Source organism: Eurypyga helias, unplaced genomic scaffold (assembly GCF_000690775.1).
Source record: "Eurypyga helias isolate BGI_N326 unplaced genomic scaffold, ASM69077v1 scaffold3538, whole genome shotgun sequence".
Classification (NCBI taxonomy): Eukaryota; Metazoa; Chordata; class Aves; order Eurypygiformes; family Eurypygidae; genus Eurypyga; species Eurypyga helias.
Genome location: NW_010267395.1, coordinates 16,934 through 89,022, shown reverse-complemented (window position 1 = coordinate 89,022; position 72,089 = coordinate 16,934). Strand labels below are relative to the sequence as shown.

Below are 72,089 nucleotides of genomic sequence, written 5' to 3'. Positions count from 1 at the left end.
AATGTTGCAAGGTAGTTTGGCCAAAGCTGGCTGTGTTTTTAAAGCATTACACAAACTCTTTCTTCCCTTTTAAAAACTAAAAAAAATCCTGGATTTTAAAAGAGCCATTGTCACTTCTGGCTGAATGTTTATTTTACTGTCTCCTGCACAGCAGAGGGCATTCCACCTATAAAGAGCAATTATATAGCACTGGGACAATCTGAATACTCTAATCAATGCTAGTTAAAGCACAGATAAATAAACTTTTATAGTGCCAGGGCTCCTACCCTCCATGGAAGTTATTCTTAATTTATTGAATCAATAATCTTGGAACAATAAATTATAATGCCTTTTGTTTTACTAAACCCATCTTGCAGCCTGTTTAAAAACACAGCTTTATAAATATTGGAACAGGCTAGGGGGAGATTTCCAACCAAGGCTTTGTGTCTGTCCCATTATGCGAAAGATTAAATTGTGAAAGCACCAAAAAAAAAAAAAAAAGAAAACCACCAACAAGAAACTCAAAGGTGCAGAGACACTGAAAAAATAGATCAGAAAAAAGCAGAAAACACTAGACATATAAGAACTCTGATGTTTCAAAATCATAGAATCATAGAATCACAGAAGGGTTAGGGTTGGAAGGGACCTTAAAGACCTTAAAGACCATCCAGTTCCAACCCCCCTGCCATGGGCAGGGACACCTTCCACTAGACCAGGTTGCTCCAAGCCACATCCAGCCTGGCCTTGAACCCTTCCAGGGATGGGGCATCCACAGCTTCTCTGGGCAACCTGTGCCAGTGCCTCACCACCCTCTCCAGGAAGAACTTCTTCCTGACATCTAATCTAAACCTCCCCACTTTCAGTTTAAACCTGTTACCCCTTGTCCTGTCACTACAGACCCTTGTAAAAAGTCCCCCGCAGCTTCCTTGTAGTCCCTTCAGGCACTGGAAGGTGCTATAAGGTCTCCCCGGAGCCTTCTCTTCTCCAGATACAAAATACAAATTACAAGACCAGCGGCTGGTCTCCACTACAGGGTAATTTTGCAGTAGCTCTATTGACTTCAGCAGCACAATTCTGGATCTACATCAATGTAACCGTGATCACAGGCTTACCCAACAACCCAAAATATATTTTCTTTAGAAGCTATTTCACCCAAAAGATGCCACTGGAATTAATTTAACCTTTAGAAAACATCACATCATGCAGGCTAGTAGATATCATGTAGATAATATTCACTTCTCCATAAGTTTTCTTACTCTATAACTTTACAAAGCTTTCCTACTCTATATCTTTGCAGTATCTGGTGCAAGGAAACCCACATCCTTGGCTGTTAAGTTCCTAGAGTAATACAGTTAATCTTATTATGGTCTGGACCATGTGAAAATGTTCCACACATCTGTAGCTCACTGATTCCAGTTTGTATCTATTCAACAAGACAATCAAACACCTTGTTGTGAGGAACTGGCGGTTTCTGTTTACCTTTTCCAGATAAAATGAGTTGGAGCGGGAGCTGCTGGCTGTTCTAGTGGGAACACTTTCAGGAGAGAAACAGAGATACACAGCAGAGTCTGTTTTTTACTTTGAATAGCTGGTTGTTCTGGAGGAAGGTAGGGGCTTATCTGGTGGTAATGAGAAAATTCCCCACAAATGTAATGCACCAAAATGTTATCCCGGTTCTTTTTGACTAGTTACTGTCAAGCTTTCAACAATGGGACACTTATTGATGAGAACCAGACCTTCAGCAAGGTGTAAATTAGCTTAGTTGAGTCGGAATTAACGATCCTACACAGATTTGAACCAGCTGAGCATTTAGCCCAAAGACAGTTAATTCTGTATCCGCTCTTAAGAAAAAAACTACATGAGTTGCTATCCTGCTTCTCATCTCCTATTTTTGATGAAGGTTTCTGAAGCTGGAGCCACAGTCCCCAGCTTATGTAAGCTTTGCTTATTACACAATGTGCTAAACATAAGTAAAAGTAGGCTGAATCATATGGGGATGCAAACCTGGCCAAAACCCCCAGAAATCTTTGAGGTGGGTGTGAGGAAAATCAGCTGCTGTAATTATGATGGTGGTTGTGGGGGATAAGGGAGCAGCCAGATTTGGCTGAGTTTGAAGCAGTACTTTTTGATTTACAGACAGCGAGTGTATTTTGACTTGCCTTCAGATTGTTAATTTTTAACTCTTGCTGTTTGCAAGGTTGCCAGTGCCCAGACGGGAAGCATCACTTCAAATTCTGCCTACATCATCAGGCAGCACCCATCCACAGATAATTTTAAAGTTACTCTTTTAGTCGCTGGCAGGCTGTGGCCATTTTGTCTTGGTATCTCTAATCCAGTTCACCGTTGCTCTTTTTCTGCAGTCTGCTGTAAGCCCCTGGTACACTGCAGCTCGAAGCTCCGTGGCATCGTGCCTATTTATACTCACACCATGTGCTTCTCAGTCCTTTCGTTCTGAATTACCCACCACAAGGGAAGGATTTCTATGGGAGATTTTACTGTGCATCCGACACACCCACCTATCTTTTTTTGACAAAGTTGTACACTTAGCCCTAAGAATTGCTTATGGTGCTGAAGTCTGGATTGCTGCAGGAGTCTTTGGATGAAACCATCTATGTAATGAAAGCTGTTTTCAGCAGAAGCAGCACGTACTGTCTGGGGACTTGAGACAGCACCATTGAAATCTATGAGAGTTTTGTCATTGATTTAGTCAGGAAGAGGAAGCCCGTAGTTGAAAAGCTACATCCAAAATATAAATATCTATAATTTTTTTAAATAAAATGTGTAGGACAATGCACGTTTGCTGTAATACCTGTGGATAAGAATTCACAAGATAAATGTTGGTCCAAAGTGACTATTCTAAGCTTTCACTGTACTTCAGATTAAGCTCCTGTACTGTCTCTGCAGCAACTGTATACAATTATCTTCTCTCCAACAGCATCCCTAAAGCAGATGTAATTAGGGATCTTTGGAGCCAACATATGCATATCTTAATTACAGAACCAATATGGGATAATATTTGTTCCAACATTTATGAAAAAAAAAAGAAAAAGGAGAGTCATGGACATCTAACTTAAGAGATAGTAGTTATCTTTATGTTAACTTTGATTAGAATGTGCTCAGCTAAACTGGTCACTCTAAAAACGACAATTATTACCCAGGGAGGGGAGGCCCAAACAGCACCCATCCTAGCAATGCTGGGAGAAGACAGGAAAGCAGACTTTTCACCACACTGCACACTGGACATAACTTATAACAAATTCAGCATCTAAAATTACTGGATGTTCATGTATTCATAGCAGTTATAAACTGCTAAGATGCAAGGTAAGGGAGAAGCAGACCCTTAAACTGCATAATTCAATTAACTGTTTGACTACTTGAGTTCCAAAAACATTTTCAACAATCTAGTTAGTCAAAGTCTATTACATGAGAGGAAAATCAAAGAAAAAGAGGTCCTGGGTTGCCAAGTACCTGGGTTGTCAAGATCCCAAACTTTTCTCATGAGTCAAGAAACTAAGAATAGACATCATGGTGTATGAAACATTACAGACATTCATGGGATTGGATCAATATTTATGAGCAAAGCAAAATATGGAAAATACTGGATGTGTAACTACTTACTGCTTACAGCATCTGTATGCTTTTTCTTTGAGCTGTCATCAGCGTCTTCTAGCAAACTCTTTGCACCCTGTATTTTCTGTAGAGGAAAGGACATCTTCATTCCATGGGCTAACACCTGCAGACAAAAGACACAGGAAGCAGAAATATTTGGTTTTCAGTCTCCAGTCTGAGTCTAATTTTCTCATTCTCCATTTCTCCCTGTGAAGCAGGAAATATTAACAGTTTCCTCAAAAGGTGGTATTTGTAAGCATTATAATTCCATAGTGAGCATACACTTCATAAATGCCTTGTGAATGAAACAATTTTTACAGATCAAGTGGGCTTCTGTGCAATAGCTATTTTTGATAGGAGTGAATGAAAAATCATAAACCAGTTAATTCTTTCTTAGAAAAAATGAAGGCTCTACAATTGATGCTCCCAACCTCCTCCTTCGTTTTCCAGTTCAAACTCCTTACCCTGTACTTCTCATCCTATTTCATACCTTCCTTAATCTAGACCTTTAAACTTTTGTAACAGCTTTGCTTTCTGCAGATTTTTAATGCCACTTGTTACTGATGACCTGTGTCTCCCTAGGGACACTGAATATCACATACTTATCTTTACTGCGAAAAAGATCAATCCTTTTGGACATTTAAGTCTGAATAATATTTACTGGTTGATATGACAGGGGTATTGGTGTAGTTCCTGCATCCTGCTTTAATTTAACAAGAGGCTGTGGAGGACAAAGGACAAGTCAACAGCTTCAGTTGAGAGGAACTAGTTAAGGCAAACTAGTGAGTGCTATGGGAGGACCTGAATCTGTCTTGATTTCTTAGCTTCAGTAAATTATACTGCCGATTTTGCCAGTCCTGAAGCCCAGATGACCAACTGAACAAGAACAGTTTTTCAATTTCTTTCCATCTGAAGAAGACCAGTTGCCTGATAACTCTCTGTGAGGAAAAAGACTGATACCTGGAGACCTTCTCTCTCATTCAGGTGGTCAAGCTCAGGTAAACTGTGTCAAACTTTTCTTCTTTTAAAATACCTTCTGATTAATTGTATGGGGTTTGTTAGGTTTTTTTACTGACTTTATATGCTGGATTCAGGACTTCAGGTGGAAAGCAGATCCTGTGGCATGTTGGGTCACATAAAGGAAGACAATCTTCAGGTTCTTCATCAGTCATTTACTTGTTAGGACTGAGAACTGAGGAGGAAAGCACAGTAATGCCAGATTTCCCTATGGTGCCTTTTTTCTAAGCTCATAGATTGAGATATTCTTCACTTTATTTACCAGCCAAAGAAGTTTTTCAGGGTCAGCTCAATTCAAAGAGCAGTATGGATCACTGGTGCACTGAGATTCCAACAGCCAGCAAAGGGACAGTGCATTGGCAAGTTTTTTAGCTTCCCACTAACACTGCTTTGAGCCATGAGCAGATTTCAGCCGTTGCTTGCAGAGGGGATGAGGGTTGGGGCGGCAGAGGGAAGGGTCTCAGACCAGGCAAGGAGCAGACGGACACTCCTCCTTGCTCTGCCCCCAAAACACTGTTGTGGCTACACACAGTAAGGTTTCTCCAGCCAGGCATGCCAAAAAGCCGGAGGAGGGCAGGAATTCCGGCCATGCACAAGCACCCAGCACAGCTGAGGGGGCTCCACTGCCTCCATCCCAGCTGTGCCCTGGCCAAAGGCAGCCCCAGCACCTGCCCCAGTTATCCACCTCACCATGTCAAACATTCCTCTCAAAACCACCAGCCAAGGCCTGGTTTTTAATACAGCCTTACACAGAGGGAGGAAGGGGAGACGGCAAAGAAGTAGGAGATTGTAGTGATATTTCTTGCTTAATATTATTGTGTTAATTCCTTGTTTGTCCAGAAGCTGAATCATCTGTGCCTCCTCTGGGACAGGGCTCCAGCTGCTGTGAAACCCAGTGGCGACGGCAGAGCTGATTAACTGTGGGCTCCCCTGCTGCTGAATCCAGCCAGCAAGCCATGTACAGGCCATTTCCCCAGCAACATTTGTCTGTTTGTTGAAAATCATAGATGGATATCCTCCTGCTTTCCCTTCCTCCCTCCCTGCCACAAGGAAGGCTCCCATAGCCAGGATGCTTTTTGGTGCTAGGGAGAGCAACAGCAGGAGCTGGCTTCTGCCTGTGCCCTGCTATCGGGGGTAAGGGAGGAAAAGCACTATGGCTCACACCTACAGCCTGCAAGGGTTATGTTTGGAATGGTCAGGGGAAGAACCCCAAAGGAGACCCGTTAAGATCTATATTGCCTGGAGAGTGATAAAGCACGTATAGTCTCGACTGCCCGGTCGGTAGCTGGACACAGAAGCCACAAGCAGCCAGCACTAGGACACACCGAGTTCAGCTGCTAAGGGTGATGACCGGCCGGATTGCTCGGCACTGCAAAGCAAAACAAAGCCTTGCACATCGCTGCTTGACGACTACTACACAGCCCCTGCTTTCCTTCACAGGAGTGAAAAATCCTTGTGTGATGCAATTGTTTTCCTTTGGCTTCTACAGCTGGTGTCAGCCAGCTTCCTCAGCAGACACCGGCTGCACAGGAGCAGTGGCCTGTGCTGGGCAAACTGGAGATCAGGGACCGCTCTGTTACTGGGCTATTCAAGAGTTTCCATGTTATTGCTACGGGTAAACCAGAGATGGGTTTGAAATCTGCCTGATCCATCGACACAACTGCCCAGAAGAGGCCTTTGAAATACTCAGCCTGTTGGTGTTTGAGGATGGACTTGCCTGCCCAGAAGAGGTGAGGGGCAGCCTCACATCAGAAGGGGGTTATGGTCACACGGTGACAGCCCTTATTTTTACCTGCTTCATCTTAATCAGATGAAACGCCAGGTCAGGAATGTAGCCAGCCATGAGAGAGGGCTCCGCATTCACCAAAGGCACCTGTAGAGTTTATTATGGTAGGGAAGTAACGCAGAGCCAGGGCAGGGAGGTCAGCACCTACACGGGCAGCGGTGTAGTAATGCTGGCTGCAATGTTTTGTCCTGAAGACTGGTTTGGTAGTAAAAAAAACCCATCTTTTTTTCATTTTCATTACTCATTTCATGAGTATTGTGCAGATAACTCTTCTCTTCTTTAGAGATTCTTCAGTTTTTCACTTTAAAACAATTTTGTTGATGGTTTGATTCTTTTATTTTTTGTTTGTTTGTTTTTCTTCACTTTTTTTTTATTTTTGTATTGAAAATGAAGAATGTAAGGAGAAGCTGGGGGGACATTTATTTGCCAGTTAAAAATTACAAATAACCCTTTTCTTCTTTGTTTGTTTTAAAAAGTGATAAAAATGACAAAGAAATAAATATGGGAAAACCAACCAAACGTCAACCAGCTTTACTGATAGAAACAGCATAACAGCAAACTAGTGCACTCTTTGAAAGCTGACAGAAGCTCCTTTCCAAAGTCTGGTGTCTTGTTTCTTTTACTGCATAGTGACAATCTCCCTTCTTTGCCACAGCCGTATCCAAAAACCCAATGCTATTCGAGTGGGAAAAGCTGAAGGAGTTCTCAGTGGTGGAAAAAGGTAACGGCTTGTTCCTTTTAGTTACATTGCCTTTTGTGCAAACATACAACTTACACTAAGATATTTAGTTCTGCACTAATGAACACTGTAACTGTATATTATGATCCAATTTGTATATGCAAAATACTGAACAAAAAGTAGTCTCTTTTTTGTATGATAGCAGAGAATAACAGTAACAGCTGCTCTTCAGGTAGGTTGGAAATGCCACAGTAGCCTGTACAGAGTGCCACATCTTCCCGAAATGACCAGCAAAACTGAGGAATTGATGTATCATCAGGCATCAGCATCCAAGGTACCATCACTCAGCTGATGCAGAGCAGTTTGTTGGTCCAGGATGACCTGCCTGTGCATCTGAACCATTGCATTCAATACCGAATCAAGGTTCAGGCTCGAATTTAAGTGCACTGAAATCACATAACCAAGCAGCTGAAAGTCCAGCCCAACAGCAATGCTCATGACACTCATTATGGCCCTAGAGCTAATGATTTTTGAGGCCTGTAACAGGCAAAAAGAAAGCTGTAGTCCCTGTCTCCAAAAGCTGTATCTAATTTCATGGCAAGACTATAGGAGAATAAATTACATGGCTGGAAAAGAGGAATTGGGAACTAATAGTTTCTACCCACATCCTTAGTGTGACTGTGATTCTCGGACATCTTAGCTTCTCTGTTTTCCAAAGGGGAACAAAATCTTAAACCATATAATAATTTGTTAATGTTTTCAAAGCCTTTCAGCTAGAGGGAAAATCTTGGCTGACACTATGGAAGTACAAAGGGGCCGTAATAAAGCCTAGCTGACTGCTTGGGGTTCCCCTCCTGTGACACAGTCTCTGGTGGGTGCAGGTGGCTCTTGGTCACACCTTTGGCCCCTGGCATTGACAAAATGTTTCTGGAGGATTTATGGGACATCTTGAATGCCAGTTGCAGTCGTGTAGTTGGTGCAGAGGCCTCTGTAACACCTGAGATGGAACAAACCACCAACAGCTCTAGATACCTGGCAAGTATAGCAGAAGCACAGCAATATCTCAGTCCTTAGACTCAGGCTGAACACAACCAGACAGGGCTGGAGTCAAAAGGCAGAACATTTAAAGTGTTGTAGTCACAGAGAGTTCTATATCGCAGGGACAGAGGAGTCCGAGTGCATCTCTACTGGATCTGTGGTAGAGGTCCTTTGTTTTTATATGAAAGGACGGTACATGTTTTATTCAGAACTTTTAACGTTGCTGTGGCCACAGGAAATTGAGAAGTTTAAACAGAGGCCAACAGGAAAAGCAATGTGTGACACGTTGTATTGCTTATTCAAAGCCAATGAAGATTGGGAACAACAGTTCTATACAAAGGACCGTTTATATCAACCAACGCATAACTTCAAATTTCCTGCATGAGTCACTTTTTTGGTATCTTTTTGTCCTGTCTCCTTGTCACTCTCCTCTGGACCGAAACACATAGGCACAATCGTGTTAAAAATATTTTTTTTTTTCCTTTTTAAGGAAATGCTACTGAGTCTAGATCCCTGCAAAGCACCACCATGGCTCACCACTAGCACGCCAGCCACCAAGAGCAGAAGCTGAATGGTCACGCTGAGGAATGGGTTTGTAAGTTATCTGGGGCTGTGAAAAACAAGGGACTTGCTACCTTTGAAGAATAATTTACCTGAATACGATTGCCCCGGCTTAGAAGTGCCACCTTTGGGACCATTTCAGGGTTTTACACACAGGACTGTTGAGCATCCAAAGACACCAACCCAGCTCTAGCAGGAACAGTGCAAGTTCTGCCCCTCTGAAAACCAGCCTCTGCACTGCGTCAGCCTCTGTACCTACCTAATGTTGGGCTTCTCCCCGAATACTGAGGGCAAACAAAGCAGTACCCAGGGGACTCCTGTAACAGCTACCTAGTGGGGAAGGGACCCCAAGGGAGTACTTCTGCCAGGCAAGAAATACATAACGGTCCAGGAAAACCAATCTTTATCCATAGAGAACAGCTCTACATCAAGGTGCTACATTCACCCCCCAAAAAACCCCACAGAGAATTCACATGCTTAGGTTAATGGCTTTAAAAAAAAATAGGGTTCTTGCCACACAATACAATGAAAATACATGTTTTTCTTCTTAAACACATTTTAGCTTTTGTGAGCTTGTGTGAAAAGAGCCCATTATTAAGCCTGAGTTATTTAAGCAATATTGGAAATGCCCCTGCCCTTTTGTTAATATGCTTGGCTTGGTGCACACATGGCATTTGTTTTATATCATGTGTGGAACTTGCTTCTTTTAAAAGTCTGCAGGTTTCAAATTCCTCCGCTTTCGATAGATGTACTGTATGTACTGTTAGGTTTAAAAAAAAAAGTTACAGGTGGCTGCTATTTTTCCCAATTCAGTCCACAAAAGCCCCTTTATTAAAAGAAGTCCTTAATGAAAAAGAAAAGTAGAGCTACTGTATGTGAGGTTGCAAAGATCTCTGGTGGAAATATTTGGTGTTTACATTTTGCCGAACTATTTATACTGTGGAGACATACTACACTAAAGGCTCTCTTTTCCCTGCATAATAGAAATCCTTGTCACTGAATTCTATATACTTAGTAAGGTTTACATTTTTTATCCAGCCTTACCACATTTTATTCCGCCCTGCTTTTTCTAGACGACTTTGTGTGTCCTTAAGAGCGCTGTCTAATAGCAACACCTTCTGGAAGAAGGGAGGCACTGGAGAATCACTTGGGCCTGGCGCAGCTCGTTGCACTTGCCAGCCAGCGCACATTACAGCACGGCACAAGTTCGGAATAATAATGAGGATACATCACTAACTGTATGGGCATTTATTGCTTCATTTAGCAGTAATTGAAAACTGTGATTTTTAATAACTCTTTCAGAGTCTTTTTCTTCAGAGTACTTTTTAACAGTTAACGTTCGGTATTTTAATTACAGCGGGTTTATGGGTCTCCCTGCTCTGTACACCCTTTGTCTGACGATGTGAAAAAGCAGAGGAACACCCCGCTGCTCAGTGGCAGCAGTCACCTCTTCTCCCCTCGGAACAGCACGAGCTGCCAGCACGAAGCCCAGCGTTTCCAAACCCTGCTGCCTGTAGCTGAGCTCCCAAAGCCACAGACGGACAACCGAGGTGAAACGGCCTACTTTCAACATCGGCTGAGTATCCGAAAGTCTCGCAGTCTTAGATAAGCACCACAGCCCTCCTAGTGTCTTTATAAGCAAACTTCTGCCACTGAAGAGCCTTTAGGATCCTTTAACAATGGGGCTTTTAAGATTTTGCCGAAGAGGACAGGTGACCCTTCCTGCGTGTGGGTACAAGTCAGCTTTGTGAGCACAGGTAGGAGACTGAGTTGGTGGCAGGGGGACTCCTTTAACTGTCTTTAACTTCAATCTATGCCAATATTTTCTTTTGCAAACTACTGCAGACAGGTACCATTGTTGTAGTTGTAGTATTAATAATAGTTATAATAATAATAATGGTTATTATAATAATAATAATACCACCTCTAATTAGATCTTTGAACAGAGATGCAACCGATCCCTTTCACACCACTGCTGTAAGGTGAGTACTACTAGAGGAACTGGGAGAGACAACTGAAGTCCTTGGTTAAAGACACTGTGGAGAGACAAGAGGCAAGGAAAGGAGCAGAGGAGCTTCCACAGTTAAACCTCTAGGCTACACGTTTCAAACATCAGTCCACTATACTTTGCTTTAATGGTGCCAAGCTCGTCAACAGTCATATTCTAAACCAGCAGACACTATTGAGGTGAGGATTATTAGGTCCTGCAACATTCAGTTGGTTTGGAGGATGCAGGACTAAGAGTCCAGATGAGCCTCATAAACCTGGATGTCTTTGCTCACACAAGACAATCCACAGACTGGTCCTTCCTGATGGGCAACCAGACCTAGAGTCAGATCTGACAAATTTTGGTGATTTTGCAAAGTTAATACAAGATTTACATTTTTGCTTTTTATTTTCTAATGGTGTTTCTCTGAGCAAAATTTTCCTGTCTTCTTTGCTTTGACACTATGTTTCTGTATCTTCCATGCCCAATTCACATCCTTGATCAGGAATTTGCTTGGTGGGCTATTCAGTTTCCTTTTGCCCACCCTTATTTCTGTTGGCTCCAGCAGGGCCAGCTCCTGCCCACCTAATAAAGGTGTACTGCCCAGCGTGCACGTCACACAGCCATCACCCACAAGGCACTTCAACTGTGCTCACTCCATTGTGCAAAACAGGTCTGAGGAGAAACCTTCTGAGAAATGCAGATTTTTCCATGATGGAAAAAAAAGCCCTGCAAGTTATGTTTACGTGTGTCTGTGGGGAGAAAACTGTCTAGGAAAACAAGTTTGTGAATGGTCTTCATGACATGTCTCATTTTGGCAAAGCACTTGAGGGCTACCGGTGCCCACAACTGCCTTGCAGCGTGCAACACACGCTCCTCCCAACTAACCATGGCAAACACAGCCTCCTCACCCTTACCTCTCCAAGTAACATCATGTCGGATGGTCCCTTAAAAAACAGGGATCTCATGCATGATCCTGCATGAGAGCAGACTGTGCAGCCTTGAGAAATGCGTGCAGGGGCTGCAGGCAGCTGCTCGGCATGGCCAGGTGAGGATAGCTAAGCGAGCAGGATGGAGAGGGCCATATGGCACCAGCTGTGCTCTGCCTCCCAGCAGGACAACCTCTCCTCGGATGAATTGCATTTCCACAGCATGCCTGAGAGTGAATCGCTATTGCAATAAACTCTCCTGTCCTTTTCCTCACCTATACCTGTCACCTTTGGGGTGCTGGGCTAGCACACAAAAGAAAAAGCCAGTGCAATGGGAAATGCAAACGCTGAGCCCAATGCTGAGGAGGTGCTCCCTGCTGCTGCCAGAAAATTCAGTAGGGAAGCCTCTTCCCTCTCCCTTCTGCTTCATGTGAGAAATGGCTGTGTCTGGTCCCCACACCTGTAAGCGCCAAGAGCCGCGGGGTGATGAGCCGGCAGGACTGCGAGAGAGCTGCTGAAGCCTTTCTCTCCCGTCCTGCCAGCACAGCCTCGCTCCAAATGGCACAGCTCAGATGTGTCCCCTGCGCTGGGGAACGGGTTAATCCCAGGCCGTGGGGAGTCTGTGACAAACCACCGACTAGACCGAGAATCTCCAGCGGGATTTTAGCGCCCCTGGCCTGGGATCCTCAGTCGCTGATAATGACAGGCATTACCTGACCCAGCCTGCTAGAGGATCGCGGTAGCTGTTCTCAAGAATCGTTCTCCAGTTCCTGGCTCCTTCCCTGTGACTGTCTTGGCAGCCTGTTCTGGCAGCCAGACTCAGCTGGTGAAGCATCTTGGCGCCCCTGCCTCTCTATGCCCACACACTTTCATCAACTTCAGCAGTAACCCTTTTAAGTGTTATCTTGCAGGCCTAATTACTTCAAATACATTTTCTGGCTGACGGCGTTGGACAGTGGAAATTCAGCGCCATCTATTGCTAACTAATGAAACTCTGGTTTGGTCAGAATGCGAGGAAAGCCCTTTCCCGGCAGGAGCCTTGCCTGTAGGATTCCTGCAATCCAGCGGAAGCATCCTTTCTTGTACGATGCCGAAAATTTCTTAACTGAAGTTTGTTCTTAAATACTATGGCATTAATCTCTATCTCTCCCCGTCACCCTACTCGTATTTTGGTCATAATGCCCTAAAATGTACATTTACCACAGACAGACTGTAAAGCTGGTCTCTATTCACAGCGTGTAGGCCCAAGCCCTTGGCAACACTGACTGTACCCGCTTTCCTACTCCGAGCAAATGAAGTGAAAGCAGCAAGTAACCTTGACAGCAAGCGGCATCCCCCAGGCTCAGCTGCAGCCAAGGAACTCCCCAAGCACCTGAGAAGGAGCCTGAGTGGTCAGCATTGCTGGCTGGTGGGACAGGACTGTGTTTCTCAAGAGACATTAATGAAGCTGAAGGTTATACTCACATCAAAGGTCTTCACTGGCATGGGATTAAGTACTTTACAAATGCATATCCTTAATAAGACAAGAACCCTGAAAAATCCTATCAAGGGACAAGGGCTAGAGAATAGGGTGTGTCGATTTCCATGACAGGAGGAAAAGCTGGGTCCTTCCCAGTCCCACACAGAGCACCGGACCCCATCTGAAGTGATGTGCGTTCGTTGCATGACACGTTAGCACCGGATTATAATGCTGGCAGTCTGCTCCTCATTGTAAGCAACTACCAATATTGTGATAATTTTCATGAAAAGGTAAAGACATGGTCATGACAATTAAAGTTAGTAGATAGAAGAGCAGACATTTGAAAACACTCATTTAACGAAAGTGCTGCTATACACAATCTGCAAAGATCAGTAGGCTGTTGGCTAACTCTGTGACATCTCCAATAGATATGGCTGCAAAGATTCCTGAGAAAAGGAGAGGTAAGAGATGACAAAAAAGATGAGCAACACTACTTCAAAGTGTCTGCAGCCATAAAGTAGGGATGTCTTAACACTGTTAGAAAAAATACAACATAGTGTAAACAGCTGTCGGTGGTTTATTGCAAGCTCCATAATACTCAGTACTTTTTTTAAAAAAAGCTCTACATGCCGTAGACAGGAAAAAATTATTTTTAAACATTATTTTTTAGCACATATGATGGAGAGGAAAGGTAGAATATGTGTATCATGCAGTTTGAAAACATGAAAGCCAAGGAAGAGAGATCCAAATGTTGGGTTATTTTACAAAAGATGCTTGGGATTTTTCAGGGTGGGATTTGAAGGGTTGTAAGACGTGACTCGTGATTTTGGGTTAGACTGTATTACTGATCCTAGAAAAAACAACATAAGCTCTAAAGTCAACATGCTAATGTCTTCTTGCTTTTTGTGAATGAATAAGAACCCTTTTTTCTCACAAAGAAGGGTGAACAAGAAATCGAAATTACAATAAAGTAACTCAAATTCAGGTGTGTTCTCCTTGAGACTTTCCCTCAGCCTTATTTAATGCAATAGCCCAGATGATAACTTCCCATTACTGCCCAAAAGTTAGGTGACCACTTTCATCTCCCGCCATGTGTTTAGAGAACAGAGCCTGGCTCACACAGCCTTGCTTCTGAGCCAGCCCCGACAGCTTTGACTTTGAGTCTCTATTTTGTCCCCATCTCCTTTCCCTGTTCCCCAGAACCTTACATCAGCAATGGCAGCAACCAGGTTGCCCCATCGACATTGCCAGGAGGACAAAAGGGGAGAGTAAAACTTTATTATGGGTCAGGCCTGGCCATCCACTGGCCAGCACTAATTCAGAACAATGTAAAGGCAAGACAGACAGTCAGTAGGAGAAAATTTGTCCAAATCAATTAGTGGCTGCTACTTCTTCTCAGCAAATCAGTGGTGGTCCTTAGATGGAGCCCCCAGCAGGATGAAGAGACAGGGATGCAGAGGAGCGTGTGCATGTCAGGACACTCACCCTCAGCTATGGCACACGGCGGGTACAGCCACTTGGCTAGCGTGGGAGACAAGCATGGAGGGTTCAGGAGCAGTAATGTTGCCCTGTCTGCCCAGGGTTTCCTCCCACTGGGAGAACAAACCAGTATCAAGACTGAAAAGTGAATGGCAGGCTGAAGTTCAAACAGCAAAGGATTACTAATTACTTTACTATGAGTCTGAATACTACTGGTAATGATCTGGGGCGTATTAACGGAAAAGTAGAGAATGTGACTTCAGAAACTAAACTTGTAAGGTAGCGCTCACGGGGTGATGATTGCGGTCCATTCTTCAGCAGACTCTCCCGAATGCTCCCCTTTGTACATTATTTCAGCATAAGAGGGATTTTATTTAATTTTTTGTTTGGTTTGGAAGAAACATAGTACTAAAGCTTTTAAATAAGTATAAAATGAATTAATACTGTTGTGTTTCTTGGCAGGACTGATATAGAAGGCTTCACGTTGAAATACACTCTCCATCTCTGTTCTCTATATTTGTTTTTGCTTTCCTTTTTTTGAGAACAGGGTGCTGGATGGAAGGGGAGAGAGAAGATGTTATTTTGTCTGGAGCGTTGAAGTATTTTTTTTCTGCACCAGATTTAAAACTGGGAAGGTAACTAGAACAAGATCCAATTTCTCAATCTATTGGCAAACTCCTCATAGCAGGTAAGTAAGTGGTTATGAGCTAAAGTCAAAATGGTTACAAATGATCTTCTGGAGGAGGCAGTACTCAAATCTGCTCATGTAAGTAATGTGGCAGAAGTAGTTATGGGTGAAGGAGGGATATTCTAGTTTAAAACAAATCACGGCGCATTACAAAAGCTCTGCAAAAGCCTGTTCTAACTCACACAAGCTCCCAGGGCTGTCAAGAAAACACCAAAGACCTGAGTCGCCTGGGATCAGTAAGTTTAAAGGCAATCTGTTCTTCCTGAGCTATGAGAGTCCTGTGAGACTGTGACTCCATTCCAAACTTCTGCTAACAGCAATGCCAACAAGGAGCATGGTGAATTGTGATTTCCCCAGCAGCGCTGTGCCAACCAAAGCCCCACATGACTCCGTTCTTCTAGCAAAAAATGTGCTGTTCCTGGTACAGCTTTTCCTGTGTGGGGCCGTGGCCAGGTATGATCTTACTATATAAACCGAAAAATGCATCTTCACTGGTAGGGCTGCAGCTGTAGGTCTGCACCAATAAAATGCACCGAAGCATAAATGTAAGAGCACATCACACTTAGGTTGTAAGCAGGGTTGGAGGTTGATTATGTACAGCAGGTCTAAAAATCCATCGCTATCCCACAGAGGTTTTACTGTTCTCTTGTGCAGTGTTGCATTTACTCATAGGAAGCTATTATGAACTGAAAATATGCAAGCCTTTTTTTCTCCCTTCTGTGTATGAAAAACAACACCACTTCTTGCGTTCCTTACAGTTTTCAAGGGAGAGGAGAAGTGCACATACCCCTCGACAGACATCTTTCTTCGGCTAGGAAGAGAGATGCAATCATGCATCTTAAGTTAAAAGAATAATTTGCCTGGAAAGTCAAAATTGTGATAAACAACCTAGAGTCATCCTGCCAGTGGAAATCAGAGGGGTCACAACCTGATCGCTGGAGACAAGGCAGGGTTTAGGCGCAAGCTAAATGAAGAAAAGTTGGGAGCTCTGTGTATTATCAGGGAATGAATGTTCCTGCAGTTCAGGCATTTAAAAATCGCATTAACCTGGAAAAGCTGAAGCAGGGACAAGATACAGACATCAACGTAATTGATAGTGACTGCAGGGGCTCCAGGGCAGATGTCAGCTCTTACTTCTGCAGTGGAGGTCATGGAAGAATCTTTTTGGTACTTTTTAATTTTTTTTCTTTTAAACCAGCACTATGGAGTGTGTTTAAGCAGCAAAAATAGTTCACTTGTGGGCAGGAAGGAAGAGGCCAAACACGGGTCTTACTTTTTATGTCTCAGCCACCTTACCTCATCTTGTACACCCAAAGATTATCTGGTCAGCTAAATAAACGTGGTGCTACGCAGAGGAGCCAGAAGGCAGCTGCAGAATAACCTCCTTGTGGAAGGGACTCTCCCGCAGGTACGGCGAGCAGAACCTGCCTGACCGCATCCTGCCCATCTGGCCAGGGCAGAGTCCACAAGGCTCGATTCTTCCCTAACTCCGGCAGGCACCCAAGGGCTCTTGCTGCTATGAACTGCACATGAAGCTTCGGAGCTTCGGAGCACAAAGATCTTGGTTAAGGCACTGAGCTGCACCTCAAGTCCACCTTTTCTCTCCTAAGCAATAACCCGTGTGTTGTTTTTTCCATGGATGGCTGTGGGGTTTCCTAGTTGTGTGGGCTTGGGTCAAGATCACAAAAATAAACACAGTAAACGCTTCAAGTCTCACCTGTGTGGATTCGTTTACTCTATGCTGGTTAGTAACATAAAAGAACTTTGTACTTGCAAAACAGCTGTTCCTCAAATAACAAAACTGTGTATGCAAAAATTATGGCTACTGAACACGTAAGCACAGAAACCTGACTTTCTGGTGCAGTCTCCATAGTCCTTCCTCTTGCAACTTGCCTCCCTCCTTTGAGGTCCGGCTTGTGTTTGAACCCCATGCACAAAGGAGAAGGACTTAAATTTCAGGTGGCCAGGCATTCTTTTGAAAAAAACACAGCACTGTGCCTAGATGCCTGTTGTTGGAATAATTCATTTGCTTTTAAACACTCATAATCCCAGAAGATATCACCTGGGATTCAGAGTGGAACATTTAGGCAACGCAAACTCTTCCAAGGTAAGGTGAAAATGAGCTGGATGTTTATTTGTTTAAACCAGAATCAATGCTGTAGACTGGCAAGGCCTGGAATTGTAGAAGGTTTGGCCATGCATAAGCTTGATTTTCTTGCATTTAAATGTCACTGTCAGCTGTAGGCAATGTTCCAGCTTGCGAAGTTTCACTGAAACTGGAAGCAACACTGAGCTTGGCAGAAATGTGATTGTAAGGTTTAATTGAAAGAGTAAGCACACTATTACAAATTAATGTGGGGAAGGCAGCCATGGTGGAATCTGTCTTCTTGTCCATATGGCCTCCATTGCTCATTGATCATACAGCCTGTCATGCATTTATCCTCACAGGAGTCTCTCAGCTTGCTGAGAGCTATTACCCCCCTTTTACAGCTGGAAAATAGGAGCTAGGAGAGTTACCTGCCTTGCTCAAAGGCACAGAAGGGAATTGATCAAGGGTAACTGCTTCATCTTCTCTTCCTTTCCAGATTGCTTATAATTTTTCCCTAATGAAAATCACTTCTTATCTGATAAACCTCTATGAGGCACTGCAGAGGAAACCAAGAGTAGCGGTGCCTTTTAAAAATAAATCCGTTACAGGCCAACATGGTTTTAGCCATTTACGGTAATTGCAATTTGGTTTTCAGTTTTCGTGTGAAAGATCTCAAACTTATCTTCTTAATACTGAGTGAAACAGTAATCATTAAAATACACTTGGTTGATTAGTGATGATCTGTGGGTCATAATTTGCTTTTTTCTCTGAAAAATTACTTTTCATTTTTTTAAATGAAACCATATATTTTTTCTGGCTACCAGTTCTGCACAAACAAAGAAATATGTTTTCCTGAAAATATATATTTGATGAGAGAAAAAAAAAAAAAAATTTGTCAAAGCAGATTAAACAACTCTACAGCTGATGAATTTTGCCCTGAACTTCATGTATGACTCGATGAGTTTCCCTGAATCAAACATTGTTGGCTTTCCCTCACGCTGCTTAAATCGTAGTAACAGATAATAAAGCCTTGTTCATGTTACTTTCTCTTTCCAGGAAAAAGTTGCCACAAAGAGACCGTGAGGTTTGGCAGAAATATGTACATGTTCAGAAAACAAAGTTTGTGTTTAAATGTGATGTTAGCCTGTAAAATTTGGGGAATTTCCCTTTCGTCAGCTTGAACTTTGGCCTTACTGATATCTCTCTGAAGTACTGAAAAGGCTTGCCAATGTTACATATATGCAAAAAATGGGAAAATAGTACAGATGCCGATAGTTTTTTGTTGGAATGTGAAACGAAATGTGGAATAAGGCTCCTTTGGGCTGCTTGGATGTAGCAGCATGTAGACTAACAAAGCAAATCCTTCCAAAGGACTCTGAGCGTTAAACAGCTGTAAGAGCTACAGTCAAGCTCTTAAGATTCACCTTAGCAGAGGTAAGGAGTTGCAAGGTAGGAACTCAGTAACACTTATCTTTCAAAAACAGAGCAGTTATCTGACCTAAAAAAATCTGCTGATTGGCTATGGTTCATCTGCATAATGCCAGTATCAGCCACAAGGCTTTCATGCACATGTTAGATAATGCCCTGCCTCGGCTGACAGATTGTAGTCTGGTTTCCCTGAAATCAAAAAACCTAACGTTTGCTTCCTTGGAAATCATACGGTGAGAGGGAGGAAGTGCACCAGCATTTGGGTCTCACCAGATTCTTTCCATGACAGCAAAAATACAGGCAATTAATTTATGTAATGTAATTTTTTTACCTTGTTTATCTATTAAAAATAAGCTCTCATTTCAAGAATATGATGGGCCTCAGTGGCAAAAGGCAGGTTCCTTACTCAGGAATCCCCCAGTGTGCCACGCAAGCAAACCCCACCTTCCCAAAACTGTTTCTCTGCTCCTTGAGAAAAGCAAATGCAGCGCTACCTTTCTCTGGTCTGCACCTTAGCAGACACAGAGGTTACAAACTCCGCAGTCCAAAAAGTCCTTGGCACAGCCACTGACAAATCTGAGGATCTTCGGACTAATGACTCACCCGATAGCAGCTATTAGCACTTCCCAGCCTAACACCATCATTCGTGGTAGATGAAGATACAAAAACAGAGCAAGAGAAGATGTGTTTTCTCTTAGGAAGGGCACGTATGATGGATAACGAACTCTTGCCTCGCCTTCACAACCCTCATCATGACTTTGCAAGTGGCATGAGAGCGTGAAGATCACTGCCACTTGACAGTTAAGTAGGCCGTTTCACCAGGTACAGGACAGAGGGGAGCTCTCCCTGGCAGTGAGTTACTGACCCTACCCCCTTCAGAGGGAGACCCTTCTGCAGAAAACTGATTGGCCGCAGGGAACAGGGAGGATTTCTAACCTTGAGTTAACTCAGACTCAAGTTTTTCTCCTGCAGAGCCATTTAAAGCATTTCACCTGCAAAAGAAGGAAATAGCAAAGGGAACCAGTGCTATGAATTATGCTTAGAGGCTGGTGTTTGTGGGGGTGCATTTTTGAGACAGGAATACAAGCAGCAGACAATCCACTCAGGTTTTCTGTTCTTGGCACGACATAAGTAAGAACAGACTCTGTGGCAGAGGAAAGGAACGATGTAGAGTTTATAAGCGTTTAGAAGCAATGTGAGTTTTAGCTTGTAGGATCCAGAGCAATGGGATGGTCAGAAGCCCCTCTCTAGGGGTAAAAGATACCAGATGCTAGGACCATAGTCTGATCTGTGATGTTTTTCTCCAAATTTTTAAGCACTGAAATTTCCTAAATAGATGTGTTTTCACTGTCTTTGTTCTAATCAGTTTTCAGCCATACCCTCATGATGAAGGTACAAAATCTTCTTTCCAATGTGTGACTTTACAATAATGAAAATATTACAGTCTTTGCTCAGGCACAAGTCTTATATGAGCTAAAGGGAAAAAAAAAAAAACCCAACGCAGAACTTAACAATGACTTAAGCAAGGTCTGGTGCATAAAAGTTTAAGAGCCATAATAAAAGTGGCTAGCACCTGGGAGATATTCAAATCCTAACATTTCACATGGGCATGACTTCTTAACCGGCTTCAGCTCTTTAAAACCTCTGCCATGGCTGGAAGAGCAGGCCTGCTATTCCTATGCACGGGGCCTGTGCTGATGCTTTCCCCCTTTCCGTGGTCCAGCAGTAATCTGGACACCCTGCAACTGCTGTAGTGGCAGCAGTGCCAGAAAGGGAAGGTCATGGATGGAGCAGCTGGAACTAAGAAGAATGGAGACATTTTTTTCATCATGCTCAAGAGCATGAAAGTCACCTCAAGATAGGGTCCAAGCTAATACCAGCTGAAGTTTCCCCAGAAATGTAGTGTTTCCAGTGGCTCTGCTTGGTGATGATCTAGGTAAACTTCACCTAACAGGCAGGTGTGTCACTGTCTTTGCTTTCCACTTAGGTGTGGTACACCAGATGAATTTCATCCTTGTCAAAATGAGAGCCAGAACAGCTTTGCTGTTTCACAGGTGATAGTGTTTCTGGTAGTGGCAGCCTCCCAACATGTATTTAATTTGTGTATCTATAAAGGACGGGTATAAAATCACCTCCCTCCCACAAACAAGCCTGCAAAGCTCACAATTCTGTACCATGACACAGCTTCAGCTGCACAGGCTCTATCTAGGCTGGTGCTTTACCCACACCTGCCTTTGGGCAGACCCAGAGGGGCCCTTGAACACATGCTGTGTGCTGAAGATGGCTGGCCTGCTTGCCAAGCACCTACAGATCGCCTGCTCGGCAGGTATCACCACATACCAAAGCAGAATTAACTTGATCAGCCTTTTGTCTGAAAGGCATCTGTTTTGTAGGCTATGAATATGCACATGTGCCTTACACATGCAATTGTTGTTATCTCACCCAAGAAGACAGCAATTGAAAATATTTCATTATTAAATCCCTTTGATAACATATAGAGTGTCTAAAACCAAGTTGTGGCTGCATTTTACACAATCTGCGGTTACAACTGACCTGTTTTGAATATCTGTTTTTCTACTTACCCTTTAACGTCAGATGTTATCTCACCAACACTGAGTTTGGTTAGGATATTTTATTTGTACATGAATTTCCTTTAGCTCACTCTAAAATATATTAGCCTATACTGCCATCAAAGTAAAGAATAAACGTCTGTGTATCACAATGAGCATAAATGAACCAAAGCTGAACCTTTAAAAATGACTATTCCATGAGCAAGACCAAAAAAAGTTATAAACCAGAGGTTGTTCCGAAAAATCTTCAGAAGAAAATAATTTCTTTGAATGATCCACGAGAACTTACATGAGTTAAGACAAACAGTTTTGTCTTATATAACATGGCATGAGCAATGCTCCAAATTTAGTATGCTAAATTGGTACAGACACAATGTAATCCCACCTGCAGGTGAAGCAGGACCAACATTTTCTTACCTGACGTTAAAAATCATTCCTTTGGGAGAGAGAGAAGTAGACACCTTCCACATACTTGTATTTGCTTTTACAAGTTCCTCTTTGGAGAAGTATCCAGAACAACAAAGGTGTTACTACAGAAAATGTTGCTCTTCTTGGCAAGCAGGGCAATTCTGTAGCCGCTCCGTTAAAATCACCGATCTTCAAGGAAGAAGAAAAACTGAAATTCAACACTTCTGTTGATATACCTTCCAAACTGGCATTTCTAATTCTAATATTGACTGCCTGTGTTGGAATGCCCAATTTTTTTTCCTTGCCCTGCTTATATATCCAGAACAGAGGGTTTTTCTTCTGCTTCGTCCTCCAACTGTAATATTTTAATTTTTTTTTTTTTTGTCAAATCAACTTTACAAGACTATGTATCCCAGATCAGAGTCCTCAGAACTGATACTCTCCATCCCCAAGAACACAGTGGTCGTGGTGGTACTGCAACAAGGGCTTTATTGAACAGAACCATTGCTGGCTACTGAGATGTTTCAAAGGGGAAGAAAAGGGGTGTCTTTTAAATTTTGCTAGAAGTCATAGGTCTATGTGTCTCTTAAGCCCACTCTGCGTCGTGAAAAGCAGGAATATAACCCTTTCCAGCTCTGAGGATCAGTCACAGAATCACAGAACAATTTGGGTTCAGAGCGACCTTAAAGACCATCTAGTTCCAACCCCCCTGCCATGGGCAAGGACACCTTCCACTAGACCAGGTTGCTCCAAGTGTACTCAAATTATTACTAGTTGGGATAAGCAAATTTTGAAAGCTGTCTTACTAAAGCTCAAGCTAGGGTTCCAGTTAGGAAAAGTTGCCTTAGGATGAAAGTGGAGAGACCAAAATGCAGGAATAAAGTCTGATTCTGACACGTTAGGCTTATTCTCCTAGCAGCACATAACAACTTTTAGTACGTACCTGTCTACAACTTCTTTAGTGTCCTGTATCCATGCCAGCTTTCTCTGAAGTCACCAAGGACGAAACCAGATGGAAAATTTACCCTGATGTGTACTTTACCACAGCATGGAACGGTACTACCTTTAATCACAGTGTTCCCTGCACTGAAAAGGGGGAATACGTCAAGTATTTTGGTAAATAGAGTTACTACACATGGCAAATGTCAAAATTTTAATGACACTCACTTTTGAGTGTTCTCCATCTTCAAAGGGCTTTCCATTGGTTGACATACTTTAAAGTAATGACTATTCAAAACCACCCTTTGAATGACTATTCAAAAGCACCTGTGAAGTAAGTGCTCAGAGTATAACATCGTTTTCTGGCTTCCTTCTCTGCACTGAGTTCATCACCCCAAACCCCTCAGAATGGTGGCTGAATTCAACCCCTGCTACATGGGCCTGGCATGCTGACAGCTGTTGCATGACAACATGGTTAGCAGGTAGGTAGTTTTGCTGCTTGACTTGTCTAGCATTTCACTGTAAGGGAAACAACTGTCTCAGCCTCCAGGCTTGGCAGGGTAGATGTCTGCCATTGGTAAGGCCTCATTCTCCCCTCCGAGTGTCCTATCCTCAGACTTTAGTGGAAGCCAGAAAGCAGAATACAGACTTTGCATTTTGACTATAGAGTTAGCTTCTCTCTCACCACTTGCATCTTGCTCCGTTGTTCTTAAATGCCACACTTCATTCAGTAATTCTTTTTTTCCTGTAATTCAGCCTTCAAGAATGTATTTCATAACAGCTCCCATCTATGGGATAATTATGCTTAGTTAGTTGTAGTCAACAATGATGATTTCATAACATGCCACAAACAGGTGCCCATTAAATTCCTTTATTGGAGACAGAAACATTGCATAATTACAGATTTGATGAGGAAAACTGCAAATAGTATAGACTGTTTCTACTGCCAACAAAATACAGTTATTAGAGGATTTATAGACATACAAATATAAAGTGTTTCTTTCATGCCAGATGGTCTGTACGTAACAATGCCATTAGGAGTGCTTAATTGTGCTTCTACAAAACCTTTAGAGAAGAATGAGGTAGAGTTTCCTTTAGTTTATCCAGTACTTTTTCACACATCTGTCCTTTACTGCTTTTATATGCTCAGATCCTTGTAAAATACCCAGTTAACTTTAACATTTGAGAAAACAGAGACCCTTCAGAGGTGTTTACGTCTCCCTCTAAGTTGCTAATTTCCCACTGCTTATATGCTACAGTTTCAGTAACTACTACTACACCCTACTAAATGCCTCGAAGGCCAGGTAGACTGGGACATCCGTCTTTCCAAATTTACTGCTTCAGCAGTAATTATCTGCAGATAGTTTCAGATAAAACTCTTACTTGTCTCCATCATGGCAAAGAACCCTTTACATTCTGTCACTCCCTACTGTAGTGGCCAAGCTAAAATCCAAGCCATCTCCCCAGGAGATGGAGGGAATAGATTCACACCTGGTCAACTTCCTCAACTATGGCATAGAGTTAATGATACAGTTGTCTCCTACTCGCAGTTCCAGTCAGCTACGGGGCCATTAGAAACAATATAAATTATGGGAACAGAGTAGCCCACTGAGCTGGAGAAAAGAGTTTCTCACTGTTAGATGATCTGGAGCATTACCTGTTTGTTTTGATCTAATATTTTACTGTTTCCTGACATATAAAATTGTGTTGCAGGTTTCAGTTAAGATACTAGGGCCCATGTTATGAAAATGTAGGTATAGATGTATGTATTTAAGTGACTAAATAAGAGCATTCTTAAATAGCAACAGCAATCTACCATCCTGCTAGACATATAGTATACCTGGGCAGTCTCTGCGTTGGACTAAATGAGAATGGTAATGATGTTCTTCTGACATCCTGTCTTGATGGGTGATTTTACTCTCATCCCTTAGCATGCCTGTTCTGGAGACAGAAGACTTTTCACTTTACTTTTTGCTCTGGCATTTGCTGCAAGCACTTAGCGCTTACTAAAACTCCGAGAGTCTGCTAGTAGGGTAGAGTAGAGAAAAAAACATGTTATTTCACCTGAAGAGGTCACAGGTGATTACATAAAGAGTAAGAATGTTTGCTTTCTTCTCCTAACCTACTGAGACATGATAGTTGAAGATAATAGTTCAGTGATAATGTATCAGAATTCTAAAATGAAAAGCAAAATTTTAATAGAAAGGTGCAAAATTTAAGATTCTGTGTTCATAATTTAATCGCTTTGATCATAAAATGAAAGTAAATCTGTTCCTGCAAGATAGTACCCCCTGAAATCGCTTTTGAGCTCCATCCCTCATTAAATGACTGCTCTAAGCTTGACAGGATCCAGTTCTATGAAGAGTGAGCATTATTAAGAGAACCAGCTCTTAGAAATTTTCCCAACTCTTGTTCTAAGCTTATTTTATCTACTATGCCCTGCATACCTCTTTGGTAAAAAAACCAAAAATGGTCAGTGTTGGAAAACTATTTGGATCACTGTAGTTAATTACTTCCACAAAGGTGTCTTTTCCTTTTTTACCTTAACTTTATCCAGCAGATATTTTAAAGATATTAAAATTCTGTATCAAGTTCTTAAATCTTCCTATGAGCATGAAATGTAAGATTCATTTTTTAAAGCATGACATAAGAATTCAGGATTGTGGTAAGAATCAGACACAATAAATTAAGTTTTAAGGTAAGCAAACAGTATAAATTCATGTTTAGAGAGAGAGAAGGATCTAGCCATGCTGTTGTTATTAGTGCATAACATCACACCATTATTTTTAGCAAATTCAGGTGTGGTTAACCTTGCTAGTATGTTCAATGAAACTGATTTCTATCTGAGCTACTAATTCCAAAATTTTGTTCCAAATCTAAGGCTCAACTATTCTAATTCAGCATTGTTCCACACCTGCTAAGCCCTAATGTACTTGTCTGTTTTAGCTCAAGGTCATGGAGAAGTTAGTTTTGTTTATGGAGTTGAGGATACGTCTGTCAACTGTGCAATAGATGGTACTCAGATTTTGCAGTCAGGGAAAACATCCTGGAATTCCCACTCATTACCCCCATGCTTAAAGGAAGGCATGGACAGAAGAATTGCTACAACAGTGTTTTTCACTAATGCAATGCCTTCTGCTATTAGGACTAAAAATTAAATACTTAATCAGAAGTTACTTAGCTTAAATGATTTAGGACCTATGAATTATTTTTCCAAGTGACAATACACAGTAAAATACAGCTCTGACGTCACAATTGCTAAAGATTGCAGTTCAGAAAATTCGTAGCCAAGGTCTACTGTCCCTCTGATAAAGGGGTCTGTCTCAGAGCTACCCGACAAAGTGTACCTCTAGTTGTAATCTAATGACTCTACATTGAGAGGTACAATGCTTCCTTTGAGCATCACTTCTAAATAAGATAGCACTGTGTGAGAGATGGAGGTGAATTCTCTTCTCAAGATCGGGCTGTATGCTTCTTCACATTCTGAACTATATATTTCATTTGTTTGTGGGTTCATACAGCAAATCTTAAATATATTTCTTATTTAAATAACCTTTTTCTCCTGCATAATCAAGATACCTCCACTCTAAAGCAATCCTTGAAATACTGGACTTTACATGACAGCTTTCTCTGCTGCTTAAAAAGCCTTCTGGAAAGCTTATTTGATCTGTAGTAAAATAACTTTTTACGTAAAAGTTTGGATTGGAGTTAAAAGTGGTATAAATGGTAGTATTACTACTCTGCACTTACAAAAAGGTTAGATAACTTGTCCAGGGTCACAAAGCCAGTGGCACTCTGTTCAGGCCTTACACGGGTAGGCGGTAAAGTGCAATTCTGATCCCTGAACACCTGCAAGATGAACAAAACACTTTTTTTTTTTTTAACTGCTACTACTGCTAAAAGCAAAGAGAATGCAAAATTTGCTTAAATGGTCACTTTCAGATATGTGATTAAGTAGCATCATGATAGGAGCCTGGGGAAAGGGGTTGCAAGTCCGTGTGGAAGGGAGAGAAAGACAGCAGGGAATATCCCCCCTCAGGGCACACCCGGCCATCATTTACACCTGCCAACCTCTCAGTATACGGGCTGGCTGCTAGAACATTAAAACTTCCCCTCAGCAGGGTGACTCCCATGCAGAGGGATGTGCCATACTCTGGCAGGCCGTGCTACCATCTCTGTATTCTATTTCATAGCAAGGCACTCCCAACAGACAGTTCACACTAAGCAATCTGTTGAGGTTATGCAGATTGTTTTGGACAGACCACTGAATTTGAGAGGGTGGCATAGAGGTGGCAGTGAGATCAGTGCTAGCTCCTTTTCTGCCTACCTTCTTGGAACACCATGTATTAGACAGATATTTCACATAACTTGCACTCCAAATGACTCTTTCAAATATCTCTTTTTTCTAAATTACCATTCTTCATGCTTGAGGAAAAGTAAGTATAAAATAAGTATACAGGAGACAATCAATGATATCTCCCTATTGAATTAGGTAAACCCTAAACAAGAGTTTATTTAGAAAGAGGAGTGGAGGATAACTGCTTTTTGGCTTGAGATAGTTGAACAGGTGTAAACAATGGCTGGGCAGAAAGATCTCTCCCTCTCTTTTTTCTTATCAGGCTTCTCTTTTATATCCCAGAAAAATCATGTTTGTTTTGGACTGCTACAGACTGAACAGATTATCTACCCTAAGCAGAAACCCTTATTAGCGTTCTCACCAGAATCTGTCACTGTAAATTCTCAGCGAATTCGCCCGCGTTGCAGATAAGAATCTAGTTAAGTAATGCCAGTTGCTGAAACCATAACTCTTGGCATCAGAACAGCTTGTGTGAAATGCCAGTTTCATGATAAGTTCTCTCATGTGAAGGACTTCTTTCCTATGCGTGAATCATGCTCACCAAACTGAAAATCAAGGACATGCTCAATACTGAAAATAATAATCAAAAGGAGGAAAGGGAGAAGAAAGAACATAGAAAAATTAGGGTTCATTATTATCATTTTAAAGTACCAGTATTTTCAAAACACAAGCATGTGAAAGGCTGAATCTCATTTGATCAACCCAATTAAACATTAAATAATTGCAGCCAATTATGCAAATATCTCACAACAATATTAATTTGTTGATTGTTTTTGAACAGTCTCAAATTCTCCTAATGTTAGACTATCTTATGCCTTAAATGATCAATTAGCAGAACCATAACTAAGTGATGAAGAATGGATAATTGCCTAGTTATGATGTACCAAACTCTTTCTATGTAAATCTGTTGCAATTAAACAAATAGGGCACATGGAGAAAAGATGTGCAGATGTTCTTTTACAATCTATTATTAGTTCAGGGAATACCACAGCTCCCTCCTAAATTTTACAGGCGAGAAGAGGGAGAATGTAATACCAAATACTCACTATTATTTACACATATTATTTCTTTCCTTTGGTTAAGAGAATAAAAATGCAGTGGCAGAACACAGGGTAGGACAGCAGAAGGATTTCCTGTATTATACTGACTCGTCAGCTCCCTTACTCAGGTCTTAAAGTTTAAAATCTAGAACCTATTCACCTGGATCCCATGTGGAAACAAGCACAACCTTGAGTTGACATACCCGGAGTAAAACAACTAACCAAGATGTTAAAGACAACAGCTAACACATACAAACTACATGTTTTCATTCTTCTCTCCTGGAAAAGCTTACGCATTTCTGTGGGTCATGCCAGTTCCAACTCTCCTCATTTTGAAGTCTCCATCAGCTCAAAATGTGCAGTAAAAGGAAAAGCGTCTCTGGTCAGTGCAGGAAACAGTGCAAATCACAATAAACAGAAATGCCTGGTTTCCTCACATTAAATTACTTGCAATTTAATAAGAGTTTTATGCAACCGTTAGGTTTGCACCGCAGTAAAATAATTCTTCTAACTGGTCCTTATTCATTCAGACTGGTGAATGACTGGGATATAGCAGTGTCTTCATGGGGATTTTTGATATATGATACTTGTCAACTCTGCCAACATCCCAAGATGTTAAGGTATCATACAACCACTTTGCCATGCATCTGAGGTTAGATATTTCCACTTTTCCTTTTGTTGCTAAATCTAAGATGAACGTAAGGGGACAGGTTAGATAGTTGAGAAACAGGAAGCCCCACGTGGTTGCTCATTACATAATCCTTAGAGAGCTCCATGCCACACTCTAGTTAAAGGCACTCTTTAGTTACAACACTTGTCTCATGGATAAAACTCTCTACCCCATGTTGCCTCTTGACATATTCCCCATCTTAACTTTTCCACCTATCTAATTAAATAAAAAAGAAAGACTACAAGCAGCATATAATACATAGTAAGATACTGAAGGAAGACCAGCACACGATACAGATTCAAATGGTCAGAAAAGGAGATACGCAATACTATTGCTACTGTAAGTGTAACAGCATTTGTGCTTGCAGTTGTATCCTAAAGAGAAAACTATCCAACGAACGTTAACAATGGTTACATTGCCAGAGAGAACCTTCAACTGTTCTTCATTAAAAGATCAGATTAGACTGCACTGAAAGATAGTAAAAGTCATGATTTGAAGGAGCAATGAAAGTGATGGCTAAGTAGGGGTTGTCTTCAGAATCTGACTGAAAATGAACAGGAAAGCCACAAGGCTGCTTTTTAGCAGTTGCGTAAGGCATGGATGGTCTATTAGAAATGATATTTTGCCTTTTTAAACTATGTTAACAAATGCCAATAACTACGAAGGACTTAAAAAGCATGGGAGAGATACTCTTGGGTCTTAAAAAAAATAAAGTGCTAAACATTTCCCTTAATACTGGTGCATCTCTACTGCGAACTATGGCCATGAATGTTTCACTTTTACTTGTGACTCCATTAGTGTCGATAAAGTTCCACCAGTTTTACACTGAAGTAGCACTTTGGAAGGTTGATACAGAATATGGTGATCCTTTTTGGCAAAAGATAGCTTAAAGCTGTTCAACAAAGCTGTGTGCAAAAAGAGAAAGCTAATAAATATTACAGTATAATTGTTAGTGAACATTTGCAGGAGTTATTTTCCTAACTATGGGATACATGCTCTATATTGTTTCCAAACAGCATCAAGACTGCGTGTGAGAGAGGAGCAGTATGTGAAGAAGTATGGGCTTAATCAGAATAAAAACAGAGTTTGAATGAAATCTCTTTCCTTCTTGGGCTAGGTATTTTCTGTTGACAACGTAGCTTGTTCCTTAATAGGAAGGCCTTATGAGGGGTACAGGCATGTCAGTGGGGGCTCAGCAGGGCCTGGCCCAGCCCCGTACATCATGCATGGAAGGATGTATTCAGCTATTAGAGAAGTCTGCACTGCCCGAGAGCCGCTGCGTATCCCCGTGGAGGGAAAGGCAATAGGCCAACAGGGAGCGTATGGCAGGCTAGATCAACTCCAGAGAATTTTGGCCTGAAGGGCAGCGCAGTTATTTGACAGAGCGTTCATGAGGGGATCTAGGGAGCTATGCAAACTGGGGAATCTCCGATACAAGCAGAAAAGGAAAAGAAAGAACATATGGCTAAACTTAGTTGTTTCCCGAACACAGAGCACAAGGCAGAATAACGTCAATAGAACCTTACAGCCAATGAACAGGCGACGTCCTCGTGTCACATGACAACGTGCTCTGCTGGTGATGGCAGGTAAAACAAACAAACCGAAGAGCAGTTGAAGAGCGTTTTACAGGTTTTCAGACTGTACATAAGACACCAGGAGGCACTAAGAAAACCATTAGGAAAGTTCTATTGCTAACATTTAGCACCTCTACCAAGAAGACAGGCTTCTACTAACAGAATTACGGTAGAAATCAAAATGATTGTGTTCACATTCGTCGGATTGTGGAAACAATCATCCTGGGGAGCAAATCGATACGGAAACTATGCTACGCACAGGCAGCTACAGAAGTTGTCATTATTCATTTCTGTTCTGTCTGCAGGGTCTGAATTCTTTCACCTTCAGGACACCAGCATTGCCCAATCGCTGTCTTCTCTTCCATACTGAAACAAAGCAAAAGTGGAGTTTAAGAATAAAAGCTAAAAGTAACAGTGTACAGTTATGATGACTTCTGAGGTCTATCCTCAGAGAGATCCAGATCCACCATCCTGATAGTAGCTTACAGTATCTCTCATGCCTTTCCTTCTGTCTTTGATTTGAGCAAAGCCTAAACGCAGCTTGAAGATTTATCCATCTTCCAATAAGTAGATGAGGAAGGGGCGAGACTGATAGAGATGATACAGTCCTGCTTCACTAGAGCTTTCCATCAGTTTAATAGTGTCATTCCCCGAGGTCAGTTCACTAATTCATTTGTAAGTATACCCCTGCTCAAGCTCCAATATACAAACACATTTGGATTTATTTCTTTTTATTTTCAAGGTGGCATTTTATTATAGCATTCTGATTGAATGTGAAATAAAACCCATCACAAATACCACAGAGTACAATTAGAGAGAATTGTATCTCAAACAAAACAAGTTGTCTATCCATACGCAAACCAAGACGATCACTGGGCAGAGACAAAGGCAACCTAACACAGGGAGCTGTATCCCTTCCAGGGATACAGGCCCAAGGCAGTACTTCGGTTGTTAAACTGGCTCCATGTTCTAAAGCTCTTTGCCACCAGCCCCATAAACAATGCTTCAGAGAGCCCCAGAAAGGCACATTGGACTCAAGTACGTAAGTGGAGGTGGACAGACTGGCGGCAGATGTAAGCTGGGAGCCCTTTCCCTCATAGTACCATGCTCAGGGAGCTTGAAAACACTTTCCATCAAGGAATAGAGACTGTTTCCAGAGGCTTTATGTAGGCTGAAAAGATCACTTGATGATCATTTCTCCAGAGAGCATAAAAGAAAGTTCCTCCGATCCAAGTTCTTGAAAGGGGATAAAGGGACATTAAAGCAGGGAAAAGACAACAGCTCCAAATCAGGCTGAGCCAGAAAAAACACACTTCTGGGTCCATGAAGGAATGATATTCAGTCTGCTTGTGTTTTGCTCTTCAGTCCAGCAGGTTAAACCTCTAAATGACCTCCACATGTATCACATCTACTTTTTCTTTTCATTACTAATTCCATTGCTCCTGTTCTGCAGCCTGCAAAGTAGTTGACTGAACACTGGTATGGTGTACACAGGACCTTGGACAAATCACTTGTTCAAAGGATTTCCAGCTTATATTCCCAGATGTCAGTGGGGTTGCCTTGGGAACTCTAACCAAGGAAAACCAGATGTATCATTACTTTAACCGCAAAGCACTAGATTACCCTAATGTGGAGCAATTCTATTGAGGATGGGGGCAAAGGCAGAATAAGAGAGATGTCTTTGAGCTTCATATCTCTACTTAGAGAAAAGATGACACTCCCACCTCCCAAAATCAGAAAGCAGGCAAAGGTCAGGGGATTATTTGTAAGTTTTGCTGGCTTTAGGTAGTAGTTTCATCTAATGCCCTGATGTTGATTTGAGAAATTGCAAGGGCCAATCTGAGTTGCCATTTAACTACAGCTTTCAGGATTAAAAGGAGAATGAAGATGTTATACTGTGATCAAGATGGTTTCATTCTGGAAATAAAAGGAGACGTAACTTCCCTTTCTGTTTCTGTCAAAGACTTTGTGACCTCCAGCTAGTCAATCCTATCCCTCTTTTTCCCCCCGCAGGTCCTGCTTTGTAAAAATTAACACATCCATTCTCCTTCCCTGGTTGTTTTCTGCTGCTCTACCTGTTTACATTATGCAACTTTGAGAAAGATAGGATTTTTGACTAAATGTCTGTTCACTGCTGTCTTGACTGCAGTGCTCAAATGTATTCTATATCATGTAGTATAAAAAATATACCTTACCTTCTATCCATCCCTTCCAAGTTGCATCCTGATCTACATTTTAAAGGGCATAGCAAAAGCTTGTTTGTTCTCCAAGCATAGAATGCAAAACCACAAAAACATCTGACTGGTATTTCAGTGAGTGAATTCCCAGAGAAAAGAATCTCATCTCTAAATCTTCTAACTCAAAGCAGTTATAGAAGGCAGTGTACTATGACTAATTCATTCACCAGCACACCATTACTGTATACAATGTAAATAACTTAATCTAAAATGTTTATCAGCCTTTCATAACGATGATTTCCACTCAGTGACACGAAGGGAAATGTGTATTGCTGCCTCCCTCAATTGGTATGAGAAATGGAATCAGTTCTGCCCATGAGTTTCTAATTTGTCACTCTAGCTCTAGTTCCACTGAACAGCTGTTCAGATCCAAAGAAATCCTGTTGAACGCAGAGGACTTGCAAAAGGACAATGGGCAGCGTGTAAACAGAGTTGGAAACACAATAAGGACGATGATCTGAAAATATTAAACAAGGGTGTATTGTACATAAGGGAATCGGTATGGTGCTCTTGGATATGGAGCCCTGCACCTCTGACACAGGTCCAAGAATAGGACAATGTTGGTTCTGAGAACATTTACTTTTTTATAAGTGTCCGTTGTCCAACATGAAATGGATACATCACCCCAGTTCAGGCAACAGCACAGAGACTAAAGGTGTGTTGGGCTATAATTTCCATTGCATTTTATTCTTCAGAACTTGAACATTCTTTGGAGTAATGGTCTCACACCATGCTAATATGACAACGATACGGCAAGAAGATCTTTGCTATTTTCCTCTCCTAGGGAGTATATAAAAGACCTTTGTAAAAGCTCCTGAAAACTCCCGTCATTTTAAGAATATGGTATATTCCATTTTCTGTGTTGCACCACTGGTTTGTTTGACAACCTGGGATCCATTTGGACATGAGCTCATCTCTCAACAAATAGGAGAGTACAGACACACAACCAGTCTTAAGGGTTAAGACTCCTGAAGGGGAAGCAGCCATCATTCTCTCTAAAACCATGTTTCTAACGATGAAGTGTTCTAACACAATTGGCTTTTTTAAAGAAGCAAGTAAACATATGCACAGTAGTCCAGCCCTTCCCAAGAGTGATGGATTTCTCTTGGGCTGTAACTAATAGACACATAGTATGTACACAGCGGTAAGGTCTATATACGGAAAAGGTCTATATGCATAGGTGTAGAGTGAAAAGGTCCAAGAAGTTAATGGTTAGAAGCAATCCACGCTTTTTCAGCCTCCTCCTGAGCCTTGGTTGGGAGCGAAAGCAGGATGATGGGGGAGGGCATGGGAGGAAGCGTCAGGAAGCAGGCTGGATAAAATTGTTCTATTAATCCACACTATCTATTGGCCAAAGGAGAAGGACACACATTCCAGTGTTGTCTTCCTCTACAGAAGGCGTTTGCTTGTCTCACAACACAAACTGCTAAGCAGTACCTATCTCCACATGCTACGCTCAACAAGGAGCTACAACTAGCCTCAAATCTTTCTGATGATGAGCTGTTCCATGACTACAATTAGAAGTAATCAGTGAAGACTCAAGCTGACCACGAACTGTTGGAGGCCCTAACATCCATTGCACCACCTAGACCTCAGAAGGTAACAGGAGTTACAGAAATGCTTTTAGGCATTAAAGATATATACATGCTAAGAAAATAGCTTTAATACAGAGCAGAGCGCTATGGAACGAATGATCAGTATGCATCACGACCAAAAGTGTATCAATAAAATCAGCTTATAGTTTGTCCCTGAAATAAATCTGGACATACGACGAGAAGAAAAATAAAGTGACGGACACCAACAGTTATTTTAGGCAGATGTATCAGGCACTTGGGAAGAAAGTAGTTATGCTAGAGACCAACAGACATCTTCAAGGCCAGGCTGGACGAGGCTTGGAGCAACCTGGTCTAGTGGAAGGTGTCCCTGCCCATGGCAGGGGGGTTGGAACTGGATGGTCTTTAAGGTCCCTTCCAACCCAAACCATTCTGTGATTCTATGAACAGCTATGAAAGGTGAGAATATGTAGAGAAACAAGAATAAAGAACCACTGAAATGATATAAGATGGCTTTCCCTTACCCGAGGCTGCTTCACCTTACTTGAATTAAGCAATGAAAGAAACCCACAATGAATAGCAATGGATTTAAACTTGAACTGCACTAGAGCACAACACACTGAATAAATAACATTACATAAATGAAACTGCTTATCATGGGATTTTAGGTGGGTCAACATATGACAGCAGACAGCAATTCAGGGTTAGTTTCTGTTTGGGGGTCTCATCAGAAGAACCCTGTGTCAGATTATTTCTACACACTAGCGAAGGGCCTGCAAAATAGAAAGAAAAATCAAATTGAGGGCTTTTTCTTTAAAAGTTGATTGATTATTTTATGGGATTCACAGAGTTTCTACGTGGTGCAGGACATCTCACAGTCTTTCAGGAAGATTTTTGGTTAAGGGCTTACTGGCAGGAAGATAAAAATTTTAGTAGCAAATATAAGAACCTCTTGAGCCAAAAGTTAAGAATGTAGAACAGTAACCAGCAGGCTTGATGTGAAGAAATCATGACAGCACTGCTAAGCGGCTGCTATCAGATCTCAAATAAAGGGGCTTGTAACTTGCCAAGACCTACTCTTATTCCCAGATCCCCCACTCCTTAAACTGTGTTAAGGAAAAGAGGCAACTAAAGAAGGGTGTCATGCTCTGCTGTTAACTGGAAAGGAATTGACTCCTATGCCAAAACATGGAGGTCAAACACAGATTCCAAATAGACTTTGATATTTAGCAAATCAGACAGGATTTTGTAGAACAAGAAGTGTCCATGTGATTGGAAAGATGCTGAGAAACAGAAATGGTGATCAGCTGACTGCGCCCAGAGAGTGCTTACTACTTCACCCATCTCTTTATTCATTAGCCTGTTTGTGATCGTGATTATTAAGATGCTTCATCTATTTTTTCCCTTAAAAGGAGCCTATAACAACAATACTGGATTTCACTGATAACAGTAATATCTTACAACTCTCTTGTAGCTTCGAAGATGAACAGGGAAAAAAAAAAAAAAATAGCACTCTCCACCCATCTTATACGTTCTCAAGAAAAGTACAAAAAAAGAAGAAATTGGTAGAACAACCACACCAAACAAAAGAGCCTGCATTAGTATGTAATGGTGCCCACAGCATCACTAGTAAAAAAACTATTTTCTGATGTTTTCAAATTTTCACCTTCTATTATTCTATCTGGTTAAAGAAGAGGAAGTACCTTACCTGGATATCACTCAGCTTATTCAGGAAACGGGTTGTTAACTGAGGTCCATTGTCCATAGTTGGAATATGCATATGCTGACAATGAATAAAGAGAGGAGAGAGAGACAATAAAATATGATAATAGCTTTATATATATATGAATATCTTAGCATCACCGAGATTTTTAATAGATATTTATCAAACTTTCTAACCCTTCCTGCAAGTAGGCAATGATTGTTGCAACGTTTTGATAGGAGGGCTTGCTGAGACAATGAAAAGACAGATTAGTTGAATTCTTATGCTGTATTTACACAAAGGTTAATCTACGCATTCCTAAACAACTGTCCAAAACAGAGAGCATATTGTAGAGGCAAGAGTAGAAACACCATATACAGCATTTCATGTCAAAGTATATTGTGTAGAGCCACAACAGGTACATTTATAGTATTTATCAACCTCAGCACCTTACTGCCTTCCATATTATCTTAGCATCTGATAATACCAATACATTAGATATGGACTGTCCTGGCAGCCAAGAGGGCAAACCAAACCCTGGGGGGCATCAGACACGGTACAACCAGCCGGGCAAATGAGGGGATTATCCTGCTGTATTCGGCTTTGGTACGGCCTCAACTTGAATACCGCCTGTAGTTCTGGGCCCCACAGCTTAAGAAGGATATTCAGGTCCTTGAATGTGTCCAGAGGAGGGCAACAAAGCTGGTGAAAGGGCTGGAAGTCATGTCCTATGAGGAGCAGCTGTGGACTTTGAGTTTGTCTGGTTTGGAGAAGAGGAGGCCAATGGATGACCTCATCTCTCTCTACAGCTTCCTGAGGAGGGGAAGTGGAGAGGGAGGTGCTAAGCCCTTTTCCCTTGTATCCAGTGACAGGACACATGGGGATGGTTCAAAGCTGTGCCAGGGGAGGTTCAGACTGGATATTAGGAAACATTTCTTTACCGAGTGGGTGGTCAAACACTGGACCAGGCTTCCTACAGGGGTGGTCGGTGCCCCAGGTCTATCAGTGATTAAGAAGCATTTGGACAATGCCCTTAATAACAGGCTTTAACTTTTGGTCAGGCTGTTGAACTAGACGGTCGTTGTAGGTCCCTTCCAACTGCAGTAGTCTATTCCATTCTATTCCATCTTATTAATTCAAGAAGTATCACCTAGCAGACATTCACTGTACTTGTCATGTTTAAAGGAACCAAGCACATCCATAGATGCAGCTGCAATAACCCAGCCTTCTGAACTAACTTTGTGCTGGCTAAGCAGCATCAAGTCAGCTTAACAGGCTGAATGCCTGTGGAATTCCACCTGTGCAGGAGAAATCTCCCATATGCTGTAGAGTAGGTGGAAGCAGCTGTGCACCCTCCTGAAACAGCTCTTCCATCTGAGCTGGATTCCCTGCAATGAGGGTTGAAGAAGATGAAATTGTGAAGGAAAGAATGCAGTGGCTCAGAAATTTGGTTCCCTGCAAAAGTCTTTCCTCTCCTCACCTTTCCCAGGTGTCTTAACTTGGGAAAAAAATGTTCATTAAAAGAAACATGGTAGAATGCATTTTTCTGTATCTTCAAACAGTCTAGGAACTTTCTGAGGTTTGGGGTTTTTTTTTTTTCTTTTCCCAGGATTGAGATTTTATAAAAGTAACTATTAATGAATCACAGAAGACAAGAGAGAACATTCTCATCTGAAAATACAGTAGTAAGTCACTCAGGAAACAACATACTGGCACTGTTCATCTTTCCAGGAGCTTCTGGCAGCACTCCTTTTCTATCTTACTTTTTTGCTTCAGCTGCAATTAATTATGATAAAATTCTGAAGAAAGAAGAATGGGGGTGGGGGTGTGGGGTGTGGAAAAGACATTTTCTTACCTTGCCCTTATATAAAATTTTAGAGATAGGACATACAACACAAGCTGTTCCAGCACCAAACATCTCCTTTACTCTGTTCTCTTCCAAGGCAGCTGTCAGGTCACTCATGGTGATGTATCGTTCAGACACTTTAAATTCTCCCTGCACAAGAAGAATCGACCATAAAAATTGTAAAAAGTTTAAAAATGGTTCTTTTTTTTGTTTTCCATGTTGAATTCTCTCTAACAGAACTATTAGCCTAGTGGCAACCAGTCAAGTTCTGGCTGTGACCTTGTGATCTTTTCAAACCTCCCAGCATCACACAAGATAGATTCTAATCAAAAGAATGACCTTGAAGGAAGCCAGTGGTTTGGCAGATACAATGCTGATGACTAAGTGGCACTTCTCTCTGATTTGGTATGGAATAACAATATTGCAGTGGGGAATAAGGCAGCACAATTTGTCATGGGTTGTGTGACACAGGATCTGACTGCTCTTGGTCTCTAGCATGCATCTAGATGCTGTACATTTCTTTATTCCCTTGTGAATATTCACACTGTAGCCTGCACACAGCTGTCACATATGAAAATTAACTGCACTGCAGGTCTGAGTAAAGCTAGTCACATTGGACAGTCTTAACATAGGAAGTGTTTTACTTTCTACAAGTGTTGAAGTATGCATAACAACTGAATGAGGGGACATGGTTAAAAAAAACAAAAGTAAACATCAAACTTAGAAATTTTCATTTCATGGATTTACGTGGACTTTATTATCCTATCAGACCAAACTAAAGTTTAGGACTTGTTTTATATGCAAAGTTTTAACATGAAACAGAGATGCTTGCGATAGAAGAAAGCATGATTTGTTCTGGACAGGACAGTATTTGGAGAGAATACTGACACCAGGTAGCAGTTTCAGATAGGCCAGGGAATGGAGATTAGGAGGAAGAGAACAACCTTTTTGAGAGCAGAAGACACATAATTATGCAAGAGGACTGAGGTGAGAGTCTGGTATCTTACAGACAAGCCCTGCCAAAGGGAACATCTGCGTTGTAAAGGAGACGGGACTGATATGCGTGCATGCATATCTGTGCTGGGGGAGGACCAATACGAGTAACAAAACGTAAGAGTTCAGTGCAGGTCAGCAAGTGGCACACATGTGCCACGAAGCTCATGCCTAGCTCTCTTCGCTGCAAGATAGAATCACAGAAGGGAAGGGGTTGGAAGGGACCTTTGGAGATCATCTCCACCCCCTGCCAAAGGAGGTTCATCTAGAGCAGGATGCACAGGAATGAGTCCAGGTGGGTTTTGAGTATCCAGAGAAGGAGACTGTCCAACCTCTCTGGGCAACCTGTTCTGGTGCTCTGGCACCTTCAAAGTAAAGAAGTTCTTCCTCGTGTTGAGATGAAATTTCCTTCATTCCAGTTTGTGCCTACTGCCCCTTGTCCTGTTAGTGGGCACCACTGAAAAGGGTCTGGCCCCATCCTCCTAACGCCCACCCTTTAGATATTTATAAGCATTGATAAGATCCCCTCTCAGTCTTCTCCAGGCTAAACTCTCCCATGTCTCTCAGCCTTTCCTCATAAGAGAGGTGCTCCATTCCCCTGATCATATCCTTCCCTTGGACTCTCTCCAGTAGTTCCCTGTCTTTCTTGAACTGGGAAGCCCCAAACTGGACAGAGTACTCCAGAGGTGGCCTCACTAGGGCAGAGCAGACCTGCAGGCCATGCTTCTTTTAATGCACCCCAGGATACCATTAGCCTTTTTGGCCTCAAGGGCACATGGCTGGCTCATGGTCAACTGATTGTCCAGTGGGACTCCCAGGTCTCTCTCTGCAGAGCTGCTTTCCAGCAGGTCAACCCCCAGCCTGTACCGGTGCATGGGGTTATTCCTCCCCAGTGAAGGACCCTACACTTGCCCTCGTTGAACTTCATTATGTTCCTCTCCGCCTGTCCAGGCCTCGCTGTAAGGTGGCACAGCGTTCTGGTGTATCAGCCACTCCTCCCAGGTTTGTGTCATCAGTAAACTTGCTGAGGCTACACTCTGTCCCATTATCCAGGTCATGGATGGATATGTTGAACAAGACTGGGCCCCATGCCAACTCCTGGGGAACACTGTACCCCATTTAAGTCCCCATAGATTTAAGTGATGTAACTGTGAACTGTATTTCAGTAAGTCTTTCAGCTATAGGTGGTTAGAAGCTGAGCTAATACCAGAGAGAAAGTGTCACACATGCCTGTGTTATTCCAGTTACTCCTCTCTAAACATAAGCCTCATCAAAGCCATTAGAAGGACACTGGGCTTGATGAGCCTTTGGATGTATAGTATTTTTATCCAAGGTGCAATAAAACCTTTGAATACAGTACAGGTAGAGTGAACAGTTTGCTGCATTTCAAGATATGAGGCAGTCCCAACTGTCCAAGCACTTGGATGGCTACATTACAGAATAGGAATCTGGAAGCAGACAGATGACTTCAAGACTGTGGTTGGCTTTTAGGCTGCATGATAACTATTAGAAACAAGGGTGGAACCATGAGAACTAACAGGAGAAATAGGGTGCTGATAAATGAAGTATGGCTGTGGTCATGCACGGTAATTGTTTCCTTGCTTTAAGTTGCTGGTACTAGTGGATTTAATGAGAATTTTCATGTTAAATCCTACACGGAGCTACTTTAACAAGCTTGGTATTGTTCTGTGTGACAGGTGTGGGTGTTCTGATGATGTTGCTGGGAATTAGCGTGCCCTTAGTTCCCATTTAGGTTAAGGGATTTAACCAGACCAGTCGAACTTCAAGATACTGAGCACCAGGAATGCTTACTTCCATCGATGTTACAACATGACAGTTGAAACCATTACTGCCAAGGTCAAAACACTCACCCAGTTGCGTGCCAGATCCAAAATGCTTTGTCTTGTCACTCCCGGAAGGATGATGCCATCTAAAGGTGGGGTAGCCAGTTCATTTTCTGTCAAACACAAAAGAAATAGAAACACTGGCTGAAAAACAAACAAAGAAATAAAAATAATGTTTACCAATATTACATGAAAATTAAGAAGTCGTATGGTATCGGAAGCATTCCCTACCCACTAAGGTACAACATCTGTCAGAGTTCTACAAGAACACAAGTTAGACAAATTCAACTCCAGTAAGTTGTTGTTGAGTATTTGGAACCTTTTGACCTTTTGAGTACACTTTAGTGAATGGTGAGGAAACACATTTAATGCATTAATAAGTTCCTCAGTGTATTATGGATTCACTCTGTAGCTACTGGGAACCACTGAATGGCTTAGTCTTCAAATTCAGAATAGAGAGGCACAAGGGAAAGCCACACCTAATGATCCCAGGGCAGATCATGACTGTCCCTGAACTGCTTTACTTAATTTAGGAGTATGGAGTTCAGGATACCTACTTCCTAGCATTAATATGAAATATCTACCTGAAATTCTGAGGCTCATTTACTGAACAAACAAAGCAGTGGAAACCTTGCCAAATGCATGTTGAGAGGAGACTTCCCTAATGATATTTTGTCTTAGTCTAAACATCCTTTTTCCCCCCCTCTAATTTTCTCTTTACACAAAGTGAGCAGTCCTAATAAAATTCCAAAAGCATCAACAACTAGGTTGGTTCATTAGCTAGTTTTTCTTGTTTGCTTTTAAAAAAGAACATTAGATAAATGTTCATCTAACATAATTAATGAAACTGTACCTAAATGGTAATCCATACGTGGTAAATACTTTAGTTACAACACAAAAGTTCGTATGTAGTCTTTGCTCTACCATCTGACCCGTTCAGTAAATCAGAGCTAATCTTTTCATTTTTAAATCATCACACAGCACACCCCATGGTTCCTATTATCAGAGAATACTCAGCATTTACTCTTTCAGACAGCCAGGCTCTTATAGGACAGTCTCAAATTTGCACTGAGAAGTGAAGACATCCACAGTCTTTCAGTAATACTCTTCTTTATTTTTTTTTTCTCTTCATATTTATTTTCTAATCATTTTCTCTTCCCAATGAGAATCTTTCTTGATCTTATAAGGAGACTGTTCTGCTCATTAAAGTTTTTGATTCATTTTTACCTAGGTCACATAAAAGAACACGATATGTATCTTCATGTTTTTATTATGTCCCCATCTCCCTACTCATAAAAGATCACTGAATCCAGGCCTATTTGAAATGGTCTCCAAGGAGAAGCTGTCTTAAAGATGTTTCTATACATCCCACAAAAGCTTGCAGCCGGGTAGAAGAAACACAGTATGCTCCCTCGGACTGAGGGAGCAGGTTGAGCTCAGCTGCTTAATACAGTTTTCAAAAGTCAGTGAGATAAATCTGTGCACAAACGCTGCCTGCCAGCCAGTGCACACACAGCTCAAGCCTGACTACAGCATGGACTCTCACCGGCTCTGCAAGAAGGAGCTGGGGTGGGATAGGTGAAATGGAGGATAAATAAACTGAATTGCTTATTGATTGCTCGTTGCCTACTCTCTTGGGAAATGACTGCTGCTTTTTAATGCAGCCACCCACGGATTTATTCATTTGGACTATAAGTTTTCCCTATCTACTCTTCTACGTTCCTTTTATGAGGATCCATACACACTTAAGTAATAGATGCAAACTGCCATGACAAAATGTATAAACTAGCTGCCTTAGAAGAGACTGCATATTCTTCCCTGATTTGAGTAACCGGTAGTGCCATTCTCTAACCTGTCCCAGACTCCTAAGTGCAGCAGTGGTCTCTTCTCATGCAGTTTGGAACAATAGCTTTCCTTTTTGGTAGTCTCTCTAGCACCACTGCTAATCGTGATGCCTGTCTGGCCCTAATTCTGGCACAACTATCAAAAGAAGAGCACTTAAAAACTTTCCATGAGCCACAGGGCTCACCTGATTCTGCACACCGAAAACCTGATGTCCTGCAATTGTGACTCAGTCACATCCAAGTGCTCCCCTTTCTCTAACAGAAAGCTTCAAATAATGTGGACCGTAACACCAAAGATTGTGACTGCACACCAGATAACGTTCTCTAGCTGGTGATTCTGGCACAGATCTTGGCCAGGACCCGTTTAAGCTCAACAACATGTATTAATTGATTTGAGCTAGTTTGAAAAGGTGCCAGGTCAAACCAGACGCCAAACAGCACTGAGCAGGCAGGACACGGGAGTCTCAAAACGTTTCAAACAGCCTGCTCTGTAGACTTTTGTCAACCCTACATATGATGCCTACCAGCCTGGGGCCACCCAAGGAACATCTGCTCCCCTGGTATCCGGCAGAGATGATAATGCTACTCAACACGACATGCCAAAAATCTCGTCTCTGTGAACTGATGCCAAACCAGGCTCCATATGACATCAGTTTGTCCATCTCCAAAAAAACCCAGACTGTGAGCTCACAGACTCCATTTGCCTTCTGAATTATTGATGGGCTAGAAGCCTTAAAATGCATAGTAGCAAACAGGGGGGAGAGGCATTTGAAGGCAAATGTCGGTGATTCTCTTCAGCTGACTACTGTTGTTGTTATAGCAGTAGCACTGCCAGTGGAATGGCCAATTACACCAGGAACGGTATAGGCATGCTGTAACAATGAAACTCCATCAGTGCCTAAAAGGGTTTTTAAAATGAGGTTTCGCATCTTACAGCTTCAGTTTCCACACACCTGTATGTATGAACGTACAGCAGATACGATTCCAAGCATGGGACAGACACCTTCAGTACTAGTCACACTATAACAACGCTAAGAAATTCACCAAAATGATAACTTATCAAGTGAAGTTCAGGGTCACGGAGAACACAGGAAACCCTGATTTTACTGTTATTAATAGCTGATCTGCTCCCAGTTTGTTCTGACCCTTTCTATTTCTTTCTCCTTATTTCCCTCAGGCTTTTCTTCTACTCTCCCCTCGCCGTCTTCACCTCTCTGTCGATGTACTTCCCTCAAGTACTTTCTCCTCCTTTGCTTTGTCTGCCATCTCATTTGCCTGCTGCTCCCCCCTCCATGCTGTTTCTGCAACTTTCTATTGCAACAGAAAGTACCACCCTCATTTTGTTAGTAGCCTACTTGTACTCCTGCAGCTCCTCTCCCTACAGAACACTGGAGGACTTGGGTAAAATATCAGGCACGTTTGCTTACAGAATGTTTTAACATATTTAATTTTTAAATTACGTAAGCAATTTTGAAGGGGGCACTATCAATCCCCGTTTTAATAACAGCACAAAAATGCAAGCAATGCTTGAATGCTATTCCCGATGCCTTAACTCTAAAGCTAGGAGTAGAGCTCAGCTGGTTCCAAATCATTGTCAAGAAACTGCATTTTTGGGCAGTACACACAGAGTTCATATTTAGCAACCTTCAGTTTGGAAATATGTTTAAATGTTAAGGTTTTCCATAAATTCAAGCCTATATTCTAGGCAGAAGAACAGACATTATTAAAGGAAACAAGTTCCAGTGTTGACAGTCTCTTGGGACTGTTCTGTGCTCTGAAGGGGCAGGTGGAAGGGGCTGCAGCGGTACCAAAATTTTCACTTTGTGAAGATAAACAGCAAACAGCATTTGACGAATGAAATATCACACTCCACTCTATGCAACAGCAGGGATCCAGATTTGGTCATATCATAAGCCTCAGCCAGATGAGCTGAGGCCTACAAGAGCAGCCTAGACCCTGTCATGTTATTTTACCAGAGACCCAGTAGTTCCCTCCTCTAATAACATCCAGGACGTTACAAACAAAACATTTTACTAGCCTCCTCCTGTCCCTCCGGAAAATGTGTGATGTTTAGTCACAATGCTGTCACTGAAAACATGCAGCAAAGGCTTGCAAGAAAAGCCTACTTTGATTAGAAGCACAGATGTGCTTTGGTCTAGGCTTTACTGAGCTGGGTCTTGGGTTTGTTGTACACCAAGGAGAGCAGTTCTGACTACGTCGCAGGGACCTCTGACCACCTGAAGAAGGGCATTTTCCTTTTGCTGATGATGATCTGCAATTTTTGCCTCACTATTTTCACATTAGGTCCCTCTCTCAGCTGCACAATTTGCATAAGAAAACAAAACCACAGCCTGAGTAAGTAGCCTTAGTGACAGAACATAATGGCAAACACTTCAAGTCCCATTGTAAAGCCATAGGCAGGTATGTGATGACACACATTGGCAGCAAGAGTGATTCTCAACCAGAGAGACCATAAATTTGGCATTAATCAACACAAAACAAAGTGCTCCAATGATGCTAATGACCATGTCGTGTGAAATGGCAGGTTTGCCTGTATCCAGTTAGCTTGGGTGACATGAATTACAAGTTGTTTGCGACGGCCACCTCACAATAGTACTATTCAGTAGTGCGCTGGTAACGCTGTGATTGGCAGATCTTTGGAACAGTACGGTGCTGCAGCTGGATAATTCCAGCATATTCCTAGTTTAAGTATAATGAGAACATTGAATTCTAATTATCTCCCCGCTTCAGTGTCCTTTCCCTGGGCGAAATGAGCCAAAATCTATTTTCGTGTCTCTCCAGCGAGTTACACAAGGCGTGAATTTGGCCATCTAGCTACACTGTCAAATCTACTGCTGCTATAACAACAAGATTTCTCATATTTAAAGTTTCATTCACATGACTTCACAGATTCATTCAACACTGAAGCAGTCTCATCCCTCTTCTTACAAAAGAGGTAAAGATTATTCAGAAGAACAAGTAATGGAACTGGAGATGGGAGTCAGGGAGCTGGATGTCCATTACCCTACACCATCCAAAGCACAGTGCCGTCCCCACAGGACGCTGCCTCTGTACTACAGCTGAGCGCTGTCAGAAAAACATCAGTTTTCAAGGGTACCCATGGCACCATGATGTAATCAGAGTCCAAACCCTGCATCTGCTGCCATGCCAAAATTCAGCAACACTTAATTTTCATGGAGGGCCAACACTCATGGAAGTCACGATGTGTCCTTTTCTTCACTTGCCTACACATTGGCTCAATCCTTTAAGGACTCAGAGTCACGTAGTCTTCCAAAACAGTTCTCAGGTGCAGCTATCATTTTTCAGGCACTGAATACTTGAAATGCCCAATGGCTATTTTTGAGATGCCTAAATAGTTGGCTACTTATTAACTCAGTTTTATAATCAGCATGTACATTGTTCAGACATGACTGCAGATAGAAAGAAGTAAAAATGGCTTCGGGAATGATGGTGTAGCTCGAAAGCATCATTCGAGCATTAGTGATGTGGAATGCTGACTGACATGTTCCTCTCTCTCTGCCTCCACTGGACAGAACTTCACATTCTTCAAAGAAAGAACAGAGTTCTTCATCAGCTGGATGCTGAAATACTTTTGGCTACGCTTCAGGAACATTTGATTTGCCAGAAAGTGATGGTGGGAACCCCTCATGCCCAAAGCCACAGAGTCTGAAGAGTCACACAGCCATAAGGTGTCTTTTGTGTGACCGCATCGTTTCTGACCCAACACTTCCTCCAACACCTAGTGCGCTGCTAGAGTTGACAGCAAACCTGCACTGTGACCTTGTGTATGGCTAGACTGCGCCCTTGTGGGCACATGGACTGGCCCCACAGTTTAGTATGTTATCAATAGGCAGTATTCACAGCTGCTCCAGAATCTACTCTTTCACAGTGGTATAACTAACAGTCACCTGTCAGCTTTCAGAACAGACATTTCATTTCCTTTGTTAAATTGTCTTCATTAAAAGTTTATAATCCGCAGCCCAATAACCAGTTTGAGGATTACAGTCCCGACTGCCTGCTCTATTAAAGTTTTCATGCTTTGTGTTACTATACCTCCATCTTCATTTATCCAGTAGAGGAACAGATTCATTGTTCCAACTTCAGTTATTTGGTGATCTTCTCCATAGAGCCACAAAACCTGCTGGCAACCTAACTCCAGGGCTTCTTGCTGGGCATAAATAGAAGAACCGTAATTCCTTCCAGAAACAAAAAGAAAAGCAAACAGTCATGAGTATCTGGGTGGGTATTTTCCCATTTCTATGCAAGGTCGTGTGCAGGCAAGTGCTCTGCAGGGTCACTGCTTGTCCCTGGAATATCTTCGTTGGAAGTAATTTACTAGTATTTTACTAGGTCATGTGTATCTACAACCCAAAAACTCTGAAGAACTGAACAGCATCAACTGCTCATACATACCCATCTAAATTGTCTTGAAAGTACCTCTTGTTCCATTTTCTTCACATGCTAATCATTGCAATTAGACACCTTAGGAAAGCACTTACATTTATTTAGCAGTTGGCATCCTGGAGAGAGAGCAACAATTCCCACCCAGCTCAGGGCTTTAAAAAAGTCAAAACAAACCCATCTACCTCATCTCAAATGTATCAGATGAACAGATGGGTCATATATGTGAGATGAACCTCTTGGAACATAAAAATCACTAGAGGCAAGTTATTTCTTTTCTAGGAAAAGACAATCACAGAATTAGTAGCTGCAGATGGGCCCTGATTAATTCCATACCCTTGAGGAGCAACTGTTTTCCTAAAATGCTGCCCACAGAGTGAACCTGACTGAACAGCATGGGTTTACTCCGTAGCTGCTTTGAGGTGGGGAAAAACGTCTTTTGCTTCTGATGTTCCACAACCACCAAGACGCAAAGTCAGCAGCTCCAAAGTGCTGACCACGCTGGAGTTATGTTCCCACCTCTGGGCACAAATCACAGTAGTGAAAAGTCACAGTAGTGACTCCAGACTATTCCTTTTTTCACAGCTGACGGATGAAGGATGCACAGGAAACAGTTAATACACTTCTGAAACTAAGCAATAACGGAAAAAGAGAAAAGTCTTGGAACAGCAGACTGAACGAAGGAAAGCTGGGGGTTTGACCTTTGACTAGATTTGATTCTACAGGCTCAGTTGAGCACCACGTGACAGCTACTAACTTCCTGCCTAGAAAAGAAACCCCCAGGTAGAGACAATAAGATTCATTTAAACCAAAGACCAAACCAAGTAATTAGTTTAGCCACTTCCAAGCTTCTTGCTGCAGTCAAGTCCTAAGCAGCTTCACTTTACAAGTGAAGTACTCGGACATTAAAAATAATGTTTCTACCTGACTGGTGCTTTGGCCTCGTTAGTTGGCAGAAACCAGCCAGACTATGGTCAAGTCAATGCAGATATTTGTTCCACGCTTTCGCTTAAACACCCACACTCCCCCAGCAAATTGCAGATGGCTTCTCAGGACGGTCTGCCAAGGAGAGAGGTCAGCAGTCAACACTGCTGGCTGCCCAGCTGGCAGCAGGCTGCTGTACTGAATGCTGCATCACTGAGTGATAAATTTAGTGGCAACTTCTGCAAGGGGAACAGCCAAAGCATTACATGGAGACCTTCCAGGTCCAGTACCTCAGCCTGTGATGCTGCAAAATTGCCTCTGCAAATAGTCCACTTGGCTGTAATATCCAAACAACAAATATGCAACCAAACTGTACAAATAACATTTGCAAAGTATAGTTTTGAAATCTTTCTTACGGTACCTCATTTGTTTAACTGTTACATTTAATACCTCTACTTCTGCTGGACTAGATACTTCACTAAATCCCAAATCTCTTTCACGAGCTATGTAGAAGATGCAGAATTATGTTTTCTTACCCTCCCAGTTTGCAGTCGCCCGTTCCTCCTTTCCAAGCTCTTACATATTTTGGATCTGCCCACAAGGATATTGGATTGAAGCTTCCGCTTGCAAAGTAAGGGCCCACAGGGCTCATGATGACATACAGCAGGGCTTTAGTCGGTTTCTTCACTCCAAGGGAAGGCTGACCATAAGGAATATAAACAAATCAAAAGTTACCAGTATACCTCACTCCAAACATCAGATGTTGCACAATCAGCTTCTGAAACACTGCTTTCAGAGGACCTGCAGCATGAAAATGCTTTAACCAGGACAATGAAAGTGCTGCAATGAAGAGAAAATATTTATATAACTCCCACCTCATCCAAGCAACAAAACAACCCTGATTTTATATACTGTCACCATTCACTCACAGCTGTTCCGTTTATCTATATATTACTCTAATATTCCCAACACTCTCAAGCTTTTGAGAATTCAGAAATTAGCGTAACAAGATACTATATAATTATATGAATTAATCACAGCAGAAGCCTGCAGAGCCTTCTAGGGGGAGGATTGGCAAGAGCCACCGCTGGCAGTAACAAGAGTGGAGGAACCACTGTCAGCTGCATTAGTGATGAGAATTAGCCAATGCCACTTAGAACTGGCACTGGTAGCGTTGAATGACAGCTCTGTGAATGACTGTGTGACAAGCTAAGATGATTTGCCTGCTGCAAATGGTTCATACATCAGCACAGGAAGTAACTTGGAATGAATGTACCACTTCTTTTCTCTCTGAGACGTTGCTTCTCACACTTCCAGTCATCACGATCAATACTTACAGGTGGAAGTGAAAAGTCTGGCACTGGCCAAAGTCTGGACTTTGTGGCAGAAGACTCTCCTTAACCATAAGATTCTTTGCAATGAGCAAGATGGACAGAATCACAGAATGACTGGGGTTAGAAGGCACCGCTGGAAACCCCTTTGTCCAACCTCGCTGCTCAAGCAGGGTTACATACAGCCAGTTACCCATCATTCTGGGGATCTTCTATGCAACCCAGTGGGTTACTACTTCACTCACAGAAATCATCTCATAAAAAGAACAAGCCTATCCTTGGTTTCCAAGATTAGGTCTCCATTATAAAAAAAAGTTACTGAACTTAAATCCTTAGGACCAAAGTTCTAAGCAAAACACTGTCCATAAACAAGAAAAGCTAAACTGGGAGGAAAATAATATTGGAACTACTGGAACATTTTTCAGAAATGAAAAGAACCCTCTCGGCACCTGAGGAAGGCATAAGCATAAGCCTTCCTCAGGTGCTGAGAGGGTTCTTTTCATTTCTGTCTACATTACTCCTTCAGCCAAACTTCTAACAAGAGAAAGGTTAACTGAGATCTTGATATTTTTCCTGATTCTTACACAATCATTCAAAAGAGTTTCCAAATGGTGCTGATTCATAAAATATGAGCATAACATGCAACTCGGAGTCAGCATATGGCATCGCCGAAGGGCCAGACATGTTGGCTAACCTGAAACAAAGTTCAACAGCAAAACAACTTCCAGAAAACAACACAAAGGGGATAAAATTTCAATTTTTTAATATTAAGACTTTACAGTCACAGAGTGGAGATCCTTCCATCTGAAAATCTGTAACTAGTTTACAAGCATTAAATTAGTGGAGTCCTAGAACACATGTGAAATGTATAATGCTCATGGTATGGTAATTACTTACAGATGTGGGCACTGCAGAAGAGTAACTTGCCTAGTTGGGAACCATTTATTCTCTAGCTTCCTTGTCCTGTGCTCTACCCACTATAGGTTTCCCTCTTGCCACTGCTAAAAAAACCCACCACCTTCAAGTTTTAATTAAAACTCCCTTTTTCTAATTCCCATTATAAATACTATAGGCTTGACTCACACCCACATGAAACTCAGAGTATACACTAATAGCTAGTAGCTAAGGAGCCTCTTATAAGGTCAGATTTATTTGGGCTCAAGAATAGATTGCAAAAGAACGTGTTCTTAGTTCTGCTAATAGTCTCTCAGAAGAGCCATCTGTATTTCCTGGGTAGAATCTTCCAGAATCACTAAGGTCAGGATAGAAGTGTGAGATGAAATCACAAAATCTACACAGCAAACTGCTGTTCCCTCACATTAGTATTTTAAAGGCACCCATTACCATGTCACAAATACCTACCCTTTCAGTACAAACCCAGAGTTAATCTACCTTGAGCCGTTACCAGGCAGAAGAGTTAATCCGAGTTTACTTTCTGTGAGCCGAGGCAGTGTGTCCACTAGGTGGTGGTGTGGTCAACGTAAAGTCGGGAAGCGGAGCTACAGGTGACTTAACTCGGCAGTAAAAAAAAGTTCCCCCTGAACTGTGATACGGCTGTCTAGTGACTGCTGAGTATTTCCCTTTATCGATGGAGGCTTTTGCCTCATGCTTAAATACACAGAAGTTAAGAGGGGGAAAAAAAAGTGTTTCACACCTCAGTTCCAATTAAGGTAGGACGGATGTACAGGCTGGCAGCAGTTGAGTATGGGACCCACTCCTTTTCCACTTCCACAAGCTTCCGGATGCATTCTAACAGCTCATTCTGGTCAAAACACTGGGAAGGAAAAGAAAAGGGAGAAAAGCACATGAAGAAATACAGCCTGAACAATATTGTCTTGATACATTCATACGCTGAGGGGGACACTTCATCAGGACATGTTACGTTAAGGTGACAGCCCACAGCGGTTCGTAGGGCTCCATCTGATCTTCCTCAAGTTAATCTCTTACAGAATTTAAAATACCATGGTCTCTCTCACTGTGCCTTTTTATACAGTATCCTGAATACCTTCCTGCTGCTACAAAGCATCCTCCTGAGATAGTAAAAGGATCCATTGACCCTTCTTGCCTCTGAGGCACAGGGAGAAAACTCCCCTCGCAGCCTGCAAGCTCTGGCACCAACCCTTCGGCAGAAGAGCGCTCTGGGTTGTAACTCCCAAGGGCCCACCCAACCTCCCAGTCTGACAAAGTTGCAGGGTTCTTACAGTAATGAAGCTAATAAGCGTGGGAGGAAATTCACTGGCCAACATACGACTTCTAAAAGCAGTGTTAAGTTGCCAGCAAACCCCAAAATGAAGGCACTCAGAAGCTGGAGGACTTAACTGAAGTGGAAAGAAGAAAAGGAAGAGCAATAGTGCCAGAACAATGTCATCAGCTGCCGGCATGCAAATACCTGCAGAACAGCCCTCACCCTCAGAAATAGGCTGCGTGTACCTGAGGCAGTAGGAAGGCCACGAAGAAAGGAAAAGCTGTTGTGATTTAAAAGAAAATGCATTTCAAGTAGTTCCCTGAATAAGATCTCTTAGGGGAGTTTAACTGAAGGATTCAAGAGTCAGTGTGTTTGATAAATGTTACACTACTGTAAAGTTGCAGAGATTTGCACTCTAAAAAATCAAATACAGGCTGACTTCAGGAGAATAAGGGGCCTTGGCTACATACTGGCAGAGTTGCTCGTCTCGCTGATCGCGCCATCCTGTCCATGTTGAGGGTTGGCCGGAACAGGCGGATTTTGCCATCCACTCCTCGGTAAGCCTTCATTCCTTCAAACAACTACCAAGCAAAAAATGAAAGGGAAAAAAAAAATCAAATAATAATTGAGACACAGTATCCCATGACGATCTGTACAAAAGCAGAACACACCCTTTGGGAAGAAAAGAACTTCACTTGCCTGCTCACAGTACTCCGAGCATAAATGCTAACTAGCTAATCCTTGCAAGACACTCCTGCCAGGTAGTATCATCAAGTTATTACAAAGACGACCTGCCTATGCTTCAGATCAATCTTTCTCTGTCAGGGGACTTACTGAGAAACATTTTTTTTTCATAATTTGGTCACAACAATTAAAATTTGTAGCATGTGTTTGACTCAACTATTCCCTCACATCCTAACTGAAACCTACGGCTGAGCCAAAACAGTGTTTTCTCTTACCAAAAAACATGTAGGATTTGCTTTTATATATTAATCATTTTTAGGGCTCTGCCCAAAATGCATTTTAGTAGGAAGCATAGAATAAGGTAATTAAGGGAACTGTTGCAGTTCTTGCTGTAGTCATAGCAAAACCTTGGTCACCTATTCCCCCCATATACCCCTGTGCTGTGGATGGGGGTTTAGCTGGCATGAGAGACGGACACATCAGCCTTACACTAGAGGAAGAATGCATGAAAATGTTTCACCTGTACTTTACAGGACACTTTAATCAGTCATAATTATCCCACCAAACTGCACAATCCAGATGACTGGTGTTGATAATCAAGCTACCAGAAACTTATCCCACTGGTACCCTCCCAGCAGAATGCTCTACAGCATCTCCTAACCACAGCAAAAAAACATATCCATAGCAATTTTCAGTTACAGATTGCTAATTTCCAGTTATAATTATAAGCAGAAAACACACATATTGTATAAGTTCACATTAATATCTACATACAGGTATTATTTAGATTAAATAGTAAGGGATCGCTTATGCTTACAGACAAGAGGTCAGATTCTTAGAATCTATTTTCTGAAGCATTTCTTTGTACATTAAATTGCAGTTAAATTCATAGAACTTATACTGAATCACTGCTGTCAGTCTCCTCAGAATTCACCTCCTGACTGTTCTGCAAAAATGGCTGTAAATACATTCTACGTGCTTGGAAGTCTACATCTGCAGGGTTGTTTTATTTGGAAAAAAGAATACTCAAGGTTTTATTATTATTATTAAATTCTGTATCATTTTCCCATAAGGATCAGTGAAATGCAATGTTTAGAAACCTTTTGTGCAGTCCCATGACAGAGCTAGGTTCTTCCACATGACAAATTTTAATTGGGTTGTAACTGGGTTGCAGGAATCCCGGCAGTTTTCCTTAGGCTACATGCCAACGATGCAGCAGAACCAGAATTAGAACCCAGAACTTTTTGCCTCCAAAATTTATCTTATTCCTATGGCAATGCCAAACTTATTAAAAGCTTTATAGGCAGTTTTGAAAAAGAAACTGTTCTGAGGACAGACACTGTAGCTACAAGGAAAAAAATAGTCTTTAATAAAAGGATGGCACAGCTGGCGATATGATTGACACTTTGATACCGTTTTTATTGGGCCATTTACTAACTAACACCACATTTCTGTAACGCTCTTTTCTTATCACAGAACAGTTTTTCCCCCCCCACCCTTCTCCCAAACACATTCACAGAACTTTGAATGAGAGGGAAGAGGAAGGAATGTTACTACTGAGATTTGATGAATGGTTCAAGAGAAGTAAGAATCACATCATTACTGAAACACAAAGCCTTCTCAAGCTGTTAAATCTTTTTCTCCAAAAAATAAATACTTTTAACCTTCCAGAGCTCAGTAAAACCTTTCACTCGTTAAAAAGGGAGACAGTGATGTGTTCCAGAAATGGTCAACTTGAATAAAAGCAACTGCTGAGGTTGCTTGATGGTTGGTTGCTACAGTGTTGCGCAAACAATATCATCTGACATGTGTACATCACAGGAGCTGGATCTGGAGTTCAGCAGATCCAAACTATCACACTGCATCATGGAGGGCAAGGAGAAAGGGGAGGGAATGCCAAATTTATCATTTTTACTATACCCACTGTGTATTCATTGAGCCACAGCATTGGCACCAGATTCTCCTCTGTCTGTCCTCTTGGCTAGAGGAAACGTGATGCAATAAGGGTAAAAGAATAAAAAAAAAAATGGAAAAAAAATAAGAGCATATTCATGTTAGCAGTGATTTCAGACCAGGCCAGAGGCCGAGCATTAAAGCAATATGCTACTGAGAGTGAAATATAGATCTGGGACCCCAGCGTGGTTTCTTACTTCTTGGGCAGGTCAAGAGCTACAGCCTTTGTCACGAGGGCCTGTTGTAATTTACACAGGACCTTCGGGGGCTTGGTGACTAGATGGGGAAAACACAGGAACAACAAAAAAGGGTGAAGGCAGGAGCTCAGGGACAACAAGCAGGGAAAAGCTTGATCCTTCCCTTACACTAGAGGTTTAAAAAAAAAAAAAGAAAGAAAAGAAGCACAAGCAAATCCACTAATTCCAGTGGAGAGGCTCCCATCTACCCAGAACTGGGAGGAGAAGGAGGCTTCCATGTCAGCATATGCGCCCTACCGAGGCTCTCACACAGACGTGAGCATAGCCAAAGCTGCTCTGGAGACACAAAAGGCAGCTTTAGACAGCAAGCAGCTAAGCACGGAAACAGTTAACCACGCTGGTTTCCGACTTAACATTTCACTTTCCAAAGTTCCTTGCTGTATATTCTCTGCATAAGTTCTATTGTATATGCTGAAGGCGTCAGGTCTAGGTTGGAGCAACTCCAGACTCGTTTGGAGTTGCAAACATCTGCCTAGTCTGTCCTGCAATCCAAGCTATCAACCTTTAAACCAGCTTAAAGTAACTTTCACCAAGTGCACGCTCAGTCCCCAGATTAAAGCTACTCTTGGAATCCCACGTAGTCTTACCCAGTGGTACATTAGGTTACATCAGAGACAGTAATTGCAGCGATCCACCATCAGCGAACTAGAACAGAGAATGCTTTCTCAACTGAATTTGTTGAGAAGAACACACAAGAAAGGGCTCACCTTCACTAGGCTAGAAAGTCAAGTGAGCTAGAATCCACAGACCAGAGTTGCTTCTGAGTTATATTGACATAAACATAACCCTGTTGTAAATAACGGAATTATTCTGGAAGGACATCAGTTAAGAAAACAAAATGTAAATGGTTACTACTAAACTTAAGGCAGTAGTAGTTCTTGTATTACAAAGGTATGGCTTCAAGAGCTAATGAAACAAAATAGCAATTTCCAAATCAATTCAGTACTCACTTCTATAGCATAATGCAGAGACGAGGAGGCTGGATGCAACGAAAGGTTCTCAAGAGGCTTGATATAAGGTTTCTCCCATCCGGAAGTCAAGGACCACTCAATGGTCAGCATATTATCAGTGAACACAGTTCCAAATACCAAACCACTAGGGTCTGGTTTTTCCTTGAAAGTCGTAGCTGGGGTGATAATCAAGTCTGCAGCCTGAAGGAACATGGAGACAAAAATAAAGTGTATGAAAATAATTAATTCAGACTGTTTTAAAAATGCTTCTGCATGAGTGGACATGGACAAGGCAATATTTTATCTGTGGTGACATTTAATGACAGAATGGCTAAAGGGATTTAACCATTTAAAGGCATTTAACCTCTAAGCAGCTGGCAAAGTATTCGTGCTGTGTATGCACACATACACACAGTGCTGCTTATGCCAGAAGTAGTCAGCAGATTTTGAAGCGCTGTTAAGTGGAGAAAGCAGTATAAGGTGTAAAAAGAGAAAATCAGCAGATGAAAATTCCTTGGACACGTAGATTAACCATCCATACAAGTTCCACAAACACTCAATTGCTGTATCACAGAACATAAGCCGGTCATCAGCACCTAATCCCCCTCACAACGAAGTAGATATGTTACGATGATTTCCCTTTAATGTGTAAAACCAGCGTAAGAGATCAGTCAGCAGATTACTTGGGGCACGCTAGCTTCTTCCTTCACATTGCTATTTTCCTAGAAAGATCCCATTAGCAGAGAAGGCTCAATGTTTCCCTGTGCGATTAACTGTAAAGACTTTCTCTTACTGGCCATGACTAGGTGCAGAAATGCAGCATAGGTTTTTATACTGGTTTTGGCTGGGATAGAGTTACTTTTCTTTATAGTAGCTAGTATATTATCCTAAAGGACAGCAAAAAGGAAAGTGGGATCTCTGGCATGTTACTCCCCTTTCATACACGGAGAGGGGCTAAACAACCAGAGAGGGCTGTGAAGCGAGCAGAGTCTTCATCCACCCTCTCCATTCTCTTTTTACGCCACCCGAGCATTTGAAGTGTGCTGGTCAGAGAGGCAAGGAAGAATCCAACAAAGAATTGGATTCAAAGCTCCGTTTTCCTTCCTAACGTGACTCCAAAAGCACTGACCCTTGTTACAGCCTCCCAGGGGAAATCTTACTCCTCGGTGTTGGGTACACATGGAACAGACTGTAACACAGGTACTTCAGACTCATGTTCAAATGATTTGCACGTGCACTAAAAAGGTGGTTCTGCCAAAGCTGTGACTGACTTTAACCCTTCAGACTCAGCACACATTTTTCAAAATGAGAAAAAATGAGTCCCAAGTTATTAAAAAAGAACACGCACACCCCTGTCTCTGTAAACAACCTGGTTTTCAAGATGTCTTTAATGAACAACGGCCTGTTTCTTACTGATTGCTTGGTTTTGGTTTGGGGTGCTTTGGGGTTGGGTGGGTTTTTTTTTTTGCTTAATGGCTCAGATGTGAAATTAACTTAGAGCTGGAGCACATAAATAGCTAAAAGCTTGTTTCAAACTATCTCCTAATTATAGGGCTCATCTAGATATTACAGTGCATTAGCCTGGTTGAACTAATGCATAATCTGATGAAACAACAATTACTCTTCTTAACTCTAAAGAGTACCCTTTATCCTGCTGACAGTAAATGCTCCAATGGGAAAAGCACTATTAAACGATGTTCTGAAAATCAAAATTAATTTTACCCGACAACCCTTATCACGCTCTTTGGAAAAGAAGATATCACAGAAGAGCACGGATCAAAACAAAAGCCACAGAGGAGGGTTTGCAATTATCCACAATGCAAGACTCAGCTCAGGAAAACACGCACGCAGGAGCAGGATGCTAATGGGGCTTAAGTGAGGATGTAGAACACAGTTAGATCCTTGGCTTTATCTCTGGACAGAATCACAGCCACTAAAGAACTACTGCCAGTGGTATTAACAGCTCTCCCTGAAGTCAAGGCTTCTGCCTCGTCTCAGGCCATTTTCATGAAGGTAGTCATCTTTACAATAAATAAACTGGCCTGGGGACCAGAATTATCATATAAAGTCTCAACCTCCAGAACTCCGATATGTGTGCCGATTTCTGCTTTTATGCCTGTTCACCACTTCTGCAGCTGTGGTAGCACACCTTGTTTTAAAGTAGCACTACAAAACAGTTCATTAAGTTCATTGGGGTTAACAAATAGCTTTTATTTTAAGTATGGGGAAAGATTTTAGCCTGCCTTTTCTCGCCATCCCACACACACACGTAGAGGAAGCAGCAAGCTGCAGCCACAAGTGAAGAAACACACTTAGTTGGGAGCATTCAGGCTGCCTTTGACCCAGTTTTGCTACCAAAGGTATTTCCCCAGATTTGTAGACCTGGAGTTCAAGAGAGCCTTAGACAGTCTTGGTCATATGAATGATAATTTAGTAAACCTATTCCAATCAAACCCAAGCACACTGTTCTGCTCTAAAGGTCAATACAAAGAGGGTCGCGGATCCAGAGTCTCCCCTACGTTGGCTCATTGCAGAGGAGAGGTGGGCCAAGCGCTCGCTCCTGCAAATTCAGGAATCCCCTACGTTGGCTCATTGCAGAGGTGGGCCAAGCGCTCACTCCTGCAAATTCAGGACGAAGGGTACCCCACATGATGGGCAGTCCCACAGCAGTGCCTGTGGCTCAGAGCAGTAGCCCACACCGCTCAGCACTCAGCCCCAAGGGCCGGGGGCTTTCCGCAGTCACAAACAGAAATCACTGCACTGGGTTTCAGGCTGCATTGTGTGAAGGCTGAAAGTCTAGGGAGGGAGGTAGCGATGATGCTTATCCAGAAAACAAGCAAATATTTTCTGGGGGACATAGCTTCCTGGAGCTGTGCACTCCGAACAAGGAGCCCACCTGCTGTTTCTCAGCTCCTCCAGCGTTTAGGGAAAACAGCTTTCATTCAGGCATTTTGCCCTAATGAAGACTTCAGAGTATCACATACAACAGCTGACCCATAACACTTCCTTCAAGCAGGAGGAACACCCTGCAGAAGAGCTCACATATAGGCTAAACTGTACAGACCAGTAGGGCAGCAATCATCAAACAGGCAAAAAGGCAACTTTCCCGATCCTCATAATCCTGTTAAGCTCTCGTGCATTTAAGATTTTTTTTGGCCATTATGTTCTTAAGGCTCTTGTGCCATATTCATTCTTCTGTATTTTTCTCTCTTCTTACCAAGTAGCCACGTAGTGCAAGTCAACAGTATGCAAAACCACCCGAATCCTTCAGAATCCCAGTGCTTTTTATGCCAAGACACCATCAAGCACTGCAATACATTTGATCTTTTTTTTTTCCCATGGAGGGGAATGGAGAGGGGGCAGGGAGTTGGAGAACCCATCCTTGGAGTGCTCTCTCCCACAGCGTAATCTGCAACATGAAGTACTGCCAGCACCCTCACCCTCTTAACGTGTCCCCAAGTCCTGCCCCAGCATTTTGTGGTGACGTTCAAGAAGCGTTGGCGGGAGGGAAACCAGGCATTCAGAGGAACTCACACCAACAGAGCAGAGCAAGGCCGGGTGACTAACACCAGGAGCACTGCTTAAGTACCAACCCCGATTACTTTAATATCACTCATTAAGAAACTATCGCAGTGCTACCATGGTATCACTTATGAACTTTATAAAGAGCAATTTCTTTCCTTCCTCTCTTAACAGCCCTGAAAGCAGCATTAAGGATGCATTAGGGATTGGCATTAACACCCATCCAGATCTCCGCTGTTTGCACTGCCAATACAAAGGGCAATTTTCAACCAGGTTTGAGTTGTGCTTGCTTTGTTTATCAGCGTGCTCTCAAGCACCTGCTGATGCTGCTGCCTAATAAAACCATTCAGCTGGAAGGGTGTCTCCAGGTCCCAGCCCAGGGCACTCGGATAAGAAATAGGAAGAGCCAGATTGCCCTGCTTAAGGTAGGCAGAAGGGAATGGTGGGGAAGACAGCTGGACGCTGCTGATTCTCAGGGCTTATACAGCAATGCTACACCTACAAACAGCCACTGTCACACTCAGACGCACTTTTTTTAATAGCCCTTCATCTGAATATTGCCTGCTCATTCCAATGCAACTTATTCCAGAGCAAAGCTTTACCCAGCCCAAGCGAAGAAGATCTATTGTCACCTCCTGAAACTAGAATTCATCATTTGATCACAACAGATCTTGTCAGTCATGAGCTGTGTCAAATTAGAAGTGATGCGCTGGTCAGTGTTGATTTTAACTGAAGCTGTAGCAAGACATTATGGTGCCCCTGGCCAAGATGTCACTCTAATGCTTATTTTACCCAGCCTTTGCAATAGCCTTACGTGGAGTTGGAGCTGACAGCAGCCTCTAGCCAGAGCTGTTACTCTCATTACTACATCCCTACCTTTCTAGAGAGTTGTCTTGGCTAGGTGCAGAGGGCAAACGCATATTTTGGCCTACTCTCTCCATCAAGTTTTGGCAACGCCTTCCCAAATAACCCTTGGCTGCAGTTATTTTCACTGCACTGAAACTACTAGACCATAAGCAGTAGGTTGAGCAGCTGTAACAGGTGGAACTCCTTTGACATACCCCAACTTTTCTAAAGGCTGTGCTGGGCCAAGCATTTCTATCACTTTCTGGAGCAAAACCAGAACCGGCAGCCTCTGCTGTAAAATAGCTCACAAGTTACCCAACTGCAACAGCAAGTTCCAGCAGAGATCCTCAAAACATTAACATCCACTCACTGAGACTGACGGTAATCCACCCTGATGAAATACGTAACCTCCCTGACTTGGTAGCCAAGGTGATTCATTCAAGATCACAAAGGAACAGTAATTATTATTTTTTATTACTTATGCTGAGTTTGTACACATATCCGAGGAAAGAACAGGGCCTTCTGATGCAATAGCAAATGTAGAACCTTAGACACAATTGAACAACTTGTTTTGCCCTTGCACTTGTGAACAGCAAAACGCAGTTGCAGTAGCAGAGTGAGTTTTGAGGAGGAGAGAGACTACAAAGAGGGTGACAAATTATTACAAAGGGGAAAGGTAGCAAAGCGTAGCCAGGGGCAGCTGGAGAGAATGAGGCTGGGACTAGACAGAATGGTTTTGAGGAGGGCTTCAGGGATGAGGATGACATTTTCCTGCTGTTCAGTCCCTATGGCTGTAGCACTCTCATCATTGTTTTTGGGCCCCCTCCAGCACACACATCTCTATCCCGGAAAGCCATTATTTCTGCTGGAGCAGCTACTTTCACCCCACAACACTTCCTGTCTGGCCTCCTGAACCTGAGGCTTCTCCTCTATGCCAGCCTGAAGAGAAGAGGCTTGCGCTGCCAAAGGGAAGAAATGGTGGGCAACTAGGCTGGGGATAGCAACTAGGCTGAAGAAAGTGGCTTGTTAATTCACTTTTGGAAGCCAAAAACTTCTCTTCTCATAAACAAGGCGGCTTTTTTTGGCCTTGCAGCCAATATGCAAGCTACTACCATTCTCCTGAAACCCATTCAGCTCCATCGCCTTCCAGATGTCGAGCTGCAGGTGACAAAGGATCGCTTCCATTTTCCTGCGAACCTGAGCAGTCTCTTGAAGCTTATCCATTCAACATTCCAGCCCAGCAGCCTTATAAAGCAGGGTTCAGGCTACTATACATTGCACATAATTGCTCCTCTAGAGTAGCTAGTACTAGCAGCCCACAGGGAATTGCAACCTGATCCAGGAAGAGCCTTCACCACATGGGCTTGCTTCCTGGAGGCAGACATCACAAATCATGCTTAACAGCTACTGCTGCACACACAGAGAAAAGGCTTGTGCCAAACTACTGCCAAACGCCAAGAGGAATCAGGGGTGACATGCCAACTCCTCCACCAATGGCATCAGAGCAGACAGCAGCAGTGCTGATCTCTGCAACTAGAAAGTAGGAAAAGGGTATGGAGGCTGTGTGTGTGTGAGGGCAACTGGTACTTTTCTCCTTCACTGGGATAATATGAGTGATCACTTGTTCTGCTTATTCCTAAACCCTGCCTTAGAAATAGAAATGCTGAACACTGCTCCAGCAGATGAAACCAATGGCAACCTCTTCAAGCAGCTGTTATTTTTGTACAGTTTGTATGACTTACTACCTCTCAGTTCTATCCACTAATCACTAGCTGACACCAGAGCAGCATCTGCTTGAATAAAAAAAAAGTACACTTAGTCCTACAGGCCTTAGGTAGGCCAAGATCTGTGGTTTTATTTCTTTTCCCAACCACACCTTCTTTGGAAAAGACTGCTTTTTTCCGGGCAGAGACCACGACTTTCTGTGTAGGGTTAAGCCCTGTGGCTCTGATCACAATAACAAAGTCTATAGTAGGAACAGTAAGAGTTCTATCAACTCAAAAGACAGTAAGACAGAGTTAAATAAATTCTTAGAAATCTATTACTAGCTTGTAAGTAGAAAAAGTAATGTTAATGTAAGCTATCCTATAATCCCTTTACCATCATTACTATTTTAAATTTACAGCAGAGCCTGAGGCTTGAGAATTGAAAGTGTGCCAAGATATAAGAAGATTTGAGCAGGAAGAAAGCCCTAATCTTCCTACTATTAAAAAAAAAAAAAAAAAAGGAGAAGCATGCAACAAATTATCTTCTGCAACCCCAGGGAGAATACCTAGAACTCTTTCAACATAAAGCTTCCCCGAGACTTCATCCGAGAATATGTTAGCACATGTAATTGGACTGGGGCCTGCAATCATTGCATCAGGTTGACTCTACACCAGCTAATAAACCACAGAACAAATGACAAAGCAAACGGGAGTCAAACCTCTGAATCAGCTGTGATTCAGTCATGGAAACAACAGAAAATATGGCTGGAAGGACTTTGTCTAGTCCATCCTCTGCAAGGCATCTAACCTAAACTATTCATAGCAGATACTTATCAAACATCCTGAGCTCCTGCTACATTCTGCAAGCAATGGGAAGAACAGGAGAAGGGCACAACATGCTGTTGGCTTCTTTAACCTTTCCCCTGGCCTGACCAATGCTCCAGCTCTGATGCTGGAGTGTTTGATCCGGAGCAGTAGGCAGGGAAGTAAACCTGCTCTGACAAGACAACAGATAAGTGGTTGGAATTGACATACAGGTCTTTCTTGCCTTAAAGAATGAAAAGGGCTCCTAGGACAGCAGCACAGATGAAAACGCAGTCTGAAGCTCCCAAAACGCACCAGAAGGGAAATAAAGATGTTGGAAAGCTCCAAACCAACTAGACTATAGAGAAAGCATTGCAGAAACCAATCTTGCCCTACAAAACACTCAAGTATGTGGATAATGCATAACCTCGATGTCAATAGCACTAACTACATTTTAAGAGTTCTTCCATATGTTGCTGAAATGTTCCCTTGCACCATCTCTCACGGATTTGATCCAAACTCCAGTTACTTTAATCAAGAACCATTCCTCTATCTTTGTAGGAATTTGGATTGTAAAGGCAAAACTACTTTTAATCTTTACAGTCTCACCCATTTCTACTGCTTCAGGAAAGTTAAATGAACTAGTACTAATTTGGGGGTGGGTGGGGTGAGGGGATGTTGTCCCTTACTCATTAGTCTGTTCTTACTGACACAGTTTTCAGAAGGTACATATTTTTAAGTTAAGGAAGATAAAGGAATGGGGTTCCTACAGATCCCAATGAAACTTTCTACCTGATATTAAGAAAATCTTAAGGAAAGCATCTATTTCATTTTAATGGGGTCTATCCCCTCTACTCCAGCTAATGCTATTTTCGGATCTACAGAAAAGCGTCTAGTATCTCACCTATGAAAATTATATAAAACAATTCAAATATTAATACCTCTTTAAAATACAAACCACAAAGATGCTCAGACTATTAAACATAGGAACTGGATACATTATTGCATTTTGGTCCTATAAACGATTTGTTTATATAACAGCTATTCCAGGTAACCAAGCGGGGTGACCAGAAAGAGTGGCTAGGGAAGCAGTATGAGCAGGCTTCAATGCAGCGATGGCACTGGACAGAAAAACACGCTGCTATAGCTCCCTGTTACCGCTGGTCAGGTTAGCTATATAAAAATACTCTGTGGCCATGCAACTGCACCTCATGTCTGCAATGTAGATATACCTGGGCTTTTGATCAGAAAGAAGCAATTCCTTATGGGGAATCAGAGATGGCAGTTCAGTAATAGCCCAATTCAGTTTGGTAATAGCCCAATTCCTTATACACAGTCCTCTCATAGACTCAAACATTTCCCTAAATACAAAGCTAGGACCATTCTTCACTAATGGAACACATAAGCTAATTACCCTATTCATATTATTCACTATTAGTATATACTGCTTCTTCTCAAAAGATCTGACAGCTTGGTTAATGCAATTCCTGATGCTGTGCTGCTTCTCGCCTCCCAACCACTGTATTTCTGCATTGTAGCATAAACACAGCGTTCCATTTTTAGAAAGAGTTTGCCTGGGAGAAGGTTTGAGCCTAACACAAGCTGAGGGCTCACACTGGCCTGTGACACAAAAGTGGAATAGAGAGATATGTGACATTTCACCGATACCACATTTTTGTACTGCGGCTCGGCAGTTTGGATGTTCAAATAATGCTGTATGAAAACAGAACTTAAAAATCTGGTCCACAAAGATTTAAGACACTACTGTCTCCTGGTTCTGGAAATATCAATTTCTATTTCATATGAAGAAAGTGCAAGAATAAAAGAGAGATATTTACATGTAAGCATTTCTGAAAACGTAGACATATTGAATTAAAAAAAAAATAATTTCAACCTTAAAATTCAGATGAACAAATTGGAAATCCTTTGCCCAAGTAGCCTGGCCAGTCACAAACATGTTATGCGGAGTAGCCAAGAATAGAATCATAATCTCACATGTCCAAGACCTGAGCAGTTGCAATTAAATCTTCTTACCCTGATTTTAATAAGCTTGCAGACATGCAGGGAAGTGGATTCATGGAATGAGGGCATTCAGAATTTATAATTTCTTATGGAATTTCAAAAACTTTGGGGAATATAAAATGCTTTCATGGTACAGTCTCTTACACAGAGGTTAGGGGAATAATTTCAAACACTCAGTTAACCACACCTGCCTTTTTCTCCTACCCCACCTCCCTCTCACACTGGTAGACAGAGGGTAAACTTACAAGTTACCATGAATTTCAATGTTTGATTTGCCACTGGACCTGCCACATTTTGGCAATTTTTTCCATTCAGTACTTTCCTAGAAACTAAATACAGGATTAAGATAAAACTCCTCCAGCTCTTGTAGCTGTTAGTTCATGAGAGTTAGGATATAATTTCAAAAGCCAACAGAATCCTATGGGAAAAAAAAAGACTAAATTATCTTTCTAAATTGTAATTCCTGTTCATGTGTGTTCAGCAAAGAAAACATTTAATATCAAAACTGGGCACTTGATATCACAATGACATTCAAATTTAAGAATTCTTGGAAATAGGTATGAACACAGTGGATTTGACAAGTTTTGGAGTCAAATAGTTTTCCTTTGGGAATCATTGGCTGGTGCTAAAGGCCTGCATTTTAAAAGCAGTTATTCACCTTAGGAAATATAAATCAAGAAAATTATACAAACCAAATGGAATTTCCAAAATTCTAGTACAATTCCTGTGTTTTTACAGACACCAACTGTATCTTAAGCTCCTAGATAAAAAGATGATAAAGCATCACTTTCTTTGTGCTATAAATCAACTCAGCCAAATTGTCCCCTGGCTGTTTTCCTAGCATCTTCCTTTTATCTTGACTAAAAGCTCCTGTTATTTGCTAAGGCAATTAGCCTTATTTGCAAATCCTACAGCTTCAGATAATAGGACAATCAGTTTCTCTACTACAGCTCAGAAAACCTATTTGCTAAAAGCCTGCAAGTATTTACAGGATGTTACCCACCTGAAGAGAAACACAGAGCTACTTGTCACCAAGCTAAAACTGCAAAGAGCTGCCACAGATTTCAAATGCCACCTTACAGGTGGACACCTGATGGCCTGAGAAGCCTACCTGCAGACTCTCGGGAAATCATCCCTTAGCCTATCATGGAAGAATCATGGTGAATTGTTTTCACAGCACTAAGAACTTGTGGTTGTTCAGTAGCATTTCTTGGCTTCTACGATCCTGAAGCAGTGATGCTACCGCTGCTGCTTTGTGGTAGCAAGCTTGACCTTTTCTAACACAATGCCCAGGCCACACACGCTAAATACTGTTATGACAACAACAGTATTGGCCTCCAGTTTGGCATCCCGATCTAACAGTGGCTACAGCTGTGTACTTCCATGCACATGATATGGAGATGACCTATCAAATGGTAACTGATGCAGTTTTAGGAGATTCAGACTGGATGTCAGAAAAAAGTAGCACAGCTCTGTGCTCAACAAAGGCACAGCTGACCTGGTCTGGTGCTGGCAAGAGTCCCACTTTCAGTGGGAGGATAGACTAGGTGGCCTATGGTTCTAAGACACAAAATATCTGGAGGTGCCTTCTTGTGTAACACTACGTCGAGACACACACAAACATACAGATATCCAATGTGTCGTCTTTCTTTTACTGCTTCAAGGCAGTTTATATGAAAGCAGCTGTCCTACATACTGCTCATTGCAGCACCAAGAGATCGGTGCATTTCAGTAATAATTTTTTCCCCAAACAGCATAAAGGAAAAGTTCTAGCTGGTCAATCAAAATTTAAAATGGGCTCCAATATAGAATTTAAAACGGAAATGCAGGGCATTCTCCCAACAGCCCCCCAACCCCAAAAGCACAGAAGAACCAACAGCTGCAACATGACCAAAAGCCTCGCTGAGTGCCCATATGCTTTCGCAGGTACATTATTTTTTACCGTCAATAGAAAATGACAAATTGAGAACAAGCTGGAGGGAAGAGATGTGAAAATACATAAACCATGTAAACTGCTGTATATTTGTTAGCCTTGTACAGAATGTGATAACTACAATGCATGTACATCCTCATGCCAAAAACATTTCAGCATTCACTGGACCCATATGCTCCAAGCATGTCCAAAACTTTACCTATTGCTCGGGTAAAAGGAAAACACAAGAGACGTCCTATGTACTTCCTACGGTCTTCGAGGAGTGGAACTTTCACCATGTAACACTAGTGTTGTGCCAGTGTGAGACAGTCAGTTAATTCAGATTTTTAACAGAGGTTTCAAAAAATTAGACTATTCTGTACTTCCTGCATTTTTAATATTTGCATTGGAAGGAAAGAAGAAAATTTGGTGAAGAAAGAACTTCCTTCTTTAAACAAACAGGGTTGGAAAACTGTTTGTTCCTTATCTCTGACAGCAACTTTTCCACTTAAAAATAGTTTTCCAAAATAAAACTGTCTAGTATCTCAAAATGGATTGGACCCTCTCCCAGTCCCCAAAGTAAGGAATCCTATATCCCGCTATATTTCGTAGAAATTATAGACACACTTGAGTTTCACTAGGATGAACATGATAATGAATCACAGTAATATAGTCTTAGTAATGTAAACAGCAAATACCATAATTAGTTAGGTTTTCCTTTGAAAGACTGTTTTGAAAATAGGCATACCTTTCTCCACAGAAAAAAGGAATTTTTCCAACTCTTACCAACATACACTATTTAAAAGAAATGCTGCATACTGCAATAGCAACTACCCTACATCTTAACAACATAGATTACTCTTGTAATACTACCTTATTCATAATTTTAATGTTAAAAAATATAAACCTGTTCTTTATCTTTGATGCTATTGCACTGTTTTGCAAGAACATGGAACAAGGCAGAGAGTCGGTACCGGGACGGTGTGTTTTGCCCAGAGCTGACCAAGCTCACGGTCATTTGGTGCAATGGCTACACGTTGTAAAACACACAACTGAATGTCCTGTTACAAGGATCAACTACACCGTTGTGAGGAGACCTCCAAGAACAGGATCAACATCTGTAAAACATTCAATGGCAATCTCTGCATTTGAACAGGGCAGTAAATTTTCAGTTTCTTCATACTTCATCCAGAGGTAAGAGAACACTACAGCTTTAGATTCTGTGGGAAAACTGTCAGAGACATCGGTTGTTTATTTGTAGGTTATACCTACAGCATGGAAATAATGTTTATGCCCTAATTCATACAATACCTACCACAATGTCAGCTAGTTCACAGCTTGGGCTCTAAAACGTTATAGCAATGCAAGAAACAGATACCAAAACATCCATTTTTACAGAAAATTCCCTATATTCAGCATCTCACACAGCTAGACGTGAGCTAGCTTCAGAGTGGAAGCCAGGCAGACATATCAGCATAGCACTCTATTCAGTCTAGCAAGTCCAAGATCTCGACAGGGGTTATTAATCTGAGCACAGCACTGCATTAGCCTGCCTGTATAGCTTCCAGTCTGCCACGGGCTCGCATCCCACTGGCCTGGAGCCTGGGAAGGTTGGGTTTGTCTGCAGAAGACTGCAGGAACACTCACAGTTATTTAGAGTAACATGAGGAGCCATTTGGATACAGAAGTTCCAGCTAAAGCATTCCACTACCACAAATCTTCATATTAGCAAGTCAGTCCAGACCCACTTGTGAACTACAGCCGCTTTATTCTGCTTTGGCGTAGCAGACTAGCCAGTGTTTCCCACAAGGTCTGCCCCATTTTGTTGCACTAAATAGGCCGTTACAAAGTAAAATAAAAGAACTGTCTTTTGCACCAGTAAGATGCCCAACTAGCTCTACATAGCTTCAGATCACTAAAGCACAGAGGAACATCATAGGAGTAGGTGGTACCTTCTGAAAGTGTTCCACCTTAGCAGCCTCTCACAGAGAAAATGTGTCCCACGACAAAAGGTTACATAAAAACTGAAATCATCTTTCTGGATACGGGTTGATAACACGAGGGACAGAAAATGCAATTGTAGATGCCTTTACTTTCCTAAGACCACGTATTATGAATTCAAAGTCAGGCTTAATACACACATTAAAAGAAACCACATTAGGGTTGCGTACAGAAATAGACCAGGGTATTATCCAACCAACGTTCATTCTGTCTTCTGACCGTACAATAAGCAGAATGAGTGCATCAAAGAGATTTTTAATCCTAAACATTAAGTGGTTTAGACATACCTATGCTGTTTCATGGTATTACTGAATGCAAAAAAACATGTTTAAGAGCAAAACCAGGTATGTGCATTTCTTGATTCAACATTCTGAAATACAATGAGTGGTGCAGGGGACGACTGCACTTTCAATTACTGATTTCATACTCCCCTCCTAGAGGTCCAGTGCTGACAACAGGCAAAAATTACAAGTATAACTTCTTCAGTTATGGTCACAAACCACTGCAGTTATTCAAATAAATAAACACATAAATATGTGCCTACAACAGCTGGGGGAGGGTGGAAGATTTCGCTCTAGTGGAAGGAGCTGGGTAGATAAATCCTGAAGATTTGACACTTTCTACAATACAGGAAACTAGCATAATCACAATTTCCTTCAGTGTTTCTTATCTATTCCAAGATCACTGGTCTTGTGTCAACCCTAAATGTGATACATTAAGTATCTTGTAAATCACAGACCTGTCAGGATGATATTTTTAACTGCGGAAGGGAGTCAAATTAAGGTAGTTAAGTAGCAGTTAAAATGAGCATAATAAAGTGCACTACTGATTTAAGAGAAGCCCAGGAGAATCAAAAATAGGGAGCAGCTAGCAGAGGGGCTCACTGCTTGCTAGAAGCTGTAGGTAGCATTACTGCCTTCCCTCCCAGTGCCTAGGGACTGTCCAAGTCTATCCACCTTTTCAAGTCAGGCAGAAACTGCAGTAAAATTCAAAGCAGCTCACCCCACCTAAAAAGCAGACCACTGCATTCTAAAAGAAATGTCTCCAGAGGGCTAAACTGGCCTTCAAACGTTGGGCATCATCCACTTCAAACAGTATGTTTTATGTAAGCACAAACAAAAAACATACCCTGTTTTCTACATTCCCACAATCCTGGATTACTTAGGTTACTGGCATGAAACTGCAGTTTTCTTCAGCACACCCAGCCCCGGGTCAACTTGATCCCTTTGAAATATTATTAGCTATAGTTTCTGAAATTGTTAACTGTAACCATCTTCTACAGAAGTGTTAGTGAAGTTCCCTAGAATGAATCCAGGCCATTTTATTTGTCTCTGTCTGGTGTTATTTTTTCCTTCATTTATAATTTTTTTCTTTTTATTTTGACAACGAAAGCTAAAGAGACCACAGATAACGACTGTAACGCATGGCAATGCAATCAGTGCCCATATTCCCATCATAACTTTCATACACACACCACCCCTAGTGCAGTATTTTCTGAAAATCTGCACCTCTTTCTGGTGACTGCAGCTAATCTTCAGAAACAGAGCCATAAGGCCGGAGTCAACTTACAAATCAGACTGCAGCCTGAGCCAGCTGTTCTTTCTAGTGTTATTCCCTTTATGACCATCTGTCCCACCTGCTAATATATTTTTCCCCTCACACAGACTCTCCACTACAATGATCTGCCATTCTGGCCAATACACAAGTATTGATGGAAAGGAAACTCGATTACATCCAACTTTGTGCCACCCAATATCTGAAGCTTTGACGAGGCACCTACTTGACTGCCAGTGTAATTCAATCAGCCTTAAGTCTGCTTTAATTTAGGCCCCATTCACCTACGACGCAAACACCATCAGAGTTTGTTGTCACTCTGTCTATCTTCCTTCTGGACTACACCAATGAGTGGAAGGAAACAGTACAGTGCGGTTACACAGGAGTCTCCTCTCTGTAAAGCAAAAGCAATTTTGGGGTTTAAATACTCCAGCACACTCTACTGAATGAACCTACTGAGATCTATCTTGTCTACTTATTAAAGGGGAATTCACAAAACAACTCTGCACTCCATATTTTTGAATTCTTCGGGTTTCAAAATTGATTGCATGCCTTTGACATTTTCCAAACCTGTTCTTCTGGCTGAAAAGTAATTCTAAATCTTCTTGGGCAGAATTGCCAGAGAGACACAATGCAAGGAAATGAGGAAGAGAACAGGGAAGGACTGAGAATGGGGGAAAAAAAACCCTCAACCAACCAACCAATGAAATGGCATGTTGCTGCACGGCGAGATTCTGTAGTCATGGACTCTCAAGAATTCTTTGCTGGTTTCAATGAGACCAGCATCAGAATAAATCTCATCAAGGAGTCCAACACATTTTCTACAATATTTATTTTCCGTATCTGGATAAAGCCTGGCAACTAAAAGGGAAATAACTACTTAAGCATAATTCAGGACTGCACAGCAGTGACAGTGCCCATAAAATCGGGAAGAGCATGACAGTTACAAAGTGAATCATTATAATTTCATCTCAAGTACTGCTGACAATAGCCAGCAATAACAGAAAGGGAACTGCTGAAAAAGGACAAGTGAGGTCACATTTTTCTGGGTATTATTTTTAAACATCTGCAAAATATAGAGGAGTTTTTTTTAAAGATATTAAAGGAGAGAAAGAGAGGGGGAGAAAAAAATTACAGATGTGTGACATAAGGAATAAAGTCAAAAGGAGTCTAAAGGAGGCAGTGGGAAAAGGAGAATGAGGACAGATGGTAGAATTCAAAGAAGTACATGCTGATGGTCTTCACATTCCAACAGAAAATTGAAAGTTGACACCTGCATTCACACAGGGCTTAAAAATGAGCTCTTAGTCACCAGCACTACATTCAGGAAGGAGGCAGAGGAAAAGAGCGAGAGCTTACCTGAGCTCAGTTCTAAACATAAGATTAAAGAAAAAAAGGTGGATTCAATTTCATGTCTGTTCCTGGCAGCTGTTCAGCAGTGCTTATTATCACAGCCCTGTTTGCTTGTTCAGTGCTGATAACGTGCCAGAGCTGCTGTGTGCTTTGGAGTCCTTCTGAGAGCCTTCACTCCACAACTTTTAGACCAGATGGAAAAACCTACTTTTGGACACCATCCATAATGCCAAAGGTCAACAAATAATAGAGTGTTACATAGACTTTGTTTGGAAAAAAACTTAATGGGGGAAATCAACGTTTATTTCCATTGCCTGTGAAGCAGATAAGAGTTGAAAAGAAAATCACCTATACCATTTTCTTTTTTGCTTAATGACTACTAACCTTTTAACTAGTACCTGAAACTATAATAAATTCAATTTATCCTTGTAACATTCTCAATTCCTAAACTGAAAACATTTTCAGCAAATTCGACTTCCGGAATTACTGACAGAATGATGATGCCCAAGCACGTCAGTAGCTGTGAAGGCTTGCACAACAACCACGACCATGGTACGGATGCTGTCTGGCACCATCTAATCAAACGCCACGACACGCGTCTTCTAGCAAACAACACACCTTGAAAGACTCAGTCACGTGCTTCGCCGTTTCTCCCGAACATCCTCCAGCCGTGCACTCATTCTGACAGCCCTAGGAGAGATAAAAACAGAGGAAATCAAATGCAATGCACATGGCAGGAAAGTTGATACACGTTCAGTTCTTTTTAGGGACAAATTGTACCAAATGATCACCCAGACTTCGTCATCAGCAAATATATTAGCAAGAACTTTTTGGTAGATTCTTAGCACAACTTCCCACTTTCTAGGTTTTAAGTTTTACTTCAGTTGCATTATTATTAAACTGAATAAATAAACTGTGGTTTTACAGCATTCCATCAGATCCGTTACTCTACTAAAGCATCCACCTAACAGATTTGCCTTTGCCTTTTCTCAGAGAAGCCTGGCTAGGCAGAATCAAAGAACAAGGGAAAGATTTGTTTCTGTTAAATCCTTCATTAAATGAAGACAGTGATAAGGAATGCTCACCCATATAAATGGTTCAAAATACTCTGATTATATATCTACTATGTTGAACTTAAGGGTTCTGTCACTGATCATGCTAGGAACTGAAAGAGAAGGAGAGACAGTTCTAGGCACCCTTTCTATTATCAACAGAGGGGTAACACAGGTGGCTGCAAGCCATCTGCTAAAAGCAAGATCCCCAGTTTCCACAGCATCAGGCCAGCATCTTTGTGGACCTTCCTGCACTAGCCAGACCTTCCCGCCAGTGGCCTGTAAGCACATATTACATCCAACGGC

General features: G+C 41.9%; 1 protein-coding gene across 1 annotated transcript; it reads right to left on the bottom strand.

Annotated features, from left to right (window-relative positions):
• Nucleotides 1-30,318: 30,318 nt before the first annotated feature.
• BCAT1 (branched chain amino-acid transaminase 1, cytosolic) lies at nucleotides 30,319-71,421 on the bottom strand (the record flags this gene model as incomplete). The annotated part of the gene is made up of 10 exons (XM_010157387.1): nucleotides 30,319-30,652; nucleotides 35,785-35,859; nucleotides 37,634-37,774; nucleotides 40,489-40,574; nucleotides 46,380-46,522; nucleotides 48,188-48,351; nucleotides 50,637-50,756; nucleotides 51,638-51,748; nucleotides 55,012-55,212; nucleotides 71,350-71,421. Coding segments are annotated over 10 exons (1,155 nt in total), but the record flags the coding sequence as incomplete, so codon positions are not given.
• Between the last annotated feature and the right edge of the window lie 668 nt (nucleotides 71,422-72,089).